Source organism: Quercus lobata, chromosome 7 (assembly GCF_001633185.2).
Source record: "Quercus lobata isolate SW786 chromosome 7, ValleyOak3.0 Primary Assembly, whole genome shotgun sequence".
Taxonomy (NCBI): domain Eukaryota; kingdom Viridiplantae; phylum Streptophyta; class Magnoliopsida; order Fagales; family Fagaceae; genus Quercus; species Quercus lobata.
The window spans coordinates 9577585-9649412 of NC_044910.1; the positions used below are offsets into that span (position 1 = coordinate 9577585).

The 71828-nt window shown below is 35.5% G+C and overlaps 6 protein-coding genes across 10 annotated transcripts; 5 read left to right on the top strand and 1 right to left on the bottom strand.

The window, feature by feature from the left end:
- Positions 1-1619: 1619 nt before the first annotated feature.
- Positions 1620-5624, top strand: LOC115951347 (F-box/kelch-repeat protein At3g06240-like). 3 transcript variants are annotated; one of them, XM_031068560.1, is made up of 5 exons: positions 1620-2839; positions 4497-4730; positions 4808-4930; positions 4999-5014; positions 5048-5624. In XM_031068560.1, exons 1-5 carry the CDS (start codon positions 1721-1723, stop codon positions 5401-5403), a joined length of 1848 nt encoding a protein of 615 aa, XP_030924420.1. In that variant the 5' UTR covers positions 1620-1720; the 3' UTR covers positions 5404-5624. The 3 variants fall into 3 exon arrangements, with proteins under 3 accessions (XP_030924420.1, XP_030924421.1, XP_030924419.1); XM_031068561.1 differs by having other exon boundaries at positions 4497-4531; positions 4610-4730; positions 4999-5624; XM_031068559.1 differs by having other exon boundaries at positions 1621-2839; positions 4999-5624.
- A 4570-nt stretch (positions 5625-10194) lies between these two features.
- Positions 10195-13204, top strand: LOC115952242 (F-box/kelch-repeat protein At3g06240-like). 2 transcript variants are annotated; one of them, XM_031069333.1, is made up of 3 exons: positions 10195-10455; positions 10891-11545; positions 12863-13204. In XM_031069333.1, the coding sequence occupies exons 1-3, from the start codon at positions 10349-10351 to the stop codon at positions 12911-12913; spliced, it is 813 nt and encodes a 270-aa protein (XP_030925193.1). In that variant the 5' UTR covers positions 10195-10348; the 3' UTR covers positions 12914-13204. The 2 variants fall into 2 exon arrangements, with proteins under 2 accessions (XP_030925193.1, XP_030925191.1); XM_031069331.1 differs by having other exon boundaries at positions 10196-11545.
- A 6820-nt stretch (positions 13205-20024) lies between these two features.
- On the bottom strand, positions 20025-21559 carry LOC115953556 (F-box/kelch-repeat protein At3g23880-like). Of its 2 annotated transcripts, none has more exons than XM_031071288.1 (2): positions 21329-21559; positions 20025-21049 (listed from the first exon to the last, which is right to left on the bottom strand). In XM_031071288.1, exons 1-2 carry the CDS (start codon positions 21436-21438, stop codon positions 20266-20268), a joined length of 894 nt encoding a protein of 297 aa, XP_030927148.1. In that variant the 5' UTR covers positions 21439-21559; the 3' UTR covers positions 20025-20265. The 2 variants fall into 2 exon arrangements, with proteins under 2 accessions (XP_030927148.1, XP_030927147.1); XM_031071287.1 differs by having other exon boundaries at positions 21122-21559.
- A 16421-nt stretch (positions 21560-37980) lies between these two features.
- LOC115953796 (F-box/kelch-repeat protein At3g06240-like) lies at positions 37981-39325 on the top strand. Its single transcript, XM_031071593.1, has one exon. The coding sequence runs from the start codon at positions 38075-38077 to the stop codon at positions 39269-39271; it is 1197 nt and encodes a 398-aa protein (XP_030927453.1). The 5' UTR covers positions 37981-38074; the 3' UTR covers positions 39272-39325.
- Positions 39326-48997: 9672 nt separating this feature from the next.
- LOC115951219 (protein STRICTOSIDINE SYNTHASE-LIKE 2) lies at positions 48998-61794 on the top strand. Its single transcript, XM_031068409.1, has 3 exons — positions 48998-49368; positions 59787-60044; positions 60839-61794. The coding sequence occupies exons 1-3, from the start codon at positions 49073-49075 to the stop codon at positions 61410-61412; spliced, it is 1128 nt and encodes a 375-aa protein (XP_030924269.1). The 5' UTR covers positions 48998-49072; the 3' UTR covers positions 61413-61794.
- Positions 61795-62474: 680 nt separating this feature from the next.
- On the top strand, positions 62475-65615 carry LOC115951539 (zinc finger BED domain-containing protein RICESLEEPER 2-like). The gene is made up of 4 exons (XM_031068721.1): positions 62475-62618; positions 64134-64301; positions 64398-64994; positions 65103-65615. The coding sequence occupies exons 1-4, from the start codon at positions 62475-62477 to the stop codon at positions 65613-65615; spliced, it is 1422 nt and encodes a 473-aa protein (XP_030924581.1).
- Positions 65616-71828: the final 6213 nt, after the last annotated feature.

Below are 71828 nucleotides of genomic sequence, written 5' to 3' on the forward strand. Positions count from 1 at the left end.
TATATACTGACTTATGTGGATCAATTTTGGTCTAATAGTTTTGGGGCTCTACTTGCTAGTGGCATCTACCAGTTGTTTGCATTCTTAGTCCTGCCAAATAGTTTTACAAGACAAAGCTAAATGCTCAATGTTCAACAAGAGCTCCAAAGTTCAAACTCTTTAACTGCCGAAGACAGTAGCCCCCCTCCTTTTTGTTTGGCAGAACTATTTGGGAAACATTTCATGTGTGGAATACGGTGCAATTCAAGGATGTTGTGATATCTATTGATTAGTTGAAGTCCTTACTAATTTGGACTTTGTTTGATTGACTCGGGCCTGAGGATTTACACATTGCACTTCGATTCTTTATATATATATAAGTTGTTAATGCAGCATTGTAATTGATTCTCACTTCTTAAAAGTCATTGGGATGGAATGCAACATCATAAAGTAAAAAACTTATGATCATTCTGAAGTAAAAAATTTAGATTGTTTCTTATCTACACGTGTATAAAATTTTGAGTGTATACTGTGGGACCCAATAATCTATGGGCCAGGCCCATTTGCTTGTGGAGAGTCCGAAGGCCCAACCCGAGGAGAGTTATGGCCCAAGCCGAGGAGAGCCATGGCCCAAGCCTGACAACATAGAGCACAAGACTGTTTTGGAATACAGCCGAGGACAGTTCAGTCCTCGGCAGATCCAAAATCCCACCGGAATAAAGGGGTAAAACTGGTATAGGACTAAACTTGAAAGGAGACCTAAAATATCTTGGGAAAGTTACCCCTTTGACCCTTCCCAGATAAGATTCTGCACCTAGCAGAGCCGTATTCTTCAGCCTTATCAATCATCCCCAACAATTCTGGGATTAGACTGATGGGACAAATATTAGTCTGGTAAAGGTTGACCCTACACGTGGACGAAGGACAGTTAACGCAGACGAGTATAAAAGAAGAAAGTAAGTAAATCTAGGGGAGCCCCATCCCACCTCCAAAAAAAGAGAGACTACATGGGTGAGAACCCCTAAACAACACCTGAGATGACGGAAAAAACCCATCGTCGGGTAACCGGGGTAAGACCTTAATGGTCCTCGGATCAAGTCCGAGGAGACCCATCCCATAGGATGCGACGCCGTAGGGCTTAAATGTTCAAGCCCAAATCCTTTTTCTACACGAATTCCTCTAAAACCAAGACCGGGCATCGCCCCGTGACTAACGGCTAGCTTTTCAAACCCACTCTCTACAAATCATATTGTGAGGGATCTTTCATGTGCGAGCCCAACATCATTACTGGGCCGCAAAGGAATTGTGTCCTTACATATACCTTTTAAAAAAAATTTAAATCTTGAAATACAATTTGATGTAAAAAAAATAGAAGAGTCTGAATTTGTGCCCCACCGGAAGCTAGTATTATTTTATTGTATTGAAAAGTAAAATTTTTGTTATTGTGTATTTTGTAAAGTGAGGTGGTAAAATATATAATAACTTTTTGTGTTGTTAAATTGGTAAATTTATAGCTCTATCAATATGAACTATGTAAATGACTTTTAAAAAAAAATTTAATCTTGAAATAAAATTTGATGTTCCTAAAAAAAAAAATAAAAAAAAAGATGAGACCAATTTCAACTATATCTGTTTATTTATCTAGAAAGTAAAAAGGACAAGACCTGTTGCATATTTCAGCCTACACAGTACACACCTACTTCTACTTGTTGCGCATTTCCTTTCCTTAATCCGATTGCCGATGTCTAATCTCAGCAGAGATCCGAATTTGTCATCGGAGCGTCTCCCAGACGACGTCGTATTGGACATACTGAGTCGGCTGGCAGTGAAATCCTTGATGAGATTCAGGTGGGTTTCAAAGTCTTGGAACTCCATCATCACAGACCCCATTTTCATCACCAAACACCTCAACCTCAACAAAGCCAAATCATTATCTAACAACGACAACAATGGTTATCTGCTATATTCTGATTACGACGAGGATGAGGATGGTCCTGGTCCAAGGCGGAAAGATCTGGGTACGGCTGTTTGCAGTAGCGACCGCACATTTACCGAGATTTCCAGGTTTCAAATTCCCTTTCTTTGGGTCTCCATTGTTGGCTTCTGTAATGGCATGTTCTGCCTTAATGGCTATGTGGACCGTGTAATCTATTTGTGGAACCCAAGCATCAAAATGTTTAAGAGTCTCTCTCCTCCTCTCAACAAGTCCGACAACGACAAGCAGATTCTTGGGTTTGCGTACCATTCCGAAAACAATGACTACAAGATTCTCAGAATTGTTTCTTACTATGAAGAATCAGCGCTGTCGACTGAGGCTCAGGTCTACACATTGAGTACGGATTCATGGAGAAGGTTTGTAATATCGTTTGGCTCCGACCACAATGTTAGGCCTATTGATCATACATATGGAAACCCTTGTTTGTTTTTTAATGGAGCTCTGCACGCTATAGCGTATGTTATGGACCACAGTTACATTTTGTGTTTTGATGTCAATGATGAGACATTCCAAAAGATAATACTCCCGGAGGAAGACTTTAACTTATACGAGTGTTCCCTTGTAGTGTTCAAGGGATCGTTGGCTATGAATATGATTGGTGGTTTCGATTTTAATATATACCTATGGGTGATGAGAGAGTATGGTGTGGTTGATTCTTGGACGGAAATAACTGTAGAATTAGAAGCGGTTGATAGGTTCTTTTGCTGCGTTGACAATGGTGAAATTCTATTTTGCTGTGACTCAAAGGTCATTTCATATGACCCTGAGAGTTCAAACGAGAGCGACCTTGGAATTACTGTTCGATGTGATAGTTGGTTGCGTTACACAACTGATCCCATGGAGAGCTTGGTTTTACTTGGTCAGGTAAAAATGTCATCTGAAATTTTGAAGATTAGTTTGTATCAAATGTTAGACTTCTTGAATATTTTTAGCAAAATGACAATCTTTGCGATGTTTATATTGACAAGCATTTTGCGGCATGGCATCATATATGCACTTTGCATATTAAATGATGCTTTTATTATGTTGCCTTTTCAGACGTATCGATTTTTTAAACAAAAAAGAATAACCTTGGAGATTGTGGCTATTATATGCCAACTGATTTTTGTGTCAAGAACATTGTGCACTTCCTCAAAAATGACAATTTCATGGTGTAGTACATGCTTAGCCAACATAATATTATTTATTTTATGCCTTAAAGACAATATGAACTAGTTGGTGAGCTTAGTCTCTTAGGCTTGGTCTAAATAAAAATGGGAATGATTTCAGCAATCTGTTTGGGATGCATATAGCTAATTTATTGGTCCTCAGCAATAAGCCAAATTGTATATTTCAATATTCTAATAGCAGGATTTTGATTTTTGCTTACATGCGTAATTGCTTATGCATTTTTTTATATTTGTTAAACTGCTGGAAAATGTTAGGATTTTCTGTAAATCATGAAATTATTGATATTGTATCTTATTTGATATAAGCCAGTTGAGGTGGTGAGAGAGTTGATTGGTGGGCTTAATGATGTAGACAGCATATATGCTTGAATCTGCTTTAATTTACTATACAGCAGAAGTTCATGTCAAATTTTCGTCTTGAATACTACCATTTCTAAATGCTTAAATACTTTTTCATGCTTTTACATTATTACATCTATTAATCTTATAAATTATATGCTTTTTTAGTTTATCTCTACCCAATGATTGTTTTTGGTTTGTGACTTAGAGAAAACGTGCAGCAATTCAAATATCTATTTAGAACTCATTTGTTGTTTGATAAACAATTCTAATTTTTAATCCATTAATGTATATGATATTTGCAAATGTAAGTGATTGAGTCAATGTTTTCTGCCTCTGTTTCATTGGTTAAGATACTAATAATGATGCATTCTCTCCTTTTTAACATATTTTCCAGATTGAATGATTTGGTATTTTAGTTTGCTTAATCTATTACTATTGGCCTAAGAATTTAGATAGACCTTTTTCACCTCACGCTCAAGAATAATTACTATGCATTTGATATAAATGAAATATTACACGGCTGCTTATACTAACCAATGAACCTTTTTTGTGATGGTCTTTTATGGTCTCATATGAAAGCTGCGGGAGAATTGTCATTGTCTGCAATTGCAAATTGTAGCATATAATCCTTTACTACCATTTAAGATATTAAAGTGTAGAAATTGGTAAAAGTAATACCAATTTTGCCAGAAGAAGTTCACAAATAGAGGTGGAAATTAATGTGATTGGTACCACATCAACATCATAATAAATAAATTTCTTGATTCTTTTTTTTGGTTTTTTTTTTTTTTTAATTTTATTTATTTATGTTTTAGTGGTTGAAACATTTGTAGCATTACTCTTATGCATATTATTTATTTAACTTACGACTATTGTTTTAGGATTGTTGTGAACATTAGTTGACATGACAATGACATTGTCAAGTTCTTCCTGCTTATCAAGTATAATGTTATTTTGCTGTAGTCCTAATGACAAACATGTTAATCAGTGAGAATAGCTTATGCTTTCAGGGGGAAAATGAAACGATTAGAGAAACTGAAGCTGAGACAGAGATTGATACTTCTTTGAGTCTTGGGGAAAATTCTAGAGAAACTGAATCTTCTTCAGATACTCTTCCCCTTAGTTCGAAGTACCCCTCTTTACCTTCGTGGGAAGTGCAAGTGATGAATGACTCTGGAGAATTTGAAACCATGCTTGTTCCACGCTCAAAGCATGTTCCTTATGTGCCATGGACGGGAGGCCCGGTAATCTGCTTGGGATGTGCATGCCTCTATTTTGCCTTTTCTTTTCTGTGCTAACCCACTTTTTTTTTACTTTGTAGGCTGAAGCGGATTTTGTTGAGGAGTGTTATTCCCTTATTGAGTCCATGAAGAACTGGATTTCGTCTGGTTCCCAATTATCTTTTGACCGTCAAAATGAACTTTCTCATGAAATCGGCCTCTTGGTATGCATTCCTTTTGTAATATTGTTTTTGCTTGAATATTGACTAATCGATCTCCAATTTTCTTGCAGCGGAACAAGGTGGAAAGTCAAGCAAGTACCATAAAGACTCTTGAGAGATGTCAAGCAAGTACCATAAAAACTCTTGGTAGTTTGGGAACTCGTGATGTTGGAGGATCAAGTGATCCCGTTACTGATTCAGTTGGTGGTATAACTCCTTCTCGGGCTGATGAAGGTGATCCCATGAACACTACAGCGCAAGCCAAAGAGGATTTCTCTCAACACATAAAGCGTCTTGCTCCTCAAGATCCTTCTCACTGCCAGGTTCATGAGAGTACTACTTTGGCCATGTTTAGATCCAAATCTGGACATCTTCCTTCTGGTCAACAGATTAGCCTCGATGATGATGATGAGGAAGACAAGGAGCAGCACGCAAAACCTTTGGCACAACGTCATGGAAAGAGAGGTCATTTGTGAGCACCTGCAGCAGAGCATCTGTCTTTTTTCTTTTTGATTTGTACAGTTCTATTAACGTGTAGGTAACTTTTGGGATCCAAGTAAGTGGAAAACAATCCTTTAGGTAAATGACAATGCCCTAGTTTAGAGAGGTCTCTATTGCACCTGGATGGATTCAACTTAATTTTGAGATGTATCTTGATTTTTCTGTTTTGATTCGCTTTGAGTCTTAGATTTTTTATGATTGTGGCCTTGATATTGATGATGGTTGATAATTGAATCATTAGAATTTAGTTTGGACAGGTTTTAAGTGCAGGAAAATAGGCAAAAGAGGCTAGGAGTGATCCCTGCGGCAGAGTGCTAATCAAGATACAAAGTGCTAATGGGCACTTTGTGTGGTCCTTGATTTTTCAAGTCTTGTGAGTACAAGTTCCTTAAAAACCAAAAAAAAAAAAACCTTCATTTTTGGGAGTCTTGTGAATCTAGATTCGTTTTTTGATTTACCTTATCCTTGATGGGGGTTCTTGTAAAAGAGATAGTTGTCCTCTTAAAGCATTGTCGTGATGTGGAAGACTGAAATTTATCCAGCCAAGAGAGAGAGGGCTCCTCTAAAGTTTATGGCTATTATATTTATTTAAACTTATGGCTATTGTCTCAGGAGTGTCATGAACATTATTTGACTTGTCAAATTGTCAAGCATAGTTCCTACTGTATAGCAAACATAATCTTATTTAATTTTTGTACCAGTGGCAGAAATGTTAATCAGCAACATCTGGTTATGTTCTTAGCCATTAGCCGTCAAGAGAAGCATGGATATTTGCTATTTGTATAAGATGCATAAGGTTGACTCATTGGTCCTACCATTATAGTTTCTTGGTTAGGAAATTGGTGTCAAGATGTACAAGAGTTTAATGATTACCAAAATGCTTCAATGCATTCTTCATCTACAATTAGTTCTTTTTATTGGATGTATGGAATACGGTGCCAGCATGCCCGGTGTGGTTAGTGTGAAAGGAATGAAACAGCCGTACATTAGAGGATGTTGTGAGATCTATTGACTAGTTGAAGTCCCAACAAATTTGGACTTTCTTTGATTGATCTCGGGGTTGGGATTTCCGCATTGTACTTTGATTTTTTATTAGACTTTCTAGTAATTGTTCAATTAGTTCTTTTTCTTGACGGAAGGAAAGGGTTAAAGCACTTACCCGATTTTTTTGACCCGAAACAAAAACGGGTTGATGCATGACCCGACTCGAATCCGAACCATTTTTTTAAAACTGTTTTTTTTGGTAAAAAAAATAGTGAAATTAAGACAATATTGGTTTAATTGTTTATTGTGAGCTTTAAGAAAACAATTGATACATTTACATAACTGCATGCAAATTAATTGAAAAATAAATGGTTGAACATTCTGTAATGAATAAAGATTTTTAGATATCAAATAGCAAAGTACATGTCAAGATAATCTGGTTATAGTAAAGTTAAAACCAGATTTAAAATTGTAGATATGTGTGAGACACATTCACAAGTGTGAAAATAGTAAAGCCAAAGTATCAAATTAGCATAAATTATGAATGCTTAGATCTATTTTTTAACAATTTATGTTCAAAATAAATGGCTTTTCAAAATAAATTATGATATTTCCTAGAGTGTGTGCTGCTTAACAATGATATGATCTTTATAAAAGAGACTAGGTATAAATAAGTAAGCAATCAAACTTTAATGTATATCTCAAACTGAAATAGAGTGTCAACCACAATTGATAATAGATTATAAAATTAATTTTTAAAATTATAACTTTCTTATATATTTTTATTCTTTATCAAATGAGTTATCCAATAAGTCATTTGTAATTTTTTTTTTTTTTTGGAATATTGATATTGTGTAAAAATAAAACTTGTATATTTGTTTTACTTATTTTTGTGTTGTTTTGTTTTAGATAGCAATGTTAGAATTTGCATAATTTTAAAATTATTGAATAAATATTAATAAGTTTAACTGAGTTTATTCTAGATATAAGTAGTGAATTTAAAATAATGCATTTTACATCAAGTAATATGTTGCATAATTATCCAAATGGCAAATACATATTGTTTTCTTTATAAAAAAATAAAAAAATAAAAAATTTCATGTGAAAAATACGGGTCAACCTGACCCAACCCGACCCGACCCGCAATCCGATTGACCCGAACCTGTTTTCAACCCGCTTAAAATGACTTGTTTTTGACCCGTGATCCGATTGACCCCGACCCGACCCACCCGTTTTGCCATGTCAGTTACTCCTGAGGTAGCAAGTAGTGGATGTAATTTGGGTTAATACAGAATGGGAAATGCACTATTGTAAAAGCATTCATTGCGAGAATCGCTCATTCGTCACAAATAAGGATTTTGTTGCAATGGATCAATCTGTTGCAAATTATTTTATTTTATATGTAATGGTATTGTATTGATTGATCAAATCTGGTATTAAAAAACAAAACAATTGACAGATCAAATCGGTTACACCCAAACAAAATAATCCATGAGGGCCACACTAATGAAATCATATTTCAAATTGTTCAAAGATGATCTTGGTAAAACTTAATTTTAATGTTACCTCTGAAGACATGATTTTCTCGCCAAGGTGTGCAAAAAATGAGGCCGTGGATAGCTTTATTTCTTCTTCTTCTTTTTAGCAGGAGAATACTCTCTGTTAGTAATTGCGTCTATATAAAGATTAATTGGCCCCACCAAATTAGACATGAACTATGTAAAATGAATACTATATATATATATATATAGCAATTTTACATTTTTTTAAAAAACTCTTATCACTAAACATAAAAAGAGAGAAACAATAATGGTAACTTTTACATTATCTTTACTTTCTTGTTTACTGGAAATGTATCTACTAAACAAATGAAGAGATCACTTGTATTTTAATTTGACTAGGTGTAATGCTAAAGCTTCATATCATACTAGACTCATCAACGGAACTAACCTCTTGCATGAACAATAAGATTTTCAATTTTTCACAGCCCTGATGTGAAGATCAAGAATGTTTTTCACTTTCCATCTCATTTTCTCACTCATTCAAAATATATCAACCGCAATTGATTCAATATTTCATTCTAAACTCATCAAAATAAACTAGTTGTAGTTGAAAAACTTACTATCTATTCACTTGAGGTTTAATTTTTTAATGAAAATTTAAATTAATTGGGGCACAACTTGAACTTTGTAACAATGACAAGACAGACATACTAGGTCAGTCCTATAAAGTATTAACAAGACAAACACTCCTACGGTCAAAGAGCCCAAAAAAGATCAATTTGGTCATTACCTGAAAGAAAATTAGGATTCCAGAAAGTAGTAAATTAAACCTCAAACACAATGGGTTGAAGATTGAAGTTTAATATATTATTTTTTGAAATCTCAAGATTTAATTTGTTGCTTTTGAAATTATAGGGTATACTTTGTTTAATATATTAGTTATGAAATTATTTGGTTCAATTTGTTACACCTCTTAGGTGCAAAACATTTTTTATAAAAGCAACATTGCACTAACTCAAATATTTAAGGGTGGGGCAACTCCAATTTTTATATGCTAAATCTTCAAAATGCTCAATATTTTTACATACTATAGAAGGATTTTTCAAAATTTTTGTTGGGGTCATGGCCACCCCACACTTGGGAGTGGTTTTGCCTCTGTTTATGGGTTGTGTTGGGGATAATACACAAAGTAATTAAGAAAAAACAAAGTGAACAAAAAAGATAAATAGAGAATTAGATAAATTAGAGACACAAAATTGTTATCCTTAGACAATATTTGTTCCCATACTATTGTTGCTAAATGGTTATCACAATCTTGTACCTAGGATACAATTAAGTTGTTAGGTTCTACAGATAGTTCTGGGGAATACTCACAAGATTTCTTATGTTTCTTTCTTTAACTAACTTTTGGGAGAGAAAAGATAATAATATCAAGTGAATATCAACCACTATTTATATCCATAAGGTTATATTCCTTCAAATACATGTATGGAGAGTTAAAATGTTTTATAAAACCATTCACAAGGCGTGAAGCATTTTCAAACATTAAGAATAGTTATTAGAAAATTCTGCAGAAATTCAATTTTTTGAGTCTCGATCGATTGAGAGGAATCGAGCATTAATCTAAGGCTCTTTTCGATCGATTGAACATGAATTGAACACCAATCGAATCATGCAGAAATTCCAAGATTATTTTTCTCATTACAGGAACTCTTGAATTTAGAATTTTCACTCAGAAAATTTTAAAACTTGAATTTTCATTTTATCATCTTTATAAAACAATACTATTCAAACTTAAATATCATTACTACAACCTATCTATGTATATGCTGTGGGTGTAGAAAGTACAAATCAAATTTAAATAAAAGAGTGATATGGTGTTGAGACTAATGTATGTGTATAAAAACAAATGATAGCTAAACTAAAATAAGTAGAGTTTTTGGGATTAGTTTAGTTAAAAACATTTGAAGAGGCAAATGTAAATGCTCCAAACAGTGACAAATTTGGTGAGTCCCACTCCCATTAATCAAAAATCAATTTAAGCTAGCTCACAACTTGGCTAGATATGCTAAATATGTTAGCGATTTTTCAGTGTGGATTGAAAATGTTCCATCATCCTTTCAAAAAAAAAAAAAAAAGATATTCCATCACATATCAATAATGTACTCTTAGCCGATTTTGGCTAATTTTCTATTTAATGAAATTTAACAGTATTTCTGCTCAAAAAAAAAAAAAAAAAAAAATTAAGCCTCTCTCAAAAAGAATAAAAAGAACAAAAGAAACAAAAAAAAATCAATTTAAGCCTTGCGTTACTGAAGAGCCTTGTTCCAGTAACCCTAGTAGACTACTCTAGTAGTATGTTTACTCAAGAAAAATACACACACTCTCTCTCTCTCTCTCTCTCTCTCTCTCACGCATTTCCTTCTAATCATCGATGTCTCAGCTGAGGAGAAAGCCAAATTTGTCAGACGAGAGTCTCCCACACGACGTCGTATTCGACATCCTGACTCGGCTGCCAGTGAAATCCTTAATCCGATTCAGGTGCGTTTCAAAATCATGGTACTCTACAATCACAAACCCCATTTTCATTACCACACACCTCAATCACAACCTCAACCAACCCAAGTCATTAGTATCCAATACCCATTACAATAACAGCCATAATGGTTTTCTGCTATACAAGTCTTCTGACAAAGAATTGTGTACTTTAGTTTACAACAGCGACGGCACATTCACCGAGGTTTCTAGGTTTCAAATACCCTTTTTAGCTTCCAGCGTGGTTGACTATTGTAATGGCATGTTCTTCCTTTATAGCTTTTTTGGTCCTACAAATGCTGTATATTTGTGGAACCCAGTTATTCAAAAGTTTAAAATGATCGATGTTATGCACCTCAGACCCTTCACTGTCGAATTTTTAGAAACAGTCGCCTTTGGATTTGCTTATCAATCTCAAAACAGTGATTTCAAGATTCTCAGGATTGTATCTTATGAGGGGCTTGGTGATGAAAAGGCGCCACCACCTGATGCCGAGGTTTACACACTGAGTACTGATTCGTGGAGAACTGTTGAATTGTCAGTGGAATCTGTACCAAATATTGGATCTATTTTTGCTGTACTACCAAACTCCTGTGTATTTTTGAATGGAGCTCTGCATTTTGTTGCATATACTTGGGGCAATGACAGTGACAATTTCATCTTGTCTTTTGATGTCAATGATGAGATATTTCGAGAGATAAGACTGCCGGAGAATTACTTAGATGAATTTTATTCAAAGTTTGATGACTGTGTTCACCAACTTGTGGTGTTCAAGGGAATGTTGGCTTTGGTTGTTCTTGGTCCGGCTGAGAATGTAGATGAAGATGAAGATGAAATAAATACGGATATATGCCTCATATGGGTAATGAGAGAGTATGGTATAGTTGAGTCTTGGACTAAGACAAATGTACTATTTGATTGGGTTATGACGTTCTTTGACTGCACTAACAGCGGCGAATTTCTAATTGAAACTTTTGACAGCAGGCTCGTTTCAATAGACTCTGAGAGCCTGCAAGTGAACAATCTTAGAATTCAAACAACTACCTGGTTGGCTTACACAGCTGATCTTATGGAGAACTTGGTTTTACTTGATCAGGTAAAAAATGTCATCTAAATATCATGATTAGTTTGTATCAAAGATTAGTCAAGTAAAGTTAATAGCAAACTGAAAATCTTTGTGAAGTTCATATTGACAAGTATTTTGTGGCATGGCATCATATATGCATTATGAATATTAAATGATACTCTTATTATTTTGTCATTTTCCCCCTATTGTAGTATTAAATCAATGCAGGCAGATTAATTTATTATTAAGAAAATAATTCCCTTGGAGATTGTGGCTATTATGTGTGATCTGATTTTTGTGTCAAGCACATTGTGCACTTCCTTAAAGATGGCAATGTCATGGTCCAGTAGACATGCTTAGCAATGTAATTCCTTAGTGACAATGTCAACTAGTTGGTAAGCTTAGTCTCTTAGCTTGGTCCAAAGAAAAATGGGAATGAACTTCTGCAATCTGTATGGGATAAATGAAGCTGATTCGTTGGTCATATGCAATAAGTCTAATTGTATATTTCAATATATTTAATAGCAGGCTTTTGATTTTTGCTCACATATTTAATTGCTTTTGCATATATATATATATATATATATATATGTTTTATTTATTTATTATTTTTATAATTGTTAAATTGTTTTAAAATGTTAGGATTTTCTGAATCATGAACTTATTGAAATAAACTATCTTGTATGATATAAGCCAGTTGGGGTAGTGAGATAGTTGATAAGTGGGCATAGATGATGTATATGCTTGAATCCTCTTTAATTTTGTATGCAGCAGAAGTGCAAGTCAGATTTTTGCCTGAATACTATATTTCTCAATGCATATGTACTTTTCATGCTTTTGAACATTATTTGATACTTGTATGAGATGCATAAGGTTGATTCAGTGGTCCTACCATGATAGTTTTTGGGTTTAGAAATTAACGAAACCTAGAAATTTGTTTGATTTGCAAAGTATTGAACGTATCATTGATATTCATCTTTTCTAATGAGCCTTGGTGGATATCCTAATTTTGACCTGGGCAGAAGAAAAAAAAAAAAAAAGAATAGCACTAATCCATGCTCTCTAACCTTATTCGCCAAACATAATCAATTCTCAATTTTTGAGTCATTTGGGTTCTCAAGAGTGTGTGGGTGGAGGAACACAATGCACAACAGATTGTGGTGTATCTCTCTTCAATTCATCTGTCATGTTTTAATGCCTTATTCGCCAAACATAATCAATTCTCAATTTTTGAGTCATTTGGGTTCTCAAGAGTGTGTGGGTGGAGGAACACAATGCACAACAGATTGTGGTGTATCTCTCTTCAATTCATCTGTCATGTTTTAATGCCTTTTGTCTCTCTTGCAGCAAAATGAAGCTGATACTCCTTTGAGTCCTGAGAGAAATCATGGAGAATAGCACAACAGATTTTATACATGCTTGTTGGTAGGAAATGTTAGGCTGATCTAAGCAGGCATGAAAATATGTTTGCTAAGCATATGTGCTTACTTGTAAGAGCTTAATCAGCTTAAGTTCTTTGCCAGTACACTACAAATGAAGGCATGAATATTTGTATTTGTACAAGATGCAATTGAGAGAAGCAAGGAAGAAAAAGAAGATTGCAACCTACGTAGAGAGAGAGAGAGATGAATTTAGTGTTTTTGCAGCCATGTTGTTTGACCTGATTTAAAGACAAAAGGAATCAAGTGGCGTTCAAGAGAAAAAGATCATTATAGACCAATTTGTGACAGGTCTAAGCAGTACTCTCTTGAGCAACCTGCAGTTGTTGGACCCCAGAGAAAACAGCACAAGGCCCCATTATAGTGGATTGTGATGCAGTAGTTTGCTCAAACCACTCAATCTTGTCTATGGTCACAAGGAATCATGGAGGTGAAAACCGTGAAATGTTGAGGGCAGAGATAACTACTTCAAACTCAGAAAACCCGGAGGTGGTAGAAATTGAGGCTATGAGGTGGGCCATTGGCCCCAGCAACAAGCATGGGAATATAATCCTGGAAGGGACTCTGCTTAGACGTGATTGCATCCAAAGGAAAGCAACCAAGCTGGAAGACAATGGGGTTCAATCCAAGCCATAAGGTAGTTGGCAATGTCTTTTGTTGGAATAGTCACTAACCTGGCAATAGGGGGGGAGGTGATTTCTTGTATGTTTCAAATTTTCCCAAATATATTTTACTCGAGGGGTGAACCGCCAAAAAGTTATTGAAATAATACTATTTTACCAATCCATTTCTTCTTTTTATTTATTTAGTATGTAATTTGTTTGGCCTGCTTTATAATCGAAACCCAAGGGTTTAATTTGAAGAATGAGATTGGATCCCAATTAGGCATTTTGGGAGGTACTTTGGGTAAGTTGGATTTTCAAGTGGGCTTCTTGTTTTGAGAAATAGTTTCTTTTTAGGTTGGAGTGAGAGTATTGGTAAAGGCATATCAAGGTGCCAAGTCTTTTCTCACAACGGGTCGGGTGGTTAGTGATTGGTAGTTTGGAATAACATCCACATGAGTCCGCAAATGAACACTTATATCATTCAGTTCACCAAACATGACATTATTGTGAACATGGTTGATTCCCTCGACATTTTGTTCACTTTAACGCTGATTTCTACTCACTTCACCCAACGTCTATGTCCACTCCTCACTTGTTTGGATCACTAATACTTTTTGCCACCGTCTCCTCTGATCTTACACGATGATGTCTTTCTTGTCTGCCCGCCTGTCTTCCTTATATAGCTTTTAGTTATTATTGTTATTATTATTATTATTATTATTATTATTATTATAAGAAAACTTTCGAAATTGGAGGACTTGAAAAGACAATTTCTTTTAATAAAATCTTGAATTATGTGTATGTAATTGTTTTGGAGAGCTGATAGAAATGGGATCCGAACATCTTGTTGGAACATTCCTCAACGTATCCCTATTTTATAAACCAAAAGTTTCCTCAACCAATACTCTAGAACATTTCTCAATGTTTCCCTATTTTATAAACAACTAGTCACAGATTCACGCGATGCATGAGAATAAATAATTATTTTGTAATTATAATTGTAATTGTAATTGTAATATAATATATAATTTGTTCTCCCTATAAATTAAACAATTGATATTTGGTCCAATTAGGTCTACTTCAGTCCACTTTAGTCCAATTTGGTCTACTCAATCAATTTCGGTCATTTTTGGTCTATTTTGGACAAATTGAGACTTAAATTGATTCTTTTGTAGGTTGCTTTTTCAAGTTTAGCTCAAAAATTCATTTTTTTCCCTTAATTTTTGGGTTGAAAGGTATGAGATTTTACCATATCTGGGCTAAAATCTTTAGTTTTGAATTAAAAAATACAAACAAAATAAACATTAGAAATTAGAAATATGAGCCCTAAAAATGCAATAAAAATGATAAATATTGAAAAGTATTATTCGGTCCACATCGGTCCTATTCAATCCATGTTGGTCCATTCTGCCCCTTTGGTTCTATTTGATCTACATTGGTTCTATTCGGTCCATATTAGTCCTATTCGGTCCAAGTTTTCCACTTGGTCCTATTTAGTCAATATTGGTCCTATTCGGTCCTATTTGTTCCTACTCAGAACATATTGGTCTACTCTGTCCCATTCAGTTCACTTTGGTCCTATTTGGTCCTCCTTATTCCCATTCAGTCCTATTTTGTCTATTCTGTCCACTTTGGTCCATTTGTGTTCACTTTGGTCTATTTAGACCACTCGTTTCATTTTGGTCCACTTCGGTCCATTTTTGTACAATTGCATACAGAGAAAACACATGTTTAGGTTGAGAGCACTAATTCTAAATCCAAATTTATTATATATATATATATATATATATCAAACTCCTAATATCTAAAATCTTAAGCATAACATTTATTATTGCTACACTTTTGCTAAATCACATTAATATAACATTTCAGTCCACTTCGATCCGATTAAATTTAAATGAAAGTCTTTCTAAACATTAATGCTATAAATATACAAATCTAATATTTATGGCAGTTACTCATTTATCTTAACATCATTACTTTTAAACGAATTGGATGAAGTTGATTATACATTCAAGCAAAAAATAATAAAATAAATAAATAAATAAACAAATATATGTGTGTAACTAGACCAAATTGACCCTATCGAATAGACCAAACTGGATTGAATTGACCAAATTCGACCAAATAGATCAAAGTGAATTGAATGGACCATATTGACCGAACAAGACTAAATTGACCAAAGTAGACCGAATGGGCCAAACTGGACCGAATACACCGTACTGGACTGTATAGACCGAATAGACCAAATTGGACTGAAGTGGACTGAATAGACCTAACTGGACCGTATGGACCAAATTAAACCGTATAGACCGAACTGGATCAAATAGACTGAACTGGACCGACTGGACCGAATATACCTAACTCCACCGTATGGACCAAATTGGACCGTATAGACCGAAATGGACTGAATAGACCGAACTAGACTGAATAGACCGAACTGGAACGAATGTCTCTGGATCAAACGGAACCGGTCCAAATAGACCTAACTGGACCGTATGGACCAAATTGGACCGTATAGACCAAATAGACCGAAATGAAAGGAAATGGACGGAATAGACCGAACTGGACCGAATAGACAAAATTGGAACGAATAGACCGAACTAGACCGAGTAGACCTAATTGGATCGTATTGACCGAATAGACCTTCCTGGACCGAATAGGCCTAGGTGGACCAAATGGACCGATATGGACTGAATAGACCTTTCTGGACCGTATGGACCAAATTAGACCGAATAGGCCTAGGTGGACCATATGTACTAAATTGGACCGAATAGACCTAATTGGACCGAATTGGCCAGATTGGACCGAATAGACCTAGGTGGACCGTCTGGACCAAATCGGACTGAATAGATCGAAGTGGATAAAATGGACCGGATTAGACCAAATAAGACCGAATTGACCAAAGTACCGAAAGGACCAAATGGACCAAGTGGACCATATGGACCAAATTGGACGGAATAGACCTAACTGAACCGAATTGGGCTAGGTCGACCGAATAGACCTAAATAGAAGGAATGGACTGAATAGACCTAAGTGGACCGTAGGACCAAATTGGACCTAATAGATCTAACTGGACTGAATTGGCCAATTGGACCGAATAGACCTAGGTTGACCATATGGACCAAATTGGACCAACTTGGACCAACTCTACTTTATGATGCAAAGTTACCCATCTCGATATTGACACTCTACTTTCGACTCCTGCTTATTGTTGAAGAGGCTCAAATTTTATAGAGAGCTAATTTAACTTCTACTCAAGATCTCAAGCAAGGTCCTACTGTGAAGTTGGGACAAAAGCCTTTGACTTCCTTCAACATCATCTGCTTCTAGAGGTTTGATTTAACATTCATTCATGGCTCTTTGATGCTCTCTGATTTTTCAGCAGTAATACATTGTCTTTATAATCTTGTACAACTTTATTTGATGCTTTGCCTAGAAGCTTGGAGTCAAATGCTACTTTTCTTAAAAACCCACCCAATTTTTCATTCAATGGGCTGATGTCTTGCTAAGCATCCATTAAAAAAAAACCTATGGATGCATATTAAAAAAACCAAGAATTGTATACTTTTTCATAGTGAAATTGAGTTCAGTATGACCACTTTTATTGCCTTTAGGAGGCCATTTGTTAATAAAAGCTTTCTAGTATTATCAACAATACTAAATTATATCAACAGTACCTAAATAATATTTATCATAATATTAGACTAATTCATCATCAAAATCAACTAGTTTTTGTTTTTATTAGGGGGGAAAACGTTTTCATTGTCCCTTAAAGGGGAAAATAACATCAGTCACTACCAAAATGAGATCCTTCATTTCCCTAAGATCCCTCCTAAACTCTTAATAACAATTTTAAAAAAACTCAGCCAAATAAGATTTATTGTTCATTGCTTCTTGCAGATCTAAAATTTTTCATTTTTTGAACTTCAAATTTTCAACACCGAACAACCAATATAACCTCAATGTACTCACATAATGCTCATTCAACCAAATACCTAAGCACAAACAATATAACATAACAAATGAAAATACTTTCCCAATATAAAAATACAGTTTGGTTGATAAACCTTTGCAATATCTAAAACTATTCCTCACCTACATCAAAATTTATTTCTATGTGCATCAAATTATGATATGGGTTTTGTACCTGAGATGATAGAGAGGTGATCGCTTAAGAGATAACACCAAATCCAGGGCTGTATGATTGTGGAGCTGTGAGAAACATTGAAGTTAAGGAGGCCAGAAACGCTAATTCTAAACAATCTGCTCTGGAAATAGCATTAGTGAAATTCGATTTTCTTAAAATCGAGTTCACTTTTTAAAAATCCCAATATAACTTGATACTTTTGAAAATCGAGTTACAGACACAACAAAAAAATTTCATAGAATATTTTTTCAAATTTGCGTGAAACTCAGTCTTAAGAATATCGAGTTCTAGCTCGATTTTTTTAATTGGAAAAAGCCATGGTTGCTCGTCCAGTGTGGCAAAAACTTACCTAAAACTCGATAACATTAAAATCAAGTTACATTCAAACTCAATTTTTTTAGAAATCAAGTTTCAAAACAGGGACACGGTGCTTAATAAATTGAATACAAGGACATTGTGCTGGATATTTTAAAAATAAAGGGCAAAAGCCCATTTTCCCCATCTTTTTGATACAAAAATGTTCCAATGCAGCACAAGACTTCTTACTGTTTCAGAGCATGCTAAAGAAACTAGACCTTGAGGTTTGGACAGTCATCGCTTGGTCTCTACTCTATTGGAATGCCCGTAACAAGTTCAATTTTGAAAAAATTCAGCTACAACCGAAAGCCATCCGTGATGGAGCTACTGTTTTTTCTGGGAGAGTACCAGCACTTCACAGCAGCTCAAAAAAAAAAAAAAAAAAAAAAAAAAAAACCTTAGCAGAGTCGATTTTGTCAAGTGTGTATCTTTTACAGCAATGTCATGTATTGTGTTTAGCTGCTATGCTCTTTCGTGAGCTGTTCACTTTTTCATCTGCTTGTCTGTCACCAGATCAGGTTTTGTATCCTTACCTTTCTATCTTTTAACTCAAAAAAAATAAAAATAAAAACCCTAACTTTAGGATTTTTATTTTGGCCTGAAATTTTTTAAACATATAGGAATTTAAAATTGAGTGCTTATACTTAGTTGACCAGATTCTTTAAACCTTTCTAAGACTTAATAAAGTGTGAGTGAGGGTGTTTTGTGACCAAGAAAAAAAAAAAAAAAAAAAAAAAGATTAAACCCTGGCAAGAAAATTCTTATATTAGTAGTATAAATAATCATTTATAAAAAACACTTACATCAAATTATTTATTTTACACTACATTTCAATAAAATATTATTTCTTTATCAATTTTATTACTCTCCCAAATCATTTCTCCCTACCTCTGTGTGTATGAGTAAAGAAGTAATAATGTAATCCCAAATTAAAAACTAAACATTCAAATAGTAAAATTTGGGATTAAGGACTAAAAGCCAAAGCAATGCTCATGACATTTTTGTCACCAGCACAAAAATGAGACAAATATTATGTTTGCTAAGCATATATTCGTGTCCATGACATTGCCATGTCAAAACAAATAAAATAACAGCTTTGTTTTAAACAGAAGTTTCATATGATAACAATTCTTCAGCAGCTTTCCAATGACAACATAAAACACTGACCACAAAAGGGTCATGTTTTATAATTTATATCATTTATGTCAAACCTGTAACCAAAATTATTCCTAAGCTTGAGGTTGAAATGCCTCTCTAAATCCCTAGGGCAGGAGTAACATATTAGCAAACTTAACAACCAAATTATTCAACTAGGAAAAAATGTTACAAACAAGAGAGTACATCAATTTATCAATGACTTTACCATTGAAACATAGGCAGAAAAACAGTGATTCAATCACTTGTAATATTTGAAGTGTGTACATTATCCTTGCACAGACCAGAAACAATCAGATTTATAACTTAATGCTTTTAAAAAGAGCTAAAAGAATAATGGCATTGAAAAATCATAGATTTGAGTCAAAATTTTGACTTTGACTTCTGCTGTATACAAAAGTAAAGAGTATTCAATCATACCAAGTTCTCTATATCACTAGCCCACTTATCAACAATCTCACTAAACCCAGCCATCTTATATCATACAAAATCATATATTTCAATAATTCCATGATTTTCAGCAAACTCTAATTAATTCAAGCAGTTAAAACATATTTTATAAAAAAGCATAAGATCAATCAACTATGGCTGCAAAGAATATAAAGCCTTCTATATGATATCATGAAATATAAAATTAGCCTAATTTATTGCTTACCACCAATAAATCAACTTTCTGCACGCTGAAACCCTTTTTTTTTTTGGTGGGGACGAAAAGCAAAGAGATTAAGCTCATCAAATTTTTCATGAGGGCAATCAGATGTGATAAGATTATGTTGGCTAAGCATGTATGCAGCACCATGACATTGCCATCTTTGAGGCTGTGAACAATGTTATTGACACAAATATCATTTGGGCATAATAGCCATAATCTCCTTTAAAAAAAAATTCTTAATAAATTAGTACCTCTGATATTCATGTCATAAAAAATAAGAGGGAAGAAAGAAACAACATAATAAGAGCTTGGATTCAAATTGCATATTTGATACCAAAATACTTGCCATTGAACTTCACAAAAATAGCCACCTTGCTAGAAACCTCAACAGACTAATCTTCGTATTCAGATGACACATTTATCCCATCAAGTAGAACCAAACTCTCTATAGAATTGGCTGCGTAATCAACCCCTCTAATATTTGATTCCATTATAAGACTGTTCTGAAGTAGATTCTCAGGGTCAATTGATATCAGCCCCATGAAATTCTTAATTAGCAATTCACCATTGTCTGTGCAGCCATGGAAATGATGAAACCAATCGATTGGTACACATTTTCTGGTCCAAGACTCTGCCACGCCATACTCCTTCATCACCCATAAGTGGCACATAATGCCCCCAGTAGCTCGATGGTTAGAGATAATAATATAAGCGAGCGATCCCTTGAACACTGTAAGATATGATTGGTACAAATCTAATAAATCCAGAGGCAGCATTATCTTATGGAATCTCTCATCATTAATGTCAAAGGACAAAATGAAACTGCAGTGTTTATTAGCTGCTATACAGTGCAGTGCTCCGTTAAAAAAAATATATGGTGAATGATGAGAAAGACATCCAGCGTTGGGGTCGGACAACTCCGCCGACACTACCTTCCTCCACGAATCCGTACTCAATGTGTAAACCTCAGCCTCAGTCGGTGGATCTGGGTCTCCAAGAGGCCCTAGGAAACTCACAAGTCTAAGAATCTTGAAATCATTCTTTTGAGAATGATAAGCAAGTCCAAGGGTGGCACTATCACAAGGGTCAGTCAAAAGAGCAGGAGCAAGCATCTTAAACTTTCTAATGCTTGGGTTCCACAAATATATCATATGATCACCATTGTTTTCGTCACACCTATCAAGGCAGAAGATGCCATTACAGAAGCAATTCATAAAGGCATCATAAAAGGAAAAGGGGGTTTTAAACCTGGAAATCTCAGTCACTGTGCGGTCCCTATTGTAAGCAAGTGTACGCAATTCTGTGTGAAAAGAATAGTCCTCTGTTTCAGATGTATATAGCAGATAACCATTGTGACTATTCTTATTGGATAATGATTTGGCTTCGTTGAGCTTGAAGTGTGTGGCAATGAAAATGGGGTTTGTGATTGTAGAGTACCATGATTTAGAAACGCACCTGAATCGGATTAAGGATTTCACTGGCAGCCGAGTCAGTATGTCGAATACGATGTCGTTGTCCAGAACACGCTCGGTCAACAATCTTCGCTTTTCCGTAGGTCGAGACATCGGTGGTACTTTTGGACCTTTGGTATATGGTTGCGGCAGCAACAAGGTAAAGTAAGAGGAGCCAAGTTAATAGTATTTTCACCGTGTGTTTGGTTGTAAATGAGGGGAAGAGAAAAGAAGAGAGGAGCGAGAGAGAGAGGGAAAAGAAATGAAAATGAAAATGAATATATATATATATATATATATTTTTTTTTTTTTGAGACAAAGGTAAGCCAAATATTATTAAGAAAAACCAAAACTAAAAAATACATCACAAGTTCAAGGCAAATCCGAATGGAAAACATCTCCCACATCCTCAAGCAGAGATTCTACCCAAACATCAGTATCCGCAGATAAAACTACTTTTTAGCTAAACAATGAGCTAACTTATTCCCCTTACGCCAAACATGCTGAAACAAACAGTTAGTTTAGATATATGTTTTTTTTTTCTTTTTTTTCTTCTAAATGCCAGAGTGTTTGTTTTTTTCCTAAATAAAAATCAGAGTGTTTGTTTTGGTGATGGAGAAATTGAAATTTTAGAAATCATTAGCAGTGGCCCCAAAAATTGTAGTATTTTTACTTGTCTTTCTCCTTATTTCTGCCCAATTTGGGCAGATGAGAAAAGTGGGCCTTGATGGATGCTTGCTCCTTCTGCTTTCTCCTTTTCTTTCATATAATGCCAACCAAACAAAGGAAATTGTCATTTCAGTGCAATAGTTTTGTTTTGTTTTTGTTTTTTTTTTTCTCCTCTACTCTTCCTCTGTTTTCAAACAAAGTGTAAACTATTTTACTGTTTGAGGTGTCACCAATCACTTAAAACAATCCAAACATTCATTTATTTGATATTTGAAGTCTATAAATCATATTTATTATCATATTACTAATAATTATATAGCATGTTTAGTATTTTACAAAAAAAAAGGATGAAAATTGGTGTAACTACTTGTATAAAACAAAATTTTAATATAATTAGAGCACTCTGCAAATATTTAACTAAACAAAATTAAAAACACCTATCATCAGTCTCAACAATTTATACTTAAATTTTATTTATGAATAATGTACCTCAGTACACTTATTGAGATATCAACATGCCAAATAATTGTATTTTTTATTCATTTTTGACTCACTTCTCTCATCCACTTGAATTAACTAATGTTTGTATGGATAAATTGATGTTAGCAGCTTTGGATTGGCAAACAATGGAGATCAGTGATGCTCTTGATGCTATTGTTGTCAAACGATGGTAGAAGGGTCTTTTTGTTGTTGAAGGTGCTTTGCAAAGGCTGATGTGAATGTTCTAACAATATGATCGTGCCAGGAGTAAACTATCTTATATATATATATATATATATATATAAATGGTGAAGCTAAGAGAAAAAGTCAAATTAGAATTCCAAATTAATAGTCTCACGCCATTTTTGGTCTTATTAATAATTGAAATTCAATTTTCTTTCTCTTTTGAGAATACTAAGTGTGGGGCCCAACAATTCGTGGACCAGGCCCATTTGCCCTTAGAGAGTCTGAAGGCCCAATCCGAGGAGAGCTGTGGCCCAAGCTCTACAATGCAGAGCACAAAGCAATTTTGGGAGGCAGCCGAGGACAGTTTAGTCCTCGGCAAAGCCATAATCCCACCGGAATAAAGGGGTAAAATTGGCATAGGGACGAATTTGTAAGGAGATCTAAAATACCTTGGGGAAGTTATCCTTACTACCCTTACAGATAAGACCCAGCGCCTGACAGAGCCGTACTCTGCAGCTTTATCAAACCATCCCCAACAATTCCGGGATTGGACTGATGGGACAAATGTCAGTGTTTGTAAAGATCGACCCTACACGTGGACGAAGGACAGCGAATGCAAGCTAGTATAAAATAAAGAAGTAAGTAAATCTGAAGGAGGCCGATCCCACCTCCGAAAAAAGAAAGACTACATGGGGAAAACATCTCAACAACACCGGACTTCACGGAAGAAAGTCCGTCATTGGGTAACCGAGATAAGGCCTCAAGAGGTCCTCGGATCAGTTCCGAGGAGTTCCACCCCACGGGGTACGACGCCTTAGGGCTTAAATGTTCACACCCAATCCCCTTTTTCTACATAAATTCCTCTAAAGCCATGACCGGGCATCGCCACTTGACCAGCGGCTAGCTTTTCAAGCACACTCTCTACAAATCATATTGTGAGGGACCTTTATTGTGTCAGCCCAAAAATGTTAGTGGGCCGCAAAGTAATCGTGTCCTTACAATTGGCGCCGTCTGTGGGAAAGCTTGCGCGCTGGCACAGGTGGCGGTGGAATCGACTCATGGGCAAGCAGAAGTTTCTGGGATCTCCTCCGTCTCCGGCGACATATAGTTGTTGCTCCGACGTAAGCTTCTGCTAGGGGCTACGTCTCGCAGTGCTGAGGGCGCGGGTGTCTCTAGGGGCTTCTAGCCTCAGACCAACTTTCCCTGTCCTGGTGTAGGGGCTCGTGGTCGAAAAATAAAAAAAAAATCTTACAAGTTTTGGACAGAACCAAGGCCTTGCATGGTCCTCGGACTCAAGCCTATGGGGAAACCAAGTACATATAAAAAATCTTACAAGTTTTGGACAGAACCAAGGCCTTGCATGGTCCTCGGACTCAAGCCTATGGGGAAACCAAGTACATAAAAAAAATCTTACAAGTTTTGGACAGAACCAAGGCCTTGCATGGTCCTCGGACTCAAGCCTATGGGGAAACCAAGTACATAAAAAAAATCTTACAAGTTTTGGACAGAACCAAGGCCTTGCATGGTCCTCGGACTCAAGCCTATGGGGAAACCAAGTACATATAAAAAATCTTACAAGTTTTGGACAGAACCAAGGCCTTGCATGGTCCTCGGACTCAAGCCTATGGGGAAACCAAGTACATAAAAAAATCTTACAAGTTTTGGACAGAACCAAGGCCTTGCATGGTCCTCGGACTCAAGCCTATGGGGAAACCAAGTACATAAAAAAAATCTTACAAGTTTTGGACAGAACCAAGGCCTTGCATGGTCCTCGGACTCAAGCCTATGGGGAAACCAAGTACATAAAAAAACAAGTTTTGGACAGAACCAAGGCCTTGCATGGTCCTCGGACTCAAGCCTATGGGGAAACCAAGTACACTTACAAGTTTTGGACAGAACCAAGGCCTTGCATGGTCCTCGGACTCAAGCCTATGGGGAAACCAAGTACATAAAAAAATCTTACAAGTTTTGGACAGAACCAAGGCCTTGCATGGTCCTCGGACTCAAGCCTATGGGGAAACCAAGTACATAAAAAATCTTACAGATTGCAAACAAGTACACTTACAAGTTTTGGACAGAACCAAGGCCTTGCATGGTCCTCGGACTCAAGCCTATGGGGAAACCAAGTACATAAAAAAAATCTTACAAGTTTTGGACAGAACCAAGGCCTTGCATGGTCCTCGGACTCAAGCCTATGGGGAAACCAAGTACATATAAAAAATCTTACAAGTTTTGGACAGAACCAAGGCCTTGCATGGTCCTCGGACTCAAGCCTATGGGGAAACCAAGTACATAAAAAAAATCTTACAAGTTTTGGACAAAACCAAGGCCTTGCATGGTCCTCGGACTCAAGCCTATGGGGAAACCAAAAACTATGGCACATGAACCTCAAGATCCATCCGAAGGGAACTCCTCGTTAACAGTGGGGTCAATCCCTTAATTGCACGGTTTCCCTGGTCTACCCTCGGATCCCCCTGTGCCAAAGGGAATGGTGCGATACGGAGTTGGTCTAGCGTGCATCGCACAGCACTCAACAGCTATCCCGGTTAGTTCCATGAATTTAATCTATTTAGGATTACCATTGTTATACTTGATAACATTTGCGAGTTTGAACTAATAAGGGTTGTATTAAAGTGTTCTTCCGCCCAGAATATTGTTAAAGGCAGGCTTAGACTTAATATTCAGACCCAAAGTGGTTGTTGCAAAAAAGTATGTATAAAGAAATAAACACATCTTTTATTAAGACAAAAGAACAGCACAGTGTACAATTAAAGCTGAAACAAGCTTACATTAGAGTTAACTGCATAAGCAAAAGAAAAGTACAAAAGAATGAAGATGATGTCGAGGAGGTATCTCAGAGGAGAGGTTGGCTACTGTTCCAAGATGTCGTCTAAGGAAACCATTCCTCGACGCTTCTACATGCCCATAACTCAGGCAGCCAAAGAACCTGACCTCAGGCTAACACCATCTACAGAAAGGATGCAGGGAGCCGGAAGTTGGGAAGCCCCCGCAGAAATTTGCCTGCTACAAGGCAGACGGCGCTGATGGCGAAAAATCTTTCTTCTGACACACCAAAATTCTGGCGTGAACAGAACCTGCTTCGGATTTTGAATAAAAGAGGGGGAAATACCCTTTCCCCTCTGACGAAGCAGAGTGCTCCTTTGAATTTACGCCTCCTTTGCCCATAACTCACTACTCCGAGTCTCAGGAGGACACGATGCCTCCGTGGCGGAGAGAGCTCTTTTTCCCCAACCCTCGCCTCAAACATGATATACTCAGGGAGGAAACTTAAGGACCTGTGCACAATTAGGGCAGCTTTCTAGCCTATTTATTCAAAAAGCTAAAGTGGTGGCATTTAATGCACGCAACGTCCCAAGGAACGCTACGGATAAAATGTCTCCGGCTCGATTTCCCACGCCATCTGCAACCACAGTATTAAAGGAGCCTCGTGAAGGCGCACCTCGAACACTGGGACGCCAAAAAGTACCGCGTGACCAAAGACTACGGAGATGCCTCTAAATCTGTGGGCCTAATAAATTCGCGTCCCCGGCCCGTTCTACATGGAGGCCCACGGACTACGGCCCACGCTGGGGGATAACCGTTGCCAAGGACAACCTCCTGCTCGGAAACTTGTGAGATACCTGAGGAAAGGCCAAATGCGTAAAAAGAACATAAAGTTCTGGACAGAACCAAGGCCTTGTATGGTCCTCGGACTCAAGCCTATGGGGAAACCAAGTACAAAACTTTTATTATTACAAGTTCTGGACAGAACCAATGCCTTGTATGGTCCTCGGACTCAAGCCTATGGGGAAACCAAGTACAAAATTTTTATTATTACAAGTTGTGGACAGAACCAAGACCTTGTATGGTCCTCGGACTCAAGCCTGTGGGGAAACCAAGTGCAAAATTTTTTATTATTATAAGTTTTGGACGGAACCAAGGCGTTGTACTTTCCTCGGACCCAAGTCTACGGGGAAACCAACTGCTCGGATAAGAAAAGGTTTGAATTTCGCAAGATGGGCTACTTGATAAAAAGGTCAAGTCACTTCATCCACGGCTTAAACACCCTAAAGGGTTAGGCCCAACGAAGGAGTAAGGAAGGTGCTAGAACGCCCCAGTATTTATTGGCCTAAGAGGGCTGTTCATCTGGTGGGTGATATGTCTTCAAATGGTTATTTCTCACACGGCATCAAGCCTTCAGTTCTCTCCTCGGCTAGCATGGGTAATTATTACTTTTCACTGGTCAGCCTTGTTTCGCCAAGCGCTTTTATTAGAGTTTTAGCGACATCTTTTTGTTATCAAGTATTTTGGGTCTTAGTTGACATTGATCTAAATACTATATTATTGTACCGAGCGGCGCTTGCAAATTTATGAAACAGAGACAAAACGTGCAAAATGAAATAGAAACAACTTTTATTAATATAAAAATTATTACAATGTACAAAAAGGGGCTTCAACAAGCCTATACAAAAGAGGGGCTGCCGAAGCAGCACTAACATCCACAGTACAGATAAGCAAACGGTCAGGCGCCTTTTAAACTCGTCTTCAAAGTCTCTCCAATCTCTGCCTCATTGCTGCTCATACTAAGAGAGGAACTCACTTCAAAAAGAAAATGAATGAAGAAGAAGGAAATAGTAAGGAAGAAATCAATGAAGAAGATGGAGGAGATGAATGAAGAAGATGGAGGAGATGAATGAAGAAGATGGAGGACATGAGTAAGAGAAGGAGGAGAAGAAGAGGGAGAGAGATGAAGAGACAAAGAGAGGAGCAAAAGAGGGAGAATGACAGCACCAGGGCGGAACTGGTGCTGGGAAGACTATAAGAAGAGGGCGGGAGAGGGCACCAGTGAGCAAGGAGAAGGAGAAGCAGAAGCACTTAGCCCGTGCCTCAGCCCTGACTCCTAACACGCTGGTGCCATGTTAGGTACGCTCGTGAGGAGCCGGGTGGTGCTGATCTTGGGTATTCTCGACTCAGTCACGTCGAGAATTCGACATGACGAGCCCCTGTTTCAGATTTTGGCTGAAAGAGAGGCGGGACAGATCTTAAGTCTGCGCCACCCTTACCCTGATCGAGCCATTTCAAGTTTTATCAGGACATGGTGTTTTGAGGAGGAGCGTGGTTCCTTCATCATTCGTTATGGAGGGCGTGTACGGATATGGTGTATAACAAACAGGCTAAGTAGACGCTAAAAGAGGCTACGGGTTTCAGATCTCAGAAGGAAGGGGAGGAGTCTGTACGAAAGTGACTGCCTCCTGCTTGCCTTCTTATAGGAAGAGCAAAACAGAGGGAATTAAATGCATTCAAAATTTCCAGAAGAATCTGAAGAAAAAGAGGCGTTCGTTCCGCTTCCCCACCTTATCAGATGAGCCGCCGGACATAAATGAGCCTCGTAAAGGGGATTTTCTAAAGGCGTGTCTGGGACAGCCAAGCGGCAGGAGCCGATCACGAGCAGATTAAACGGAATCCCTTGAAAAACGGCTAACTTCCTGGACAGGTGGAAAACCGCTCACATAAATGCGGGATTGAACTAAACAAGCCATATTCAGGGCCCGGGTTTGCCAAAACCCTCCTTTCCAACCCGGAAGTCGGATAGAAGGGTTTTGAGGGGCTATTGTGGGGCCCAACAATTCGTGGACCAGGCCCATTTGCCCTTAGAGAGTCTGAAGGCCCAATCCGAGGAGAGCTGTGGCCCAAGCTCTACAATGCAGAGCACAAAGCAATTTTGGGAGGCAGCCGTGGACAGTTTAGTCCTCGGCAGAGCCATAATCCCATCGGAATAAAGGGGTAAAATTGGCATAGGGACGAATTTGTAAGGAGATCTAAAATACCTTGGGGAAGTTATCCTTACTACCCTTCCAGATAAGACCCAGCGCCTGACAGAGCCGTACTCTGCAGCTTTATCAAACCATCCCCAACAATTCCGGGATTGGACTGATGGGACAAATGTCAGTGTTTGTAAAGATCGACCCTACACGTGGACGAAGGACAGCGAATGCAAGCTAGTATAAAATAAGGAAGTAAGTAAATCTGGAGGAGGCCGATCCCACCTCCGAAAAAAGAAAGACTACATGGGGAAAACATCTCAACAACACCGGACTTCACGGAAGAAAGTTCGTCGTTGGGTAACCGAGATAAGGCCTCAAGAGGTCCTCGGATCAGTTCCGAGGAGTTCCACCCCACGGGGTACGACGCCTTAGGGCTTAAATGTTCACACCCAATCCCCTTTTTCTACATAAATTCCTCTAAAGCCATGACCGGGCATCGCCACTTGACCAGCGGCTAGCTTTTCAAGCCCACTCTCTACAAATCATATTGTGAGGAACCTTTATTGTGTCAGCCCAAAAATGTTAGTGGGCCGCAAAGGAATCGTGTCCTTACACTAAGTATTTTTAACACACAAGAGAGAGGAGAAGATTTTAAAGAAATTTACAGTGGTATATATCATAACATTTTTTAAAGTCAAATTAAACTCATATTTCTCATTGTATTATAACTCAATTGCCTACATATAGTAGGTTCCAGTTAACTCAATTGGTAAAGTCTCTAATAGTTGAATAAGAGATCTGGGATTCAATTCCCACCTACATCAAAAACCAATTGGTGTCTTGGTCTGATGATAAATAGCTATTATCAGGAGTGGACGCCATAGGTTGAAACTTAAAAAAAAAAAAAAAAAAAATTGCCTACTTATTCTTCCACTAATTTTTTTTCAATCAATCAGACTCTTACATAATTTCAAACCATAGGTTTTGCCTATAAACCCAAACTTTAAATAATAAAGAGAATAGTTAAAGAAAGTTGAAATTTATATATTTTTTATATAAAGCAATGAAGATGGAAGAATTCAACTTTTTTTTTTCAATTTATTTTTTTGTGAAAGGAAATTACATATTTGAACTTTATATACTTAGATTTAGATTATTTGATTTATAAAAAAAAAAAAAATAAATAAATAAAAACAGATTTAGATTATTTGAATTGACTGTTATTAGATATGATTTGAGTATTCTTGTCTTTTACTATTTTAATTATATATATAGTTAATTAAAATTGTGAAGAAATCTAAGCGTAAACATGGGTCTTCTATGTATAAACAATAAATTATATTGACAAATACAATATTATATAATTTTTTTTTTTAATGTCGACTAACATTTTTCGGATTAGTTTTACTTTCAAGTTTGTTTTTAACCTTCCCCCCAAACTAAAATCTTGGCTCCACCATGGCCTAACACAAAAATTCACTTAAATTAGGTTCGAGTAGAAATTTTATCTTATACTAGCATCTTTGCACATGCGTTGTGTGTGCTCAGAGGTTTTTCTATTGTTATTGTAAGTACAAATTTTTTTATTGATTATAATTTGAAGTGGATGCATTTTTCAATCACCAAAATTCCTAGGAGTATTCGGCTTTGAATCTTTCATTCGCCTTGTTCATTGTTTCATTACAGATTTATAGCTTTGCGCGTGATTGAAGGCTTTTCATTTTCATTTTTATTTTTTTTATCTTGTTTTAGACATTATTACATATATAACAACAATCCATCAAGGGGAAAAAAGGATAAAAATTAAAAGAGAAAAAGAAAAATAAAAAGAAGAAGGTGTTGTAGGGATAAGGGCCCAAAATTGTATATTGGGTCTTGGGCTTTGGCCGAGAACGATGATTGATCCGAAGACGAATAAGTAGTTGTGAGGGTGTTAAGTTCAAAGTCCCATGAGTAACGTGCAAGCGAAAAGGTTGGGAAATGTGGTCCAAGGAGAATTGTCTCCTCGGATAAACAAAGCACGAATGAAATGTATGTTTTATTACTCAAAGTGACCTTCCAAGAGATGTCACTGAGAGGGACGTCCCTTATGAACGTACTGGAAGAATAGGAGCTCAGAAATATCTAAGAGAAAGCTACTACCACCGTATTAAATGTTCTGCAGCTAACTTTCTGGCTGCATTAATGTAGAGAAGACCCCTGAACAGTGCTGCCTTGGCTACCTCAACTCACAGAAGGGAACTATATAATGTAAGAGACCCTCCATGGAGAAAGGATCGGAAAATAGAGAGAGAAATTTAAAGAGAAACATTGTAGCAATCAGGAAATAATCGTATAATCATACTTAAGATAAATATATAAGAGTCGATCTCTTTGGACCTATCCGAGGACTATTTTCTTTAGTTGAAATCCATCTACCTTTCTGTTCTTGTCACTTGAATCCATTTGGTTTGCATCCAACTCACTCTAGCCCAGTTTTTCAACCTACTCTCTACAAATTTATTGTTTTGGGTTTTTTAGGCCCAAGCCTATTCATTCTTTGGGCTTGGGATTCAAATTCGGTCCTTACAGATGTCATGTCATTGAGGAAAACCCAAGCCTTTCTTTTCAATCCATCCGATCAATCCACAAATAAGTCAAAAAGTGGATCACCTTAGTAAAAAATAATGTAACAATTTATTCCTGAATATTATAAATTTTGCTTCTTTTTCCAAGATTCTCAACAATCCAAAATAGCATAAACTCAAATCAAAATTCTAAAGATTTTTTTTTTTTTTTTGAGTATTATGATCCAATTAGAAAAAGAAATGAAGATATTAAAAATTAGAAACAAATTATTGCAAAGGGTACTAATCACATATTATTTCTTCAAAGAAAAGCCTCTTAATTTATACGCGATTGAGTAAAACTTAATTTTTAGAACCTTAGGTGCAATTCGTTATACTTCAAATTGAATACCAAACACTAAGGAAGCTTGTGAGCTCTATTGAGTTTGTAATATAAAATCATGGCGAGTATCTCCACTAGCCTGTTGAGTCTCCAGATCTAATTGTTGTAGACTATCCAAGAAAAGACATTAGAAGGGAAATAGCTCAATCATATAAATTTTTCAATAAGGTTCGTTTAATAAATATAGCATTTTTAAATATACAACATGAGACTAAAACAACCAAAACCAGTTACAATGGAAGATCTAAAAAATTATGTGAAATTGATTAAGAGGAGGTTTGCTACCAGCAGTTTCTTTAGACTAATAAAACTTACCCCACAACACCGGCAAAGACACACATAGGTGATCCTTAACTCCACAATTTCCCCCAATGTTGTCAGGTCTCAAACCATCACAAACACCTTAAAATTCAAAAATGATAGAGACTGAGAATAAAATAAAAAAATTACTAGTATTTTTTTAAAGATTCTAATTGATGGGGAAGTGGAAAATTAGTCCCAACTCCAGTTCGTCCAAAGGGATCGTCCAGAGCCAATAGAGCAAGCAAGATCAAGAATCACTCTAGAAGAAGAAAAGATGTTCATGGACGATAATATTGCTCTTGAACAATGAAGTCTCCCATGGACAATAAACTCATCCATGAAGGTCGTCCATGGACGATTATCAGATGTCCAGGGACGACCAAATCCTCATACACTGGACGGATGAATGCGCAACACTTAGGAAACTTTCGACTCTTTGTAGCGGTTACTAAACCCGTAGCTATCGCCATGAATCTCTCGAATGAGTTAACTTCCGTTAGCAATTACAACTTTAGTAGCCGTTGAGGAAGTTATCTCCGGACTCATTGGCTTCCACAAATCTTGGGGAGGTTATTGGACAAATAACCGTCCCCAGGGTCTCTATATAAAGGATCGGTCTAAACCATATGAAGGTAAGAATATTCTGAGACTTGACTCCCAAAAAGTTGGAACTTCATTCCTGTGAGAGACTAACTTTGCCATCGGAAGGGGTTTGGCCGGTCTTCTCTGGTCCCCTTTTTGACAGCGTGTTTGCTTTTGTAGGCCTTCCACCATTCAGTAGCCCACCAAAGCCAGAACATCCACCTTACTAATTCTAAATGGTATCACTAATGAACCAACAATAATTAAATACTAAGTTCTCAAGTCTTAAACCATCACGAACACCTGAAAATTCGACAATGTTAGAGACTGAGAACAATAAAAAATCATTAGTATTTATTTTCAAAATTATGATGAAGCAACAATAATTAAATCCCAAGGTAGACTAAAGTTCAGAGTTATATTGGAAATGAATTTAGGGACTGCACTTGGATGACGCAGAGAGATTTTCTTGTTCTTTTTTTTAGATACAGAGAGAATTGAGAGTGCTGGATGTGTGAGTTTTATTTTTAAAAATTAATCATATCCAATCGTGGTGATATTGTTTTAAACACGAAGTTTATCTCTATAAATTAGTGTTTCTAAAATTTAGGTGGTTTATGCAAAAAAAAAAAAAAAAAAATTATTTGTAGATATAACGGTTAAAAACTGAATAGAAAAATGTTTCCTAAAATGAGGTGCTCTTAGCTTCATTTTAAAATTCAGAGTTACGATTTTTCCTTTTTTTTTAAGGAAAAAAAAAATTAAACTAAGGGTTTTTTATTTTCTTTTTGTATGTGAGATAATATTACTCTTTTAACATTTTTTAGAAGAAGTAATTTTGTATTTTATTTTTTGATAAAGGCAATTGAAGTATTTGAATTCAAATAAATAACAAATACATATATGAATCAGACATTTGAATATGGGATAAGAACAAGTAATTTTTATGTGAGGTAGTGGGTTTTTTTTTTTTGAAGAAGTAATTTTGTATTTTGTATTTTTTTGATAAATATAATTGAAGTATTTGAATTCAAATAGATAACAAATATAGATAGGAATCAGACATTTAAATATAGGATAAGAATGAGTAGTTTTTACATGAGATAGTGGTTTTTTTTGGAAGAAGTAATTTTCTATTTTTTTTATAAACATATAATTTGGGATTAATATATTTTCTGATCACAAAAAAACCTAGGGTTGTTATGAAAAAATTATTTCACCACAAACGCTTAACCCTCATCACACCCTTAGGTTTTTTTTTTTTTTTTTTTTTTTTTTTTTTTTTTGTGATCGGAAAATATATTAATCCTCAATTATAATTTATGCAAATAGATAACAAATACAAATAGGTATTAGACATTTGAATACTGTGGAGGGTAAAAGACCGGGAAGCCCATGTTAATATCTACATTGGGCCAAGGGCCCAGTCCAAGGAAGAACCCCTCCTCGACCATGGATGTAGTCGAGGACAAAGGGAGCAGCCTACTACTGGGAGTGACACTCTGGGTCATTCCATGGAATAGGGTAAGTACTAAGACAGAAAAGGACAACGGAAAGAATGGAAATATCTAAGGGAAAACTGCCATTATTGCATTCAGTGCTCCGTACCTGACATAACCATGCCTCTCTGCCTTTACAACCACTCTCAACAACTTTGGGGATAGGCGGATGGGACAAGTAGCAGCGCTATGAATCTAAAAAGCTAGAGGAGGGAAAGGGGGTATAAAAAGGATGGAATGGGAGGCAACAAGGGGGGGGGGGGACTCTGGAATCCCTATCACTCAACACGAACTGGAAAAGGCTCCTTACATTATGCTGAGGACCAATCTTCCTTGATAAACTCAGTTCATCTCAGCTTGATCATGACAAACACCATATTAATTGTTATACGTGCACTAAAGCCTGGCTCCTCGACCCACTCTCTACAAATTTATTGTACTGGGTTCATTGGTTCAAGATCCCATACATCTTGAGCTTGGGTTGAAAAACGTGACCCTACAATTGGCACCGTCTATGGGAAGAGCTTGTGCGTTAGTGAATGCAACGGTTAATCATGGTAGGATCAAGCTCCTATCAGCAAGAGTCCCTCAAGAAGACCATTTTGGCGGTGGTGCAAGCTACACGAAAGCTTCCTCATTATTTCCAAGAATACACTGTCGTTGTCATAACTCAGCTTCCGCTTAGGTCTACACTTCGAAGTACTGATTACGCAGGAAGGATTGCTAAACGGGGCGCAGTTCTAGGGGCTTCTGACATCGAGTATGTGCCCCGTGCACTTGTCAAGAGGCTAGTTCTCGCGGGTCTAGTAGCCCGGTTGGCTGAATTCCCTTCGAAGGAAGAAGCCGAGGGCCAAAGCAAAATCTGAAGCGATTAAACAGAACCTTAGCTATGTCAGGTCCTCGGACCTCCTACTTTGGGGAAATTAACACGCACTCACGACTTCTGAAACGATTAAACAGAACCTTAGCTATGTCGGGTCCTCAGACCAAGGTTATCGATTCCGTACCGTACCGGCCGCTACGGCCGGAATATACCATACCGGCCAGCAATCCGGTATGCTCGACCCCCCTGTTTCGTACCAGAAAAAATACCGGCCGTACCGGCCAATTTCGGGCGATACCGGCCGGTACCGGTACCGGGAGTAACGGCTGGTACAGAAATTTTTTTTTTTTTTTTTAAGTTTTGTAATTTTTGAATTTTTATTAGAACAGAATGGTAACTTATTTGCATTAACTTATTAGTATTATTTGTTTTCTTAGTATGCAATGGTAACTTTTAAGCTTTCTATTTTATTTTTTAATTTTTTTTCTCTTTTAATTGATACTAAAGTCTAAAACCATGAATAATTAGTTCTGAATTGAGGAAATGTTTTATGGTAAACTTTTATATTTATTATAATATATATATATATACACAGACACATACATATATATATATTTATTTATTTATTTATAAATATAAAAAATAGCGGTAAACCCGAAACGGTACACCGGTATTGACCGGTATCCGAAATATATCGTACCGGTGGCCAAACCGGTACGACCTCCAGTACGGTATTGACATCCTTGCCTTGGACCTCCTGCTTTGGGGAAATTAACACACACTAGAATCTTTTGAAGCGGTTAAACAGAACCTTAGCTATGTTGGGTCCTCAGACCTCCTGCTTTAGGGAAATTAACGCACATTGACAACGTTCTAAATGACTAAGCTGGACTCGATCATGCCTCGGTCCTCGGATTCAAATCTATGGGAAAATTAGTTACTTCAAAGAAGAATCTAAGTGCTAGACAGAACCAAGGTTTTGCATGGTCCTCGGACCTCCTGCTTTGTGGAAACTAACACGCGCTGACAACTTTCTAAGTGTTTAAACTAAATTCAATCATGCCTCGGTCCTCGGACCAGACACTTAAGGGAAGCTAACGCTATAAACATTATCGTAAATGTTGAAAAGAACCTTAGTACCTGGTGATCCCCTCGAACTGTTTACTTTAAATTACACGTCCTTTGGCGGTTGCACTATTCGCAATGTAAAGCACGCGATTATTTTCCTGATTAGTCCTATATAGTTAACTTATTTAAAGTTAGCAGTCATGTGCCTGTTAGTTTTGATAAATTCAGGGTGACAACTCTTTACCATCAACGGCATCAATTTTAAATACTATTCGAAAGAAAAGATACCAACACACCCATTCATAAAAGAATTATTGCAGAAAAGGAAAAGTTCGCAAAGTAAAATAAAGTCATCTTTTTATTAGATAAAGAAGAAGTACATTGTACATAAAAGGGCTTAGACAAGCCTGTTTCAAAAGTTAACTATAAAAAGCAGTCCATGGGAACGATAAATCCACAATCTTGTTCTAGCAGCAATTGAGCAAGTATGGATGGTACCGGTGATGAGAGAGAAGAAGAAGCAGAGACGCCAGATCCACAATCTTGCTCCAGCAGCAATCGAGCAAGTATAGATGGTACTGGCGATGGGAGAAAAGAAGAAGCAAAGACGCTAAATCCACAATCTTGCTCTAGCAGCAATCGAGCAAGTATGGATGGTACCGGCGATGAGAAATCCAAATCCGCACACGCGTGACACACGGTGCCAGATGAAATCCAAATTTTGTCACACCAAAAATCTGATGCGACCTACACTTGCTTCGGATTTTGTCTGAAGGAAGAGAGACTTCTTTCTTGTCCGATCGAAGGGGAGAAATATCTTTGGCCTCTGCTTCCCTTGCCTTAACTGTGTCATTCTGAATCTTGGTGACACCCATGGCTTCTAAAGAGGGCTTGGTTCCTTCACCCTCACCCTTATCCTTGACCATTTCATTCCCTAAATCTTAATCACCACCTTGGTAGGGCCCTTGGGAACATTTGAAGAGTTAAGAGCTTGAAACTCCCGCAGGACTCAAGGATCTAGGAATGAAGAAGAACGACCCCCCCATGTGTCTTATATAGGAGGCAAACCTGGTGGCAACCAATTTGCCCAAATCTCCAAGAAAGAATTACAAGCGAGATAAATCTCGCTCAATTTCCAAAGCAGTTTTCAGCCATTGGATTTGCGTTACCTCATAAAAAGACCTTAATGAAAGCGCACCTCGTGTACCGAAACGGTAGGAACGCGACTTAGATAAACTAAAAGAATGTCTCACAACCAAGCATAGTGCAAAATGGGAGCAAAAGGATAATCATCACATTGAGATCCTCCTTTCCTCCCATAGGGAAGAAAGAAGAATCTCGAGGAGCTATTGTGGAGGGTAAAAGACCGAGAAGCCCATGTCAATATCTACATTGGGCCAAGGGCTTAGTCCAAAGAAGAACCCCTCCTCGGCCATGGGAAGAACTCTCATCGGCCATGGATGTAGCCGAGGACAAAAGGAGCAGCCTACTACTAGGAGTGACACTCCAGATCATTCCATGGAATATGGTAAGTACTAAGACAGAAAAGGACAATGGGAAGAATGGAAATATCTAAGGGAAAGCTGCCATTATTGCATTCAGTGCTCCGTACCTAACATAGCCATGCCTCTCTGCCTTTACAACCACTCTCAACAACTTTGGAGATGGGCGGATAAGACAAGGAGCAACGCTATGAATCTTAAAAGCTAAAGGAGGGAAAGGAAGTATAAAAAGGATGGAATGGGAGACAACAGGGGGGGACTCTGGAATCCCTATCACTTAACGCGAACTGGAAAAGGCTCCTCGAATTGTGCCGAGGACCAATCTTCCTTGATAAACTCAATTCATCTCAGCTTGATCGTGACAAACACCATATTAATTGTTATACGTGCACTAAAGCCTGGCTCTTCGACCCACTCTCTACAAATTTATTGTACTGGATTCACCGGTCTAAGATCCCATACATCTTGGGCTTGAGTTTGGGTTGAAAAACGTGACCCTACAAATACAAATAGGTGGTGAGAATAAAGTTTTTTCTTTCTTTTATACATGAGATAATATTATTTTTTTTAACATTTTTATGTTTTTTTAGGAAAAAAATTAAATTAAAATGTTTGATATTTCAGAATTTGTATGAAAATATTTTGGTACTATAAAAATTGAAGCGGTAAAAAGCAGAATCATCTTATCAGCAGTGTAGATAGATAAAAAAGAATTATAAAATATATATAGGTCTCCACTATGCCTAGAATAAACTTAAATATATATATATATATATATATATATAAAATACTGTCTAAAACTTCCTTATTAGTTTCTTTCTCCTCTTTCTCAAAAAAAAGTTTCTTTCTCCTCATCGTCACTCTCACTTCCCGAAAGAGTAAAGAGTAAAGACAAGCCGAAGCCTACTGCTACAAAATCAAACGATGTCTAAGACTAGGAAAAAGCCAACATTGTTGTCCTCGTCCCACCATCGTCTCTCTGACGACGTCGTATTCGATATCCTGACTCGGCTGCCAGTGAAACCCATAATCCGATTCAGGTGCGTTTCTAAATCTTTGAACTCAACCATCACCGACCCCATTTTCATCAACGCACACTTCAACCTCAACAAAGCTAAATCTTTGTCCAACAACAACAATGGTTACCTACTATGTAAGACACGACCAGTGCCCACTTCGCCTGAGGCTGACTTGTGCACGGTCGTTTGCAATAATGACCACACATTGACAGAAATTTCTAGGTTCAAAATCCCATTTGATCCTTTCTACATTATTGGCTTCTTCAATGGCATATTCTGCCTCACTGCTCTGGATGAGGATCGTGATTCTTTGTGCACTAAATATTTTGGGTATAATTGCATGACTTGTTTGTGGAACCCAAGCATTAGAAAGTTTAAGAGGCTTCAAGCGAACAACCATGTCGATACTATCGGTTATGGATTTGCGTATCATTGTCAAAACAATGACCTCAAGGTTTTGAGATTTTTGCGTCTTGTACATAAAGGTCCCTTGTGGTGGTCCTTTCAGGCCGAGGTTTACACATTGAGTACCGATTCGTGGAGATTGGTGGAGCCACTTAATGGGTTGATAAAATCTGTTTGGAGGATTGAATCAAATGGTTTGTTTTTTAATGGAGCTCTGCACTATATAGCATACACTCGCCACAACAATTTCCTCAAGAAAATCATTTTGTGCTTTGATGTCAATGATGAGAAATTCCGGGAGATACTACTGCCGCAGAATGACGCAGTTGAGTTATCTTCAAGTTTTGATCAGCTTGCGGTACTCAAGGGATCACTGGCTTTGATCAATTTTGGCGAATGTGCAGGTGAAGGCAATGAGTTGCACGAAATATGGGTGATGAGGGATTATGGTGTTGCTGAATCTTGGACTCAAAAAGTTGTACCGTTGTTGAATTTTAAGAGCATCTTTGGCTGCATGGGCAGTGATGAACTTATGATTTCGAGTGTCAGGCCATTTTCTTCTGATCGATTCTTTTTATTTGACCTCGAGAGTTTAAATGAGAACAATCTTAGAATTGAAGATCTTGGAATTGAAAATATTTCACTGGAGCATTACACAACTAATCTCATGGAGAGCTTAGTTTTACTCAATGATTAAACCATAAGGTGGTAATCTTTTGAAATTCTTAATGATGAGTTTGTTCTTTATGAATGTTCTGTCTTTTGGGTATCTGATTTGCTTGTTAGTTCTTATGGCTGAATATTATATTTGTTTGAGTTTTTTTGATGTATCATTTGGTGCAGGAAATGTATGTAAATGAGGTTGATAAGTTGTGGTGTACAAAGATATGCATGAAACTCTTCTTTGTTGTTTTTGATTGCTTTTAATGTTAAGGTTTATTTTCTAAAACTGACTCTACTATGATTTTTTTATTAGGTCTTCTGTATGACTTTGATTTTGGGGTTAAGGGAAAAGGAAATAATGTCCCTTTGAAATGATCATAAACGGGTACAATTGTTGGTGTCTCTAGGACTTTGTTTTGAGGTAAGGGAAATTGAAATAATGTCCCCAAGAAATGATCCTAAATTCTGTGAAACTTGCTGTTAGAGTAGTGGATCTTTTTGTTTGGATAAGTAGAGTTATGGAACTTGCTCAAAGATTCAACACTGACTAATTTTAAGTTAAAGTTTGAAGCTTTTTTATGTGTGCTGCTTTACTGAATTTTCTTTAAAAGCATAGAAAAAGTAAGGTAAGGTTGGAAGCTTTTCTCTGAATCTATGTTATCACTGTATTTTTTATTCCTTTTGTTGTAGACATGAAAGTACTGCTTTTAAGTTTTATGTAGAAGATCAAAATCACTTCAGAAGTAATGAGTTGTGACTATTATTTATCAACCAACTTGTATTGCTTATTCTAGTCAAGGCCATTTCATTGTGAATCATGTCTAACCATCATACTGTTATAGTGTTATATCATTGAAATCTAATCCTCATAACACAAAAGAAAGTTTTCAGTAACTCATGCTTTTAATTCTTAACAAAGAGTTATCAGTACTCAGGCTGCAATTGTTTCAACATAAAACCTCTTCTGGAAAATGTTTTCCCTATTTTCAGGTGTTTGACTCAACTGAAAATGTTACTTCTTGCTTTTATCGACTTATTGCATTATATACAATGTTGCTTCTAGAATCAGAATAAACAGGACATATAAGGGGTCTAGGAATTGGGATTATGGTAGCGGGAGAGGCTCTTTGCGCATTACTCTTCCACGAATTTTATCATGATAAATTTATTTGAGTTAAAACATAGATATCAGACATGAATGACCAAAACAGATGTAAGCCGATCTAGTGACTTTTTCAACCCCATTCTGACCAAAAAAAAAGAAAAAGAATGGACTGAATTGTGATAACAAATTGTCCATTCAACACAATTTTCAAAGATGTCCAATTAGAACTCATCCAATTAGGGGACCACCATGACATCTGAACACTACCTGAATCTTACTGGGTAACAGAACATAGCCATAAATGACATGGGGGAATCCAAATGAATAAAACCCATCTAATATACCATGATTAGCCAGATAAAACAGAGTCTTTCCAAGTAAAATTGATATAATTGAAACAAAAAAACCAAAAGAGAGCAATAGCTAGTCTGCATCATTCTACTAACTCACCATCTCTGGGAACCTGTGAGATTGAATTATGATAGTAAGTTAGTCTACCAAATCAACTCTTTATCTCTCAACTAAACCCTTCCCTCTCACTGTTCTTACCTTCTAACACCATATTCTCGCTGATCTGACCTCCTAACTTCATACTCTCTTTCTTTGTGATAGCATCCTGTTTTTTATTCCCAATGTTTGCTGATCTGAAAGATGATTTAAATAAAGAGATTTGTTAGCTACCCATATATGATTTGCTGGTTTGTTCTTCTGTATGAAAATTGTCTGTGATTTGGTTCTTCTCATATATAATTTCTCTGCCCAATAAGGAAATATGGTGCAAGGTGATATTTGTTAGCTGCTCATATATGATTGGTTGTTGGCTCTTATGGCTGAATGTTATATGTGTTTCGGGTTCTCTGATGTATCATATGGTGTACGGAATGGCCACAAGTGGGGTTGATGAGTTGTTGTTGTTGTTGTTTTTTTTTTTTTTTTTTTTTTTTTTTTTTTTTTTTTAAATTTTTTATTGCTTTTAATGTTACGGTTCATTTCCTAAAATTCACTCTACTAGGATTTTTTAAGGTCTCCTGTATGACATTGATTTTGGGGCTAAGGGAAATAGAAATTCCCTGTGAAATGATCGTGAATGAAATTCTTTGGAACTTGCTCTTTTCTTTTGGTTAGAGTTGTGGAACTTTTTATTTTTGTGGGATAAGTAGAGTTGTGGTAATTGCTCAAAGATTAAACATTGACTAATTCTATGGTAAAGTTTGAAGCTTTTTTATGTGTACTGCTTTACTGGATTTTCTTCAAAAGCATGGAAAATCCCTGCTTGACCTTTACAAGGTTAATCTTTGTTGCACTAATTATTTTTTCCCTTCTTTATGTGTTAATTAAATGACAGTTTATGGTAAGTTCTAGTATTCTGTTGTTTTTTGGCAATACTAGTTCATGAAGCTTTGAGAAAAACCTGTGGGGCTGTCTATTCAGTCCAAGGTTTTACTCCTTGCGTACCAATTCTTTGAGAAAAGTGTTATCTATTACTGGGATTGAATCACCTAGTTATTTTTTAATGGAGCTTTGCACTTCATAGCATATTCTCAGGACCACAAATTCATTTTGTCCTTTGACCTCAATGAAGAGAAATTCCGAGAGATAATACTGCCAAATAATTACTTTGATGAATTATTTCGAAAGTTTGAACGACTTAATGGTATTTGAAGGATCGCTGGCTTTGATTACTACTGGCAAAGATGACGAATTGATTGAGTTGTGCCACATATGGGTGAAGAGGGAGTATGGTGTTGTTGTTGAGTCTTGGACTCAAAAAGAATTGCCATTGTCAGATGTTGAGAACTTCTTTGGCAGTGGTGAACTTGCAATTAAGAAGACAACATTTTCTTATAAACTCTCTCCATTTGACCCTGAGAGTCTAAATGAGAACAATCTCATGGAGAACATAGTTTTACTCAAGTGAAGATGCTAGGAAGTATCTATGTTATTGCTGTGTTTTCTAACTTTCTTCCTTCTACATAACTGAATTACTTTTGAAAAATCACTTTAGAGGTTATGAGTTGTGACTATTATCTATCAACCCACTTTTAGTGCTCATTCTAGTCATGGAAATGTCATAGTGAAGAACACGTCTAGCCATCATAATGTTATTTCATTGATCATAAGATAATTATTACTGGGTTTGGAATCAAGGTAACAATGGAAATTTGATCCCCAGGAAACTAAAGAAAGTTTTTTGATCCCCAGGTAACAATGGAAATTTGAAATCACTTTCTTCAGTATGTAGTTATGGGTCATCTTCATTTCAGTACAAAGAAAACCATAATCCACAAGATATTTAATTAATGATCTGAAAATATTAATAGCTTGGGAGTATATTAGAATGAAAGTTATTATCATTGGTTCTTTTCTGTGGAAAATTTATTGGATTTATTGTTGATCTAATTTCACATCCTTATCTATTTGTGAGCTTCGCCCTCTATAGCATACCAATGGACCACATATTCATTTTATCTTTTGATGTCAACTCTGAAATATTCAGAGAAACAATGTTGCTGCAAAATTTGTTAGATGAATTCATTCTAAATTCTGAATGCCTTGGAAGGTTAAAGATAAGCTGTCATTGCTTTGTGGGTTTATATAATGTTGTTCCCCAGTATACGGGAATGGCTTTGAAATTTTTACTCATTTGAATGTGCTTTTAAAATATGCTTGCTCATGACATCTTATCAATGTTCACGTACCTAAACCTTCTTGAACTTGTGGAGTTCAAAATGAAGAAAGTGATTTCAAACGAACCTACTAATCTCCTTGTGAGAGGGTGGCCAAAGACCTGCTTATGTGATCCAAGCTTATGGAGTGCACTGTGAGGGTATTGAGTAGAGTTCTTGATAAGAGAATTTCCTGCATCGGGCTTCTATGTTAAAATATGTGATATTGGTTGATGATGGAACTTTTGGATTTAAGAGGATAATTCTATCAAAGAGTTTTTTAAATCTTAATCCTTCATTGAGGAGAAACAGATAGTTAAGGGCTCCTTTCTCATTCTTTGAGCAGTCTCGGGCCATAGAGAAGGAATTGCTGCAAGTGATAGAAATTTTCTCAATAAATTGCAATTCTGCAGAAACTGATATTGTTGTCTAGTGTGGGCAAATTTTGAATGGTGGTAAGTTCAACATCAAGATATGACAAATAGAACTACAATTGGTAAGAATACTAACTTGGTTGCTTTAAATCATATTAGGCTATAACCAAAATGAGCTAGGTGATTTCTTTGACAGGAAGTTCCTAAATGCTGCTTTAACAAATATAATTTTAATTAGAATAATCTTAAGCATGTAAACGTTATAGAGAAACCAAACGGTTTGGATGCAGCACCTTATCAAATCTAATTTTAACATTCTGTTCATATCTTTGTCACATACACTAAGAGTGAGATGGAAATTTTTTGGGGGGTATAACTTTCTGAACATCCAAATGAACCACATCCCATTAGTCTCCACATGCCCAGTTCATTTGATAGGAATATGAGATTAAAGACAGCTGCTCCTAACAACATTGAGGCATAACCTTGAACTTCAAAAACAATAACCTTCAGATGCATCTGTTTGGCCCCTGAAGCTCTTAACTATGTGTTTCTCCTCATCTCATTGCTCAATGTTACAATACCGTTGTCTTTTGCAGTTGTCTGGTCTGCAGATACTAGTACTAGACTCTTCTTTGTAATGATTGCATGGAGGGTAGCTTCATTTCTTCAGAGATGTTGAAATTGGTATTGCTTTGTTAGTTTGGTGTTTCTCTCTACTGATATATGTTCTTTTTATTCAGTTTGGGTGGCTGCAGAAAACATACTAGGAAGCCAAAGTGATGGATGTCTTCATATGCTTCTCAATTTTATGTGCAGCCAAATCTGTTACTGTTAGTTCCATGGACAACTTTCCCCCATTAATAATCAATCTCAAAATTAAAAAGCTTTTATCTCAAGAACCAATCAGAAGCTCACTGCCTCAGGCATTTTAAACAAATTCTGGGAGGAGATTAATGTTGCAACACAAAATAAGCTAGCCCAGTCAAGGGTGATGCAGAAAACTAGAAAATATCAAAATCCCATCATGCATTAACTCAAAAAACCATTCATCTCTTATCAAAAAAAAAAAAAAAAAAACCATTCATCTTTTGCTACAATAGAAGAAAAAGTCCATTATTGAGAAAGCTCCTCTAAATCTTATCATCCAGGACATGCATAGCTTGGGTTCACTCCCTCCCACAAAACTCATCTGTCTATGGGTCTTATCCCAGCGAGTCTTGGCAAAAAGACTCCCATGGGCCGTTTTCCTAACCCAGCACACTTGGGCTTTTTCATAAGAGGCTAGGATTCCGTGGAGTCAGGGCTCTATCTCCCAGTGAAAAGAAAACTATAAACTTCCTTTAGTTTAAAACTGTGGACTTGCGAGATTGAATCTGTGTTGGTAGTTGAAAAAGGACAAGATAGCCCATTTTGTATGAGTTTGCTGGGCTCAGACTTAACTCATAATAGATTAAACCCATAAGTTGTCTACAGCCTAGACAACATGTCAAGGGCAACCAAAAAGAACAAAAAAGAAGGATCTTTGATTTTCACACGTCCATAAGTTCCTGTATATTTTTTTGCATTCATTTTTATATGTTAAAATATGGACAATTCTCAATCATTTGTGATTAATTATTTATATAAAACTAGTTACTAACCCATGCGATGCACATGAAAACTATTAAATATGAGTTATTGCATATTTTCTTACTATAGTTCAAGAGATTATTTTAGCCGAAAAATACTATATTGTCCATAGATATCACAACTTAAAAATAACAGTTAGAATAAATTGGAACACAAAAATTGTCTTTCAACTCAAATGTTTATGACGTTGCATTTTAGTAATAAACTTCCCAAAAAAATAATAAAAATCAGCGAAAAATAAAAAGTCTTTTAGTACAAAAACATGGTGAAATACAAGTGTTATAGAGGCAACATCTCACAAAAGTAATACAAGTGAAATTTCATAAGCTTAGAAGAGTAGGTGTTATGAACGCAAGTTGAACATTTCTTTTATGAACATTTTGGCAACATCTTTTATGAACATTTCTTTTATGAACACATAAAACCAAGCTTGACCATAATCCAGAAACTTAAATTAAATCCAAACACAAACAAATGACTCACAAAAATATCAAGGGCATGCCAACTCGTCTAATAAAAGGTCAGGAAATATCATTACTATCCCAAAAGATGAGCATCAAGTATAGTATAAACCTTAACTTGTATTATTCATTCAAGCCATCACCTATATGAATAAGTGCAAAACATATTTTTAACTAGAATTTTAGACTCTACCTGTAAGAGAAATGGCCTATCTATTCTATTTTAAATATTTTAATTTTTATATATACAAGATCCATCACACGTGGTTTGCGTGTACAATAATATATATATTTGGTTTAGTATTATAAGGTTTAAAAGTGATATATAAATAACTATATATTTTTTTAAAGAAAGAGATAAGATAACATGGAATAATATTTAAAAATGAGATAATAATAGTGTCCTAAGTTTTAGGTTGAATGGAGAAGATAAAGTAAAAAACGTAAAAATTAGGAATAATAAATTACTCTTTTAAACCGTTTGTATTTTCACACAAAATGTTGAAAACCAAACATGAAATCCTATTATTAATAGTCTAAATAGATTAAGTCAACAACGCGTGCAATGCATAAAAAAAAAAAAAAATAAAAATAATAATACAATTTGATGGGGTCCAAATCAAGTTTAGATCGTCCATAACCAAATCACGTCCAAAGGGTTTTACAAGGAAGGAAGCCCAATAGAGACACCCTAAACATGAATAAGATCCCTCCATAAAATATTGCAACCGTCCTAATTAGGATAGTCATCCATGGCTCACAAGGTATGGATGACCAAACGACACTTAGCTAATTTTAGAGGAATTCTCTACAAGCTCTACGCAATCAAACCACTATCTATCATTCTAGAACATGGGAAGGATTCCCCAAAATCTGCTCCATTTTCTCCATTAACTCCACACATTTCTCATGATGATAGTGGATCCAAACAACTAGACCCACTCCTAACTCTCTATAAAATGATCAAGTCTCATTCAACCAAGGTAAATTCTACTATTCACAATTCACCATCCTTGTGTTTTAAAGAGAAAACTGACTTAATCGTTGGAGGGTCCTTGGCCAGTTCACATCGATCACCCTTGACAGTCTTTTGTTTCTCTTCAGGTTATCAAGCCATCACTGTAACCCGAAACATTCAACCTACTGATTTTCGTAAATCATCAAAATTTATTTAAAAATTTGATTTTTCCTCTCTTAATTTAGTATATAAATATAAATTTTAATAATTATGTGGAGTAATAGAAATTTATTATGGTTGTATTAATGTATATGAAATTTGATGTAGATTCCAATTAATTCAACTAATGTGTAACCTCGTGCATACGCACGAATACAATTAAAAATCACAATTAAACGATTTAAATTATACATTTTAGAAGATGTTCAAATTATACACGGTATTACACTTTTTTTAAACTATACATTTCTAAAATATATAATGGTTTCTTATTGGCTATACTATATATAAGACATTCTCCTTTTTCAACTGGATTTTTATGTGATTCAAAAATACCCTCATTAATGAAGAATTAACTTCATTTAGAAATAGGGTCATAAATGTCAAATAACAAATTTCATTTTGAATTCCAAAAGAGAACTCCTAAAATTTAGAATTTTTTTCTCTTCACTTTCAAAAAAGGAATTTCAATTACTGCTTATCTCTAAAGTTTATCCCATTTTTTTTTTGAAAAATAAAAATATATATATTTCTAAATTATAATAGATGCAAATTATTAATATTTGCCAAAAAAATAAAATAAAAGAGTCTCTAAGCAAGCTCTTATATATATATGTGTGTGTGTGTGTGTGTGTGTGTGTGTGTGTGTGTGTGTAATTTAAAATTTAATTAGATTTAGATTCTTTGATTTTTGCACCTAATAATTCACTTGCTATAAAAATTAAAAAATTAGATAAACACATGAGTTAAAATTGAATTCCAATTGAAATCAAATTTAAAATCTAATTGGATTTGGACTCTTCAATTTCTATACTCAATTTAGACACATGACACAAAATTAAAACATGAGCTGTTTAGACCCCCAAAATAAATTACGGCTCAGTTGATTTTACTCCAACTTAAACTAAGTGCAGAATAGAGTAAATGCAAGCGAATAAATAATATAACTACTCTAAGCTATATTAATCAAATCACAACAGTAAAATAAAAGTTAAAAGAGTAGGGAAGAATAATGCAAACACAAGATAATACGCCGATGTGTTATCAAAGAGGAAACAGAAGAATTTGGCAAAAAACCTCTCCGCCACCCTCCAAGCAATAAATCGATCCACTAGAGAATAAGTTGAAGTACACGAATAATAAAAGACCCTCTAAGCCTAGTCTACCCCATGTACTTGAGCCCTCCAAGCTCTTGCTACCAACTGACTTAACGAAATCTTGTCTTCTCTAACTCTCCGGATCACGCAATTTTAGCCCAATTGCATCCATCAAACAAATGGCTTTTTCCAATACTTTTCAGCAGCACCAAAACCTCACTTTACACTTAGGATGAGTGTAGTAAGTGTTTGGACTATCAACTTCTCAAGGATTTGGAAATGGAGAGATAGGAGTTGAGGAAAACCACAATGGATTGTGTAGAGAATTGTGGGTATGACAATCTCTTACTCTCAAGGGTAATGGTAGGGGTTTTCTCTCTAAAAAACACTCCACTCAATATGTGGGTAAAGTGGGTATATATAGTGTGGGTAGAGATTTGGTATATCAGATATGACAAATTGACAAAACAGAATGTTTCGTGGATATTTCACAGGAAGGCCTTACTCGCGAGACACTCGCGAATACCCACGAAAACCATCTGTCACCATCTGTCATGATTCTTCGCATTCCAATCATGTGCTGTGCACATGCTTCACTTCATGGGAAGGCTTCTCACGAGCTACCTGCAAAAACTTCTTTGATTTTCAATTTGTCTTGAGTCTTCACACTCTCTCACACACACAACCATTACAATGAAATCCCATATAAAATACAAGGTACAAAAGATTGAACAAAATTACAATCAAATTTGGTACGGAATTATAGCCAACACAAAATAGTTGTAAATCATAACTTTACACTTTGAACTTTGCTTATTAAAATATACATATATTGCGTTTATATATATATATATATATATTTATATATATATATATATATTTATATTCCCTAAAAAAGAATCCCATGAAAGGCAGATTTAAAAAAAAAAATAATAATAATAACTAATGTGCATTGAATACCAAACCACGTGTGCATACCAAGAAATGGAGAAAACATAATTTGTAATGCTGTCAAACATGCAGGAAGTTTCATCTCCACTATTTTGCCAAGAAAGAAAATGAAGGAATCACACAGAGGACACGTGTAATTTGTGGGAATTTTTTTTTTTCCTTTTTCTTTCTTTAAGAAGCTGCCTATACTATGTCAATGTCAAACTATAGTTGGTTAAAGTGTGTTACAACATAACAGATTTACCATCGTCATATTTTTTATTTTTTTGTATATATAGAATCATAAATACCCACTCCTCCCAATATAACTTTGTTCTTTTATTTCCCCAAAAAAAAAAAAAACTTTGTTCTTTCAAAATATTCTCCACAAGCATGGAGCCAAAGCTGTTATTGACAGCAACCATAGTTTTGCTCCTCTCTCTCTTGATTGCTGTACCTGTTAAGCGTATTAGATATTCATCTGATGCAACACCCAATAATGAAAAAGCTTCCAATAACAAGTTTTGGCAATTTGAAGCTATTCCTATTGAGGGTGCAGTTGGACCAGAGAGCTTTGCTTTTGACCCACTTGGTGGAGGCCCTTATACAGGCATATCAGATGGTCGGATCATCAAATGGGATCAAAATCAACGGCGTTGGATCAATTTCGCCATAACTTCTCCACAGAGGTATGCCTTAATTCCTTATCATAAACCTTTTTTTTTTTTTTTTGTATTTGGCTGATTCTATTGTTGAAATTATTCGATGAAACTATATGGTGCACACAGCACAGTACTTTGTCAATTGTGTTCATATGCATGGCAAGGCCAAAGAATCATTTAGTTGCATACATGGCTGAATTCAAATTGGTATGAAGTTTTGAAGGTCAAAAACAATGAAATGAGATTTGCAAGCAAATGGAAATTGTGGTTTCTGGTTAGTTTGGTTCTGTTGAAGTATGTTATCCGATGAGGGTATGGGTATGTAGCTTTGCCATACGTGTCAGTTTGTTTGTCGTGAGGTGAATTTAACAGTGTGTTAGGTTTTGCCTTGCTTTTATCGAAAAATCCATCATCCCACTTTGAATTAGTCTTGGGGATGGGACGAGGTTTTGTACACAGAATAATGTAGTATCACAAATTATTTTATAAATTTTTATAAAATGTTAATGTGGTCAATTTTTTTATTGATTTTTATTTAGACCTATTATTAATATTAGTTTTTCAATTATTAATAATCATTCATCATATCAACAGTTTATAAAAAATTTTATAAAAGAATTTATAATTTTAGCATTATTACTTATGTTATACCAATCATGCAATTGGTAGTGACAGATCACCTTCTAATTAATTAAGGTTAATTAATTGATATGATGGAGAGCAACTCCTGTCTATGGATTACAGTGCTTGGACTCGCCCTTTAACCCAATGGCATGGCAAAGGGCAAGCTGAGTCGGACTTTCGTTGTATGGCGGATAGAATCATAAGATCCCGCCAAGTGGGACAGATTAGCAGCCACCCTATCCCACTTAATAGGTTTTACTATATCTCTAACTACTTATATGCCCCACTGAATCACAAGCTCATGTTACTAAACTCGATAATTAAAGTTTTAAGGACTTAAAAAATTAATAAATGTCAGTTTTAATAAATATATTAACTTCTCTCTCTATACTAGATTTGTAGAGACAATTAAATGTTCCTTACTCCCAATGGTTTCTTTTAACCATATTAATTTTAGTGTCTTATTTAAAATTAAAAAACAGTACATAAGTTAGGAACTCATCTAGTTTTTATTTTTATTTTTTATTTAACTTGGTTTTTAAAATATCACTTTTAGATATAGATGTGTTTTATAAACTTAATTTTTAATTAAAATGGACCAATAAAAAAAATGCTATAGGCATATCGGCAATGAATAAGTTCAGTAAATAACAAAATTTTAATTTTAATTTTTTTAAAATCCAAACTAGCACTAGCTTGATAGATTTTTTTATAGGATTTATTACTCATCATTTAACTAAGTACTATGATTGTCTTACCTTAAAAATGTTCAAACTTCAAACTACTTCATACGTATCATATGTAAAATATAGACATTTTAAAAAAATTTAGACATTTGTTGTCCACATTTTACACAAAAATTATTATTGACATTTTTTTTTTTTTATATACAAGATATAAATTTTACTCTAACTTAATCTAAGTTTATATGTGTGTAAAAACTCCCTTTTAAAGACTTAAACTCTAATTTTTACACCTCACACCCCACAAAACACCTATATTTGTGGAGTAACTATCGCACCATAAGTGTACGGGGACATTATTTAATATTCACATATTTTTACATCAAATATACATTTTACACTCGATACAAAAGAATATAGAATGAAAAGAGTATCAATGAAAGCCCTTTTACAAAAGAATTAGGGATGCTGAATTACAGCATAGTGCATCAATAATCAAGGGAGGACAGCCGACCTACCCTATATGGCCAAGGTCCCAGGATGTCCTTGTCCTCCTCAATAGTTTTTTTGTTTTCCTTAAACCATTAAAAAGAAAATACTTCATTGAAATAAAACCTATAACTCCTTGCATAAAATAAAATTAAAAAAAAAAAAAAACTTATAATTCCAGATTATTTGGTGGCCCTGCACATTATCTTATTGTATAATAGTTGCACTTGCAAAGGCAGGACCCAAGGACCCAGGACGTCCTTGTCCTCCTCAATAGTTTTTTTGTTTTCCTTAAACCATTAAAAAGAAAATACTTCATTGAAATAAAACCTATAACTCCTTGCATAAAATAAATTAAAAAAAAAAAACCTATAATTCCAGATTATTTGGTGGCCCTGCACGTTATCTTATTGTATAATAGTTGCACTTGCAAATGAACTTTTCCTTTGGACCAAAGTAATAAATATATCAATTGTTTTTCGCTTAATAAATATATCAATTTTACGTAAAATTGTTTACCCCTCTTCTTAAAAATGAAAAATCACTGTTCTCTTCATTTTTTTAGCAAAAGTGTACTAAAAATCATTTCCATGTACTATAATAATAATTTCGGTCTCCCTTGTAATTAACTCCAAGTTAATAGATGAAGGAAGATAAAATTTTGAATTAATGTTACCAAATTATCAAAGAAGGTTGTTTCTCAAAAAAGAAAAATGATCAAAGAAGGTAGAATTCTTAATTAACTAATTAAGTTAGTTGACATCTTCTTCTCAAAAAAAAAAAAGGGGGTTAGTTGACAGTTGACACCTGACATCTTTGGAAAGATTTATCTTTTATCCTTTTGTGTAGGTGAGGTCCATAGTCATCAATATTATGTTGACTAGCTTGCAACTCCCATATAGGCATGCAGCTGCAGCATGCTGTAGTTTAAAAAAACAAAAACAAACAAAAAGTAGTTTTTTTTTTTTTTTGATGGGAACAAAAAGTAGATTATTAGCCTATTTATATACTTAGTTTTTTACTTTATAAAATATTTTTTTGTTACTGTGATTTAATCAATTTATTTAATGTTTATGCTTTTCAATTAAGTTATGGAAATTGAGTGATTATGAAAATAGATTGGATAGGAATTGCCAATTTTTTTAGAACATCATCAAAACTTTTATTGCAATACGTGAATTTATAATTTTATATGCGGTTTTGTTAAGAAAAATTTTGATTGATTTAAAATGAGTTGGAAGCAATTTTAAATAGGCTTCACGTTTTTTTCCCCCTTTTTGAGAAGAATGTACTAAAAATAGGCTTCAAGTAAAATGTGCTAAAAATGGTATTAATTTGGTTTGATATAGTTTAAATGCGTCAGAAATATTTAAAACTAGAGAGATGTAAGTGGAATGACATTTAGCACTAAATTAGAGCATGTGAAATCTAATTAGAATGATAATTCACACTTGGCACAAAATTAGAGTGCAATAAAAAATATAATTTAAATCTTTGTTGGCTTATATTGGTTTTCATAAAAATAGATGCCATAATTATTAAAGATAAGGACTTCTAAAGGAGAGGATTTGCTTTGGTGTTAGGTTTTGCTTTTATCAAAAAATTTATCATCTTACTTTGAATTAGTCTTGGTGGCCTTGTGGATGAAATGAGTTTTCCAATGACTCATCCAATTTGTGACAGATCACCTTCTAATTAAGTTCTAATTAATTGATATGATAGAGTCTTCTCAAAAAAAAAAAAAAAAAAAAAATGATATGATAGAGAGCTACCCGTCTATGGACTATGGTGCTTAAACCCACCCTTTAACCTATGGTCGAGGCGCAAGTTAAGATGGGCTTCCATTGTATGGAGGATAGAACACGGGATTCTATATTCTTGTGTCATGTGGGATGGCAAAAATGGCCCATTAGCATTAATTTTTGAAATATTTAGCAACAGAGCACTGTTTCGGAAATAATTAGGGAAATACCACTTTTTCCGAAAACGCCGCTATAGGGCTCGAAAACGTCACTATAGGGCTTAAAAAACGCCACTATAGGGCCCCTTGAACCTGTTATGGGGACTTAAAAAAAAATTTGCAGGAAAACGCCGCTATAGGGCCCAAAAACGTCACTATAAGGCTTAAAAACGCCACTATAGGGCCCCTTGAAACTGTTATGGGACTTACAAAAAAATTTTGCAGGAAAACGCCGCTATAGGGCCCAAAAACGTCACTATAGGGTTTAAAAACGCCACTATAGGGCCCCTTGAACCTGTTATGGGACTTATAAAATTTTTTTTCAGGAAAACGCCGCTATAGGCCCGAAAAAGTGGTACATTGCTATATAGTTCGGAAACAGTGTTTCTGAGCAAATTATTTCCAAAATTGATGGTAATGGGCCATTTTTGCCCATGTGGGATAGATTAACAGTCACCTCATCCTATTTTAAACTGTTTTTGCCATACCTTCAACTACTAAAACCAAAAAATATATATATGCTCCACTTTGTTACAATTTTATGTTACTAAGCTCAACAATTAAATTTTAAGAACCTAAAATTTAAAAGAAGAAGAAGAAGAAGAAGTCAATTTTAAGAAAGAAATTAATTTCCCTCTCAAATAGATTTGTAGAGACAAATAAATGTGCCTTAGTCCCAAGGATTTCTTTAACTTAATTAATTTTATTATCTTATATAAAATTTAAAAATAAACTTAATTCTTTCTTTTAAACCAAAAAAAAAAAAAAAAGTGAATTTAAAAAAAAAAAATATACACAAGATACGAGCTTACTGGGCTTTTTTTTTTTTTTTTTTTAATAACTTGTCTTTTAAAATATCATTTTTTTTAGATATAGTTTTTTTTTTTTTTTAATTAAAATGAACCAATAAAAATAATGATATAGGCATGTAGCCAAAGAATAAGCTCAGTAAAATCATAAATTTTTAAGTTTTTTAAAAAATCCGAACTAGCAATACCTTAATAGGACTTATTACTTGTCATTTAATTAAGACTAACACTGCCTCACACCAAAAATGTCCAAACTCTATGGTCTATACACTTCATATGTAAACTGTGGACATTTTTTTTTTTTTTTAAATGTAGGCATTTGGTGTCCCCATTTTACAAAGACATTATTATTCATACTCTTCTATATGAAATGTTCCAAGCAATATCCGCCCTTTTATATTGTGGGGTCCAATAATTTGTGGCCCTGGCCCATTTTTACGTTGAGGCCCAAGGCCCGAGCCAAGGAAGGTTATAGCCGAGGATAGGTAATAAAAGTCCAAATAGTCTTGAGACACAGCCGAGGATGATTCTATCCTCGGCATATCCGAGGTCTCCCTGGAAGGAAGGGCAAAAACGGTATAGGAACAGTTTGGGAAAAAAAATCTAAAATATCTAGGTTAATAGAGAAGGGTACGCTGGATAGTATAACCACCAAGGACAAAGGGAAAGCTACCCTTACTGCCATTCAATACTCTGCACCTGACAAAGCCATACTCTTCAGCTTTTACAACCACCCCCAACCACTCTGGGTATGGGCTGATGGGACAAGTATCAGTCCTGGAAAATCGAACTCCACACGTGGACGTTGGATAAGGGGTACAGGCTAGTATATAAGGAAAAGTAGGCAATCCGGGGAAAGGGGCTAGGAAAAATAGCCAAAAACCAGAGCCTCCCAGCCCGCCTCCAGGAGAAAGATTCCTAGGGCGAACACGATTTAATTATGTACGAACACCATGAAAAACCTACCGTCTAGTGACTAAGGCCTAGCCTTTCAAACCCACACTCTATAAATGATATTGTTTGGACCTTTTTATGTGCGAACCCAACACTATTATGGGTCGTCACAAATCGAGTCCTTACAATTGGCGCCGTCTGTGGGAAAGGCTTGTGTGTTGGCATAGGCGGTAGGTCGAGACAGTCCCCTTGTCATTTCTAACAGTCGTTTGTAGTGTTCTAGCGTAAAGTTCCACTAGGGGCTATGTTCTTTACTAGGGACTGCGTTTCGTAGCGTCAGCAGTACGAATGGTTCTAGGCGCTTGGCCGAGGAGCTAATTCCCCTTAAACCAAGGTCCCATGCCATAGCCGAGGGGTTACTTCCCCCAACTACTTATAAAAATCAAGTTTTGGACAAAACCAAGGTATTGTATGGTCCTCGGACTCAAACCTATGGGGAAACCAACTACTTAAAAATCAAGTTTTGGACAGAACCAAGGTATTGCATGGTCCTTGGACTCAAACCTATGGGGAAACCAACTACTTATCAAAATCAAGTTTTGGACAGAACCAAGGTATTGCATGGTCCTCGGACTCAAACCTATGGGGAAACCAACTACTTATCAAAAAGTTTTGACAAAACCAACCTCGGTACTTAAAAATCAAGTTTTGGACAGAACCAAGGTATTGCATGGTCCTCGGACTCAAACCTATGGGGAAACCAACTACTTATCAAAATCAAGTTTTGGACAGAACTAAGGTATTGCATGGTCCTTGGACTCAAACCTATGGGGAAACCAACTACTTAAATATCAAGTTTTGGACAGAACCAAGATATTGTATGGTCCTCGGACTCAAACCTATGGGGAAACCAACTACTAAAAAATCAAGTTTTGGACAGAACCAAGGTATTGCATGGTCCTCGGACTCAAACCTATGGGGAAACCAACTACTTACAAATCAAGTTTTAGACAGAACCAAGGTATTGCATGGTCCTCGGACTCAAACCTATGGAGAAGTCAGCTACTTAAGAAGAATTCTAAGTCGCTCAGTCCTCAGACCAAATACCAGAAAATGTCAAGGCTATGAAAGTTATTAGAAAGATGGCGAAACGCCTTATTACTCAGCGACCAACAGGGGTTGTACATTTTGGGTTATATATCCTCGGATGATTACTTCCTACATGGCATTGAGCGTTCAGCCATCACCTCGTTCAAATTTGGGGTATACAACCCACTTTCAGGTCAGTCTTATTGTACACAATAGCTCCAATAAGTTCATAATAGTATCTTTTTTCTTGGTAAGGGATTTTGGCCCTAAGTATCGCTTTCTCAGGTCGGCATTATTGTGCCGAACAATTTTATTAAGTTCATTATAAACATCTTTTTCTCAGTAAAGGTTTATGCCCTAAGTGCCATTTATTCAAGTCGGCATTATTATGCCAAATAGTTCCAATAAGTACAGAGCAAGATCTTTTTATTAACTGGGATTTCGGCCCTAAGCATCGTTCATAGTATAAAAAAAAAAAAGGTTACAGGATAGTACGTTTATTCACGGCATAACTATTTCAAAAGAAGAGATAGAATATACGAAATAAAAAAATGACGACCTTTATTAATGTAAAGAGGTGTTACAGCGTACAATGAAGGGCTTAAACAAGCCTACATAGAAAACGAGTTACAAAAACAATTAAAAAAAAAAAAAAAAAACAAACAAACAAACAGCCAGAAATCTTTTTAAACTCTGCTCCCAAGTCTTTCCAAATTCTGCCCCAGTAGCGCCCATATTGAGAGGAGGACCTTCCTTGGGGGGAGAGGAGAAGAAGAGGAAGAAGGAAAAGTACCAGGATGGATCTGGTGATGGGAAAGAAGAAGAAGGAGAGGCAAAAGAAGGCACCAGTGAAGGAAGAGAGGAAGAAGCAGGGATACTTTGTCCCTGCGTCAGTCCTGACTCCTAACACGCTGGTGCCATGTTAGCTATGCTCATAAGAGAGCGGCTGGTACTGATAATGGGTGACCCCAGCTCAGTCGCACCAGAAGTTCGACCCGACGAGCCCCTGCTTCGGATTTGGGCTGAAGGAAGGATGAGAAGTATCTTGAGTCTCTGCCATCCCTGCCCTGACCGAGCCATTTTGAGCTTCTGAAGAACATGGCATTTTTGGGAAGGGTATGGTCCCTTCATTCCCACTCCTCTCTTAAACATATCACAATTCAAGGTGTAAACTAGCAGATAAAGGAAACTCTGGGGGAGGCTAAGGGTTTCAGGCTTTAAAAGGATTAAAAGGTCTCTGTATAAGAGAGGTAACCCCTTGCCTTTCTTCTTATATGAAGGGCAAAACGGGAGGCATTTAATCTGTTTAAATTTCCAGGAAAATCGGTAAACGAGAATATACCCATTCCACTTCCCCACGCCGTCGATAACCATTGAATTTAAATGGTCTCGTAAAGAGAAATCATTAAAGGCGTGTTTCGGATAATGAAGCGGCAGGAACGCATCATGAATAAATTCAAAGGAATGTCTCGTAGTCCGGTATATTTCCTGGATAGATGAAAAGACACCCACATTGATGAAGGGCAGATCTAAGCAGACCGCAATAAAGGCGTGACATTACCAAAACCCTCCTTTCCGACCAAGAAATCGGACAGTAGGATTTTGAGGGGCTATTGTGAGGTCCAATAATTTGTGGCCCTGGCCCATTTTTACGTTGAGGCCCAAGGCCTGAGCCGATGATAGGTAATAAAAGTCCAAATAGTCTTGAGACATAGCCGAAGATGATTTTATCCTCGGCATATCCGAGGTCTCCCTGGAAGGAAGGGTAAAAACGGTATAGGAACAGTTTGGGAAAAAAATCTAAAATATCTAGGTCAATAGAGAAGGGTACGCTGGATAGTATAACGACCAAGGATAAAGGGAAAGCTGCCCTTATTGCCATTCAATACTCTGCACCTGACAGAGCTAGACTCTTCAGCTTTTACAACCATCCCCAACCACTCTGGGTATGGGCTGATGGGACAAGTATCAGTCCTGGAAAATCGAACCCCACACGTGGACGTTGGATAAGGGGTACAGGCTAGTATATAAGGAAAAGTAGGCAATCCGGGGAAAGGGGCTGGGAAAAATAGCCAAAAACCAGAGTCTCCCAGCCCGCCTCCAGGAGAAAGATTCCTAAGGCGAACACGATTTAATTATGTACGAACACCATGAAAAACCTACCGTCTGGTGACTAAGGCCTAGCCTTTCAAACCCACGCTCTATAAATGATATTGTTTGGGTCTTTTTACGTGCGAACCCAACACTATTATGGGTCGTCACAAATCGAGTCCTTACATATATAATATACTCACATTTTACACAATACATGTAAATATCATTAGATTGGAAACAATGAAAGTTGTGGGAGTCAAAACCAATTGGTAAGAGATGTGACAATTAATTTATACATGTAGGATTACAGATATTCCACAATGAGAGACTTGAACAAGATAAATGACACCAGAATCTCTTTTATTAGTGTAATGCTCAAGAACAAGCTCTCTCTCTCTCTCTCTCTCCTTGAGCCTCTCCTTATACTCCCTCCTTTCTACCTTTCTTGGAATGTGCTATTTTCATACATCTAGCAAGTTACTTGTCCAACCAGACACCTGCACCATCATTTTCATGTTGAAGATAAACTTTTGGGGTTTTAGGCATTGTTTAGGCTAGTCAATCATTAATAAATGCGACTATGCCAGGTATGTGAATTTAATTCAGAGGTGCCTGTTACTTTATCAAGAAACTTCATTATGACTCCTTGGACGTTTCCGTGTCTCTTTGTGCTCCTCCTTAAATGCTCAAAAAGTACTCTGTACTCGGCTGCCAATGGTGAGGTCGTCTCTAAATACACCTCGGCAAAAAGGTATTGGACTATTTTCCATGATCCGAGTTCCATCTCCCTTTAATGGGCTTGCCACTTCATTTTGTCAACAGGAAATGGGCCCATCTCCCCCCCATCAAGCCCAATGTTTCCTATATTTAAGACCACTTCCCTACAAAAGCCCTTTTTCAAATTTGTCCCTTTACAAATTACATATGCCGCACGTCGGCATAGAACATCAATACTCATGGCCTCATGGAAGGACAGCTGACCTACCCTGTGGGCTATAGCCAAGGGCCAAGGATGTCCTTGTGCTCCTCAAATTTTTTTTTTTTTTGGGGGGAAAAAAGATACTTCCAGTTTGAAATGGGTTAAAAAGGGATGTCATTGCGATAAAACCTATAATTCCAGATTATTTGATGGCCCTGCACGTTATGTATTTGTGTAATGGTTGCAATTTTGAAAGGAACTTTTCGTTTGGACCAAAAAGTAAATATATCAATTGTTTCACCCTTCTTTTTTTGGGGTAAAAATTGTTCCCTCTAATAAGAATGACATTTGGCATAAAATTAGAGTATGTGAAATCTAATTAGAATGACACTTCACACTTGACACAAAATTTGAGTGCAATAAGAAATATAATTTAAATCTTTATTGGACTTTTGCTTTAGTATATTATTAATCACAAATGAGTATAATATCAGAAAACTGTGTATAAAAACATACTAATATAATTATAAAATGGTAAATAATGTTAATAATATACTTAAAAACTGTAAACAATGTTAATAATATAGTAATTGTAATCACATAGCACGTAAATTCTTTGTGTATATTTTTCTTCTCTCTTCTTTAATTAATTTTGCATTAATTAGTGAGTTTATTTTCACCACATATCAATATATTAAAATAAATATCCAACGGCATTTGACACGCACGTCAAGAAGACAAGATTACAGGAACAAAGAAAATATGCAATCTATGGTGATTTCTCAAAATATTAATATATATTACACCCATATATATAGTGTGAGACCGTATATTTTATTTTTCAACAACTCGTATTAGTATATTACCACTGGCATTGCTGGCAGAGCTGGTTGTGAAGGGCCACACGATCATGATAAAATGGAACACATTTGTGGGCGTCCATTAGGATTGGGCTTCCACACAGCCACAGGTGATCTTTATATCGCTGATGCTTACATGGGCCTATTGGTTGTGGGCCCTGATGGAGGCATGGCCACTAAGGTTGCTACACGTATTCCCTTGGGTTTCACCAATGGTTTGGACATTGATCATCGCAATGGGGTGGTGTATTTTAGTGATAGCAGCACGCAATACCAAAGGAGGTATGTCATTTTAATATTGCATAATTTACATACATCCAATCCCTACCATTCTAGTAAAATTGGCAACTGAACAAATTCTTTTCAAAAATAAAATAATAATAAAACAAATTCAATTTTTTTTTTGGTTGTCGTAAAAGATAATATAACTCATAATTTCCAATGGAGGGAATTTAATATCTGCATTTTTTTTATTGGAAAAAATAAAAATCCACCTTTAAAACGTGAGAAACTACTACTAAGGAGTAATCAATAATTCAATGATGTAAACTAGTATCAGGAAACAATTGCATATATATATATATATATACACTATAACAAATTTACACTCAACCAATTATTGCTGATGATTGATTAGAAATTTAAAAATTGCATAAATGTATAAGAAAAAATGTATCATATTTAACATATGCCAACTATCAATACAATTTTATTAATACAATTTTAGAAAATGTATCTCATGTATCAAATATATAGATCATTTTTCTCACAGTACGTGAGTCTCACATATCTAATTCATGAAACAATTACTTCATAATATTGAGTCAAAATTCACAATAATCCATTGAAATTACTTCTCATGTTTCACCTCAAAAGAGTTTCAATACATACAAAACCACATACAACTCATTGATATATATAGACTACTTTCTATTTCTAACTTCCTTTTAGTTGGACTGCATAAGCTAGCTATATATAATATTTGTGTTGTTCAAATATTCCTCTTGCTACCATCAACTTATAGATTTTCTTTTGCTAAAATATTAAAAGTGTACATGACATACTTGATTATGCAGGAATCACATCTCATTAGTACTAAGTGGGGATAAAACAGGAAGGCTAATGAAATATGACCCAAAAGACAAACAAGTAACTGTTCTTCTTAAAAATCTCTCATTCCCCAATGGTGTAGCATTAAGTGAAAATGGCCACTACATTCTAGTTGCAGACTCCACCAATTGCAAAATCATGAGGTATTGGCTAGAAACATCGAAAGCTGAAACTTTTGAAGTCTTTGCTCAACTCCCAGGGTTTCCAGACAACATCAAGAGAAGTCCTAGGGGAGGATTTTGGGTGGCAATTTATTCAAGAAGAGAAAGGATCTTAGAATGGATGCTTTCCTATCCTTGGATAGGAAATGCTTTGCTTAAGCTTCCTTTTAACATTACGAAAGCTTATGCATATTTAGCTAAGTGGAGGGCAAGTGGAATGGCAGTGAGGTTGAGTGAACAAGGTGAAGTATTGGAAATATTTGAAGAAAAAAGTGGAATTAGATGGAGATCTATTTCTGAAGTGAAGGAGAAAGATGGAAACTTATGGATTGGATCAATAAATATGCCTTTTGTAGGCATGTATAAGAGTAATTTTTAGATATTTTCAGAGCACTATGAATAGAGCTCTCTTCTCTCACATTCATAATAGGATCCACTCATTAAATTCATGATGGACCTCGCAATGAATGTGAAAGGAGAATATAAATAAACCTTTTTTTAGTTCCCTTTACAGTTTTTATAGGTGTTAAGGTGTAAACTGGCAGGTTACCTATGTGGACTATTATCGGTCTAATATTTCTTGAAGGAGCAATAATTTAAGAAACTAAACTTTTTTCATTGACGTAGGAATAATGATAGAAAGTGTAGTGAGCCCTCTTGAAAACACTTGAATAGTTGAATGCCAATTACAGTGATTTAGCACAGGGCAAAAGACAATGTTGACATTGAAACAATGAGGAAGGTTTGTATAAGCTTTGTTATTTTTGGTACTGGTTTGGAGCTTGATAAGAATTGGAGATCAAATCTTTAAATTGCTTCATATGAAGAACTTTGATTGAAATGAATTAATCATTTAAATCAACATAATCAGCCCATGAATTTCATCGATAGAATTTATATATTAAAAAAAAAAGATTTTTATATTATATATTCGAATCATTACTAAAATGTAAACTTATGTTGAGATGATGGGGAAAAATAAATTTTCGAAAATGAATATTACAAAGAAAGGGTTTTATGTGTAGATTTGTATGTTTTTAGCTATTTCAAACTTTAGTTTTTTTATGGAATAATAAAAGTAATTTTTTTAATAAAGATCAGATCTGAGTATGTGTATGAAAAAACTAAGTACTAAGTACAACACCTTAAACTAGGAAGCACGGACACTTCATTTAGGGTATTGTATTTGTGTCAAATTTGAATGGAAAAAACATTTATTTTCCAATCAGAACTAAATGATTATAAACTCTATTATAGAATCTGACAAAGCAATTTAAACTTGATAAAATGACAAAAGTACATATTTATTTAATATAGCCAAATTATTAATTTGGCATTTTACTTCTACATGTAATATTTTATCATATTCACGGGCTTATATTGGCGGTACTACTAATGATTGTGAGAGCAACTTATCAAGTAAACATAATTAGGCACGAAGATGCCATCACCGATCCAACCAACCGGTGCCGATCTTCCTGTGCCGCCACTGCCACCGACCGACAGAGCCGATGCCGGCGATAGGAGCGCGAATGGACTTCCGATGCCGATGCGGTGCAATCATCGAATTAGAGAGCCCGAAACCGTGAGAGCTGAACCAAACCAATACCTGCATATAACTTTCAGTTTCAAAGGTTTGGTCCGTTTGGATACGACGTTGTTTCACTTTCACCAAGTATCTATTTTAATTTTTTTTTAACAAAACGTCATCATATTGGATGTTATTAAAAAAATAATAAATAAAAAAATAAAAAAAAAACAAAAAAAAAAACAAACAAACAAAACGGTGTCGTATTTTGCTAGGTTTTCAGGTTTCTCCTAAGTATAAATTCTTTCTTTCACTCTTAGAGGTCCCTTAACTCTCTCTCTCTCTCGCCTTTTGCCGGCCTGAGTCCCTGACGCCTCGCCTCAGCTGGCCTCTACAACAGCCAGTAGGTGCTCACCAGTTCACTGAGGCAAACCACCGGTAAGCCACTAAGCCCCTTTCTTCTCTCACCCCGCAGCAAGCCACCTGTTTGAGTCAGTTGTTTGGTTTATACTATTACTAAGTTTATAGTTTATAGTTGATGTTTCCCTTTTGCTCAGCCTTGATGCTGTCGGAACTCAAAACTATGTATGAGCATAAATGCTCTATTTTTGATATTTTTTTAGTTAATGAAATGATAGTATCCTGTTACTATAAACTTACCCAAAAAAAAAAAAAAGTTTGTATTGTTACTATAAACTTACTAAAGTAACAATGTATTACTAAGTTTATACTGTTACTTAAGGCTTGGTTGCTGTATTTTGTTTATCATTTACCTATTTAAGTTTGCTCAGCTGACATGAGATAAGATAATTACAATTCTAGGTTAATTGTACCAGCACAAATTGTCAATTAGCACAAAATGCAACCACCCACCAACTATTCTGAAACTCAATACTCATTTGAAAGAAAGTATAACTATCTAGAATCCTTCCATTGGATGCAACTTAAATGTGATATATGGTAACAGTATAAACTATAAACTTAGTAATACATTGTTACTTTAGTAAGTTTATAGTAATAGTATAAACTATAAACTTAGTAATTCTTTAAGTAACTTGCTTGCATAGTTGAATTGCATGAGCTAGCTAATTAGTGACTCAATGTGTCGTAATCTACTAAGTACTAACTTTTTTTTTCCTTCAACATTTTAATTTTTGAGGGAGATAAAGATTGAGAGAGTTCGCGCTTTCAATACTTCATGGAGAGGTAATAACTAATCACTCACTATATTCAGCATTTTGATTTTAAATTTTTAGTACTTAGTAACAACTTCTTTAAGTTTATATATATAAAATAAGCTTTTATTTTATATTTATATTGAGAACAATATAATAAATTCCTTGTTAATATTAGTGATATGAATTGTTGAGTAATGACTAATGATTGTTAATTTGTTAGTTTGTTATTGTTGCCTTGTTGTAACTAAACTGATTAGATATTGCTATTATTGGATCTGGTTGTGACATTCATTTATTGGGAGTGAGCTATTTGATATTGTATTTGCTGGAAAAATTATAATTTGATATTGTTGTGAAAACTTTGTTTTTTGTTGGTTGGAAATTTTTTTATTAGATAGATGTCGATGCTCCACCTGGATTTTGTGCCCCTGGGGACCCTAATCCACCTCCTCCTAGTCCTAGTAGTGCTAACCCTAACCCACCTAAACTTGCAGCACCAATTGGACTTGGTGCATCACTGCCCCCACTATCACCTAAACAAGGTGGTAAGGACCCATCTATAGTATGGTAGCACTTCATTAAGTTGGCTGGTCCTGATCCCAATAAGCCTAGGTCTGAATGCAAGTATTGTAAAAATCAATATAATTGCCATGGTAAGAAAAATGGTACTTCGGGCATGTTGCAACACATGAAGGTGTGTAAGAAGTGGCCTTTTCCTCGTGATGATAAGCAAAAAACTTTGCCTTTCCAAGCTAAGAGGGAAGGGGAAAGTGGATCAAATGTGTTAGTGGTTGCAAACTATAGTGAAGAGAGGATAAGGTTAGTGTTGGCCAGGATGATCATTATTGACGAATTACCTTTTAAATTTGTAGAGCGTCAAGGCTTTCAAAAATTTATGGAAATAGTTGAGCCTAAGTTTCTTATTCCCCATCGCACTACCATTGCAAGGGCTTGTATAAAGATTTATTCTAGTGAGGTGGATATTTTGAGAAAGGCTTTTGTTGGGCAACAGGTTTGTGTGACAACGAATACTTGGACGTCCATACAAAACTTGAACTATGTGGTAGTCATTGCACACTTCATTGATGGGAATTGGACTTACCAAAAGAAAATCTTGAACTTCTGCCCTATAGCTAATCACAAAGGGGACACCATAGGTAGAGTGGTTGAGTCATGTTTGTTGAAATGGGGTATAGACCGATTGTTTACAATTATGGCGAACAATGCTAGCTCTAATGATGTGGCAATTGGTTATGTGAAGAAGAAAACAAAAGAAAGAGATAGTAGCATATTGGGTAGTGAGTTTATGCATATGCATTGTTGTGTGCATATCTTGAATTTGATAGTGTAAAGTGGGTTGAAGTCCATTCATGAATCAATTGCCAAGGTTCGGAATGCGGTGCAATATGTGAGAGCCTCTCTTGCAAGGTTTGAGAAGTTTCAAGAATGTAATGAAAATGAGAAAATCAAAGCCAAATGTTTGTTGTCCCTTGATGTGCCAACAAGGTGGAATTCCACTTATCTCATGTTAGATTGTGCTTTGAAATTTTTGAGAGCATTTAATAGGTTGGAAGAGGAGGATGGGCATTACAAACTTTATTTTTGTGAAGCGGATGGGAATGAGAAAAAGCCCATTGGTCCTCTTAACTATCTTGATTGGGAAAATGTCAAGACCTTTAAGAAATTTCTTGGCATATTTTATGAGATGACACTTAGATTTTCTGGGTCCTTGTTTGTCACTTCTAATACATACTTCCATGAGCTAATTAGCATTGAAGATCAATTGCAACATTTGTGTAGTGTTGATGGGGATCCACTTTTGAGAAGTATAGTGGTAGAGATGAAAAAAAACATGATAAGTATTGGGGAAGTATAGATAATATCAATTTGATACTTTTTGTTGCTGTTGTTCTTGACCCAAGGTATAGATTAAAGTATGTAAAGTTTTGGTTTAGGAAGTGGTATGGAAAGGACAAGGAGGATGCGATGAGCTCTAAGGTTTGAGATACATTGAAGAGGTTGTATGTGGAGAGAGTGTGTCAAAATGGTGCTTTCGAGTTCTATTGGTAGTGGTAGTGGTGCTTCATTGTCTAGGGACTCCAAGCCAAGTATTGATAATACTTCCTTGTTTGATCGCATTAAAAGCTATAATAATAGGTTTAAGCAACACTTGGCAAAAGATTTTGACATCTTGATGTGGTGGAAAATGAATTCTTCTAGATATCGAGTCCTTTCCCAAATTGCCCATGATGTGTTGGCTATTCTTATCTTTACAATTGCATCTGAGTCTGCTTTTAGTAGGGGGTGTTTTGGATTCGTTTCATAGTTCACTATCTCCTAATACAGTTGAAGCCCTTATTTGTACCCAAAATTGGTTGAAGGATGCAAAGAAAAAAAGACCAATAAAGTTTCGGGAGTGCATGGATAATGTGGAGGATATGGATGGTTTTGAGATTGACACTAGTAAAAAAAATATATATATATATATATATATATATGTTCATTTTGTTTGTTGTATGTATCAATTGTTTATTTATTTTCTCAATGCTTAAGAATCTTATTGTTTTGAATGGGATTGTGGAAATTACATCGGTTTGCCTAATGCCTATGGAGGAGGATCCAAGCACCGTTGTGTTGGATAATGATGAGTAATGTGCTACTCTCTGCTTGGAGTTAGTCAATAGTTAGTATTATGTAAGTATACTTGCTATTACTATTCGTTTGTGTTAATTATAAATATTTTATTATTCATAAACGTTTTATTGTTATTAAGATGTGTTTATTTTGTAGGAGTTCTAGAATGATGCATAATGCACAAATTTACTAGACAAAGAACTTACAAGAATTAGCATTTTTTTGCCTATATTTGCCTATATGCTAATTATATTTGTACATGTTATTGGTAGTGGATTTTTCACTAATGGTAGTTATTTAGGTATTCATGGGTGGGATTATCATTGGGGATACAAGCAATTAGCATTCTTTTGCCTAAATGCTTATTTAATTTGTATATCTTTCCTTTGGCATTTGTGGACAGCGACAAATGGTTCTATAATACGTTATTAAGTAGATACATTAACGCTTATTGTTATTGACACTGACACACACAGTGACACTAATGATATTATATGCTACATGATAGTATTTTGGGAGTTAAACTCTTATTGAGGCAATTTCAAAATATTTTTGCATGGTGAATGAAATGAAAAATTTTGGATAGTTTGTCTTATGTGAAACTATTTGGACAATTTGCTGTGTAAAAAATTTTCACAGATTGTTTATGTGAATTAAATGATGAAATTTGGATCATTATTGTATGTTTTAGGTGAACAGATTTTTGCACAGATTGTTTATGTGAGCCAATATGGATCATTACTGTTTGCACAGATTTTTTGCATAGATTTTTGCACAAGTTTTGGGTGAACAGATTGTTCATGTGAGCCAATTTGGATCATTACTATTTGGGTGAACAGTTTTTTATTTTATTTTATTTTATTTTATTTTATTTTATAAAGTTTTTGTTGAATAGTTTTTTTTTTTTTTGGGGCAGGTTGAATAGTTTTTTTTTTTTTTTTAAAAAAAAAAAAATAGAATTTTTAATGTTTCAAACCAACCAAACTGATTAAACCAAGTCGATCGAACCGCACTGCTGTAGGTCGAAAAATTGACCCTAATCGGTATGCATCGATTTTAATTATTACAAAATTGATCCATATCAGTTCAGTAACAAATTTGAGAAAAGACCGAGCCAACCGAGCAGCGCACACCCCTAAACAGAATAGTAATTCTACAAAGTTACAAAAAATTGATGTTGAAGGCAATGTACAACTCACACTAACATCTATACTCAAGGAGAACAAAATGAGTTATTCAATAACTACTACGAAGTAACAAAAGAAGAAGATACAAAAAGTTATTTAAAATTACCAAAAAAAAATCACAAAAAATTATGAAAAACATTTTCTAATAATTTTACTATGCATCACACGGGTTAGCAACTAGTTTAGTATTATTAATGTACTTAAAAAATTATAATAATTTTTTTTAAAGAAAAACATGATAGGTTTACAACTAAATATATTTCACTTTTAACACTCATCAAAAGTTGTTTGGAATTTGAATTGTCATAATTGACTTCACGTGGGTGGCTTGTCAGGGCACACTGGCACAAACAAAAAGTTGCACTAAAGTGACTTATTAATGACTCCAAACTCTAAAGTCTAAAAAAAAATTTATAAGAATGGGAAGGAGGAGTAGAGGTCATTGCTTTTTTTTTGGTGTGGAAGAAGAAAACAACGAAGAATAAAGGGAGGGAGTATGATTAGCATCATAAGATCACAGCCAAAACAATGGCAGTAGTATGTGATGTGTTTAGTAATTAGTTTGTTTCTCAAAAAATGCTTCGTGTTTCTTTTGTATTTTCTTTATTTCACCTTATTTTCACTTTCCACCCAGAATTCGATTTTTTTTCCTAGCAATATTGGATTTGTTAAAAAAATAAAATTCATGTGGGACGCGCGTGCAGCCGCATCCAGGCTGCACCTTGTGTCCCGACCGCGTCCAAGCTGCACCCTATGTCCCAACCACATCCAACACGGTATGGTTAGCATTTAGCTACACCTGTGCTTCCTAGAGCAGAATCAATTGAAAATTGAGGATGCCTTGATAGAGTATGTGCCATCAAAAATTTGTATTTTAATAGATATTATTACTTATCAAAATACTCACAAATTTGTATTTTAATAGATATTATTACTTATCAATATATGTGTGCATGTCTGAGACAGATAGTAAAACCTGATAAACAGAGTTTCGTAGTACTTCAATAGTACACTTAATTTAGGCAATTGATCAAACTTGGATTAGTTTTACTTCAATAAAATGGAAATTTAATACTTTTGCTTCTCATAAAAGGGAAGGATAACATTTTCAAAAAAAAATTGTTGAACAGGAACATCCTAAAGTACAAAGATAAGTAGTGAGATGTTAAATCATTGATGTTTCAAACATTCATAAAGCCTTATTGCAATGAAATTTTTTGTTGCAATAAGGAATATTCTAAAATTATTATTTTCATTCCATTCTTTTTCCTTCTCCCAAACAAGCTATAAAGCACCAAGGTGCCCTTAAAATCTAACAAGAAACAAAACTTCTTCAAGAAATCACAAAAGAGACAAAATCTTCATCCGAGAATCAAGCAAAAAGCAGCAGCGCATGTTAGCAGCACTTACTCTTCCACTATGCTTCTCTGTTAAGGTAAAGAAAAAAAAATTTATCTCCCACCCATACATACATTTGCCATATAAGTGTAGATACATACATGCATTCATATATATACAACAGATATACACTCATAACACTCAGAAAAACTAAAAACAAAGAAATTCGAAAGATATATAAAAGCAAAACGTTATAGCAACTTTCAAATGCAATAAAAAACGAAAGAGATTCCAAAGAGAAAAGTATCAAAGAAGAATAAAAAATGTTACCATATTTCGAAGGCCAATCATAAGCCCTTAATGCTAGAAGCTGCAAGCCCTTGCTTTATTTCTCAAGCTCTAGCTTGATTCTCAAGGAAGAGAAGTATGGTAGTTGTTTTCTTTTATTTATTTATTTTTTCTTTCCCAATCTTTACTTAAGGATTTATGTCTTAGCCTTTTATCCAAACAAAAAAAAAAAAAATGGTGTCTTAGTCTTTATGAGATATTTATTATTATTATTATTATTATCATTATTATTATTATTCACAATATTTTTACAATAAATTTTAAGTTATAAGTTGTTATTAGCTATTACCATAGTTAGCTATTACCATAGTTACAGAAAAACATACGGACGAGTACAATTCGGTATTTTTCAAAAAAAAGTATGTTTCAAAAATTCAATATAAAAATACAGAAACGGAAAAGTAACGTTACATGTGTAGTACGGGTATTAAACGTTTCTTATACAGAAACATTTAGCATATATTTTTGTTAGATAAATACAATTATTAATATATACTCACTTACAATAAGTGTCCGTTTGACTTAAGCTTATAAACTCAACTTTTAACTTTTATATATAGCTTTTAAAATCGTATTTTTTCCTCACTTTTTTGAAATACAAATATACTTTAACATACTTTTAGCAATTTTTTTAAAATAAAAAATCTAGATAAGTTGTTCTCAAATGGACACTTATTATTGTGCCCAGAGGTGGAGCCAGGGGGGGCAACTACCCCCTAACCTCCAACAAAACTCCTTTACTATTGGATATTTAGATTAGTTTGTCCCCCTACAAAGATATAAGCATAACATGTTAGTGAGTAAGAGAGGAAGGGTTTTAGACTTTTAGTTGATCTACAAATTTTACACTCATTGGTGGCTATCCAAGTAGTACTATTTGCCTTTCATGTTAGGAGATATGCTCTGTTTTTTTGGTCTAGGAACAAAGTGTTTTTTATGTCACCCAAATTTTCATTAGGTGAGGGTGAGGACTAGAGAGAGGATTTTGTTAGATGAATGTGATGAATGTGGCCACGTTGAAATTGTTCTTACTAATTCATATACTTATTGTACCTTTTTTTATAAGCTAACAATGAAGTGAAAATTTTCAGATAAAAAAAAAACACTATTATCTATTATCTATTAAAAAATTAAAAATAATTTTTTTTTGTATATAAGATAATAGATACATAAAAATGGACTCACTAGATCTTTCACAATAATAGAAATTGATTTTTCTCATATCACTACATTTTTAAGTCTTTTTTATTATTAAAATAATCTTCTACCAAACCAAGTTTAAAATTTCTCACCACTTCAACTCTCAAGTTACGATTGAGTGGCTGTAGTGCCCTGGATGGAAAGAAATTGAATGATATTGCCATAAGTTGCATACCAAATGTGTTAGAGGAAAATCAACATCACTACTCGACAGTATCAGAGATTTCAGAAGAATTGAAGCAAATAAGAGTAAATAAACTACTCTCAAGGTTATACAATAACCGAAAGTTGAGGAAAATATTTCTTGCAGTAGAGAAATTGTTTGGTTGACTTAGATCAATCGTTGGTCCATAGCCAATGACCCAATGAGTCATTTGTAGTGGGCCTTTTTTACAATGTTGGGCTAGGTTGCCTCCTGCAGTATTAGGCCCAAGTGTTTTGAGTAAGAGAGTTGAGACTAGTCTAATGCAACTCACTTTGGTCCGGCTTGTGCACAAACTATGCCCCGTTTGCCAGGCTTTGATCACAAGCCCATGGCAGGCAGAGCTGCTACGGGTAAGTTATGGCAAGCAAATATAATAAAGATAACACAAAAAATAGTAGACAAAATGAATAAAAGGGAGCGACAAAAGGCATCTCATAGGCCAAAAGTAGAGAAATAAATGGGGAATAATAATAATGGGGGTTATTGAACTAAAGAGGGAAAAATCAGTCTGCCATGCCAAGTAATGTTGCGGAGCTGAAACCAAGAAGGTAAACCACTTCCTCAATGTAACTAATCTCCCAGAGGAAAGAAATTAATTGCTTTGAGGGAACGGGCCTGAATGGTTTATGTTTAATGAGTATCCTTTGTCTTTTCTGATAGAGAGCAAGGCTTTAGAGGGAGAGAGGAGATCAACATATTGGTGCATGTCTGTCATTCTATACTCCCTATTCTCTACCCTTCCTAGTTTTTCCTTTCTTTCTTTTTTTTTTTCTTCCTTTTCTTTCTCAGTGTTTACTTATTTTGTTGCGATTCTCTCCTAGAGGTTGCTATTACAGTGTTTGTGATTGTGATCTCGACCATGATCCCCTGCTGTGCACGGCAAGGCCCCTTTTTATAGTGCTCGTCGTGACCGGATTTTACTATTTTAGCCTTTAACAACCTTTGTTTGGTCTGGGTGTCCTTGCCAACCACTTACTGCTTTGCCAATTGCTCAGCCACCACCACTTACCTATGCTAGCCGTAACACCAGACAAAGAAGGCTATTTTGTTTATTTACCTGCCGTGCTACAATGTGAGTGCTCTCTCTCTCTTCCTATCCCTCATGGCATGCACCTAGTGGTCCTAACTCATCCTTACTTCCTTTGGGTGGTATGTCATCCTAGTAGGACATTTCCCC

Coding starts and splice junctions, on each gene's coding strand:
- LOC115951347 (XM_031068559.1), top strand. CDS start 1,721: ATGTCTAATCTCAGCAGAGATCCGAATTTGTCATCGGAGCGTCTCCCA. Junction 2,840..4,496: donor GCTTGGTTTTACTTGGTCAG/GTAAAAATGTCA, acceptor TTATGCTTTCAG/GGGGAAAATGAAACGATTAG. Junction 4,731..4,807: donor TGCCATGGACGGGAGGCCCG/GTAATCTGCTTG, acceptor TTTACTTTGTAG/GCTGAAGCGGATTTTGTTGA.
- LOC115951219 (XM_031068409.1), top strand. CDS start 49,073: ATGGAGCCAAAGCTGTTATTGACAGCAACCATAGTTTTGCTCCTCTCT. Junction 49,369..59,786: donor GCCATAACTTCTCCACAGAG/GTATGCCTTAAT, acceptor CATTGCTGGCAG/AGCTGGTTGTGAAGGGCCAC. Junction 60,045..60,838: donor AGCACGCAATACCAAAGGAG/GTATGTCATTTT, acceptor TTGATTATGCAG/GAATCACATCTCATTAGTAC.
- LOC115953556 (XM_031071287.1), bottom strand. CDS start 21,438: ATGTCTCGACCTACGGAAAAGCGAAGATTGTTGACCGAGCGTGTTCTG. Junction 21,050..21,121: donor ACAGTGACTGAGATTTCCAG/GTTTAAAACCCC, acceptor CTGCCTTGATAG/GTGTGACGAAAACAATGGTG.
- LOC115952242 (XM_031069331.1), top strand. CDS start 10,349: ATGTCTCAGCTGAGGAGAAAGCCAAATTTGTCAGACGAGAGTCTCCCA. Junction 11,546..12,862: donor ACTTGGTTTTACTTGATCAG/GTAAAAAATGTC, acceptor TCTCTCTTGCAG/CAAAATGAAGCTGATACTCC.
- LOC115951539 (XM_031068721.1), top strand. CDS start 62,475: ATGCCATCACCGATCCAACCAACCGGTGCCGATCTTCCTGTGCCGCCA. Junction 62,619..64,133: donor GAATTAGAGAGCCCGAAACC/GTGAGAGCTGAA, acceptor TTTTTTTATTAG/ATAGATGTCGATGCTCCACC. Junction 64,995..65,102: donor ATGATGTGGCAATTGGTTAT/GTGAAGAAGAAA, acceptor AGTGGGTTGAAG/TCCATTCATGAATCAATTGC.
- LOC115953796 (XM_031071593.1), top strand. CDS start 38,075: ATGTCTAAGACTAGGAAAAAGCCAACATTGTTGTCCTCGTCCCACCAT.